General features: G+C 40.6%; 1 long non-coding RNA gene across 1 annotated transcript; it reads left to right on the forward strand.

The window, feature by feature from the left end:
• Window positions 1-8418: 8418 nt before the first annotated feature.
• LOC141986574 (uncharacterized) lies at window positions 8419-41142 on the forward strand. The gene is made up of 3 exons (XR_012639328.1): window positions 8419-8502; window positions 9694-9862; window positions 41127-41142. It is a non-coding gene; the product is annotated as an uncharacterized LOC141986574 (long non-coding RNA).
• Window positions 41143-72089: the final 30947 nt, after the last annotated feature.

Here is a 72089-nt window from a genome sequence, read left to right on the forward strand (position 1 = left end):
CACTATTCTTACTCTATGTATTGCTAAACAAAGGCATGTCTGCAAGAATCTTGTTGGCGTTTCTTCTAGAGCTCTTTTGCCAGCCAGGGAGACTCTTCTTATATATATATATATAAAAATTAGACGTTTGAACTATTTATAATGCTGATCAAAGTTGCATTTAGATTACACCTTATCCTTTTACAGAGGACGAATATGTGTTAGTTATTAACAATAGTGAAATACTGTTCCATGGTTTGGGGTTTTTTCCAGCTTGCTAAACCTAAGAAAAACACCTCTTGACCTGTTTCCTATTTCACTTTTAGCAGTGTAAATTGGAGGTAATTCAATGGAAGTTAATGGTATTGTACTGTTGTAAAACCAATATAAGATCAAAATCAGACCCTCTAGTTTTAGAGTATGTGGCTAGGCCAAAGAACATTATTAGTATTAAATCAGACACAGGATGCTAGGGTGGTTTCTCCTTTTACAGGAGATTCAGAACAAATTCAGAAGGAGCTAATCTAGGAGGACTCAAGTTTGGGGAGAAGACTTGCTTAGACTTGTTTTATTGTTCATTTACATAATCTATTAAAGCCCCAGGAAGGGATTGAGTTTTGAGCCTCCACCGTGAAGCATGTGGGAAGATCATTTGACCACGCTTGCTTTTTACATTTCAGAAAGATAATTATGCCTGTAAGTCAGATATTATTGACAGAGGTTATTTTGTTCCACCTATTTCTCTCTCGTTACCAAGTTGTGGATTTCTGTAACATACTGGGCACTGAAAAAAACTCCAGCAAAGCAAAGTGACTTAACATAGGCAAATAATTCATGTCAGCCTTGTGAGAAGAGGCTTAATATTTCTGTTTGCTTTGTTGTTTTATGCACAGCATTATGCTAGAAACTGGTTATTCTGCTGCCAGTGATTCATATATGACATGTCTATTTCTCTATTCTCTGATATTTTGTTTAACAGTCAATAAAAGGTAAGCACTGTACATGCCTTTTCTAAGAACTTGTCAGGCCTATTCAGCAATCTGGTTACTACTCTTCTCCAGTCATCTCTATCTCCAATATGAACAATAGCAAACAAGAATTTCTCTTAAAGCGTGGCTGTAGTCAGAAATGTGATGCTGTAAAAAGACTTGTGGTATTCCATCAGAGGTAAAAGTAAGCAGGTCCGGTCCGGTGTACTGGCAAGAGCCAGGACGCTGTGCCAGACCGGACTGGTTTCCCCAGGCTGGCACTTTAAAGGGTCCCAGGCTCCTGGCAGCAGCCAGAGCCCTGGGCCCTTTCAAGCGCCACCCGAGCCCTGCTGCCGGAGCCCCTGGGTAGTGGCGGCAGGACTCCAGCGATGATTTAAAGGGCCTGGAGCTCCACTGCAGTAGCAGCGGCCAGAGCCCAGGGCCCTATAAATCACACCTGAGCCCCAGGGCTCCCAGCTCCCTCTGCAGCTGGTAGCTCCAGTGGTAATTTAAAGGCCTGGGGGCTCCCAGCTGCAGCTGGAGCCCTGAGGCCTTTAAGTCTTGATTTACCCCGTCTGTTCTGGTTGAGGCCACGCCTCTTCTGGTCGAGGCCACGCCCCCTGCTCAGGACTCCGGAGTACCGGTAAGTCCTTTAAGTTACTTTCATCCCTGTATTCTGTGTTTGTTCAATTCCCAAGCAAACTTGCTCAGTTTATAAATCCAATGGACCTTTCAAGCTGCCAGAGTTCCAAACTCTACTTAGGTTCTGTTCTATTAATTTAAATGGAATAAATACACTAAAGATGTTACCATAACCTAGTAACCAACTAACATTAAACAGTGTTAAATAAGGTTAAGAGTTTGGTATATAGAGACCTCAGCCTGCTTAGAATCATGGCAAACACACTATTTAAAAGTCCCTTTTAACCTTTTAATAAAGATACAGAAAAGAAAGAAAAACAGGTAAAGCACTTGAAATGTAAAGGGTTAAGTAAGGCCATCATTTTAACATTTCTTGTTCCCTTCTTGAAGAAGAAGAGCTCCGTGTGGCTCAAAAGCTTCTCTCTCTGACCAACAGAACTTGGTCCACTAAGACACATTACCTCACCCACCATGTCAGTCTGTTAGAAGGTAATAACTGTCCTTTTTGCTAAAAGAGCAGTTAGCTGAGATGAGCTGTAGCTATTGTTTCTGCTGCTGCAAAAGTCCAGTTCTGCTCAATCCCAAGTGGTGGTTGGGACTCAGCTGGAGCTGGTAGGGGGTCATGATGTTAACTGGGCCCCTCTCTCTCTTTAACTTGGTCTGGTCAGGACATCTTTCAGAACCAGGGTGATGAAGCCCTGGGGTCCCAGGAAAAGATGGTGTATTATTCCCTCAAAGTCTTTGTCAAGGTTCCTTCCCCACTCTGAACTCTCGGGTACAGATGTGGGGACCTGCATGAAAACCCCCCTAAGCTTATTCTTACCAGCTTAGGTTAAAACTTCCCCAAGGTACAAACTTTTACCTTTTGTCCTTGGACCTTATGCCGCCACCACCAAAGTGTTATACAAAGAACAGGGAAAGAGCCCACTTGGAAATGTCTTTTCCCCAAAGCCCTACACCCACTTTCCTGGGGAAGGCTTGATAAAAATCCTCACCAATTTGCATAGGTGAACACAGACCCAAACCCTTGGATCTTAAGAACAATGAAAAAGCAATCAGGTTCTTAAAAGAAGAATTTTAATGAAAGAAAAAGTAAAAGAATCACCTCTGTAAAATCAGGATGGTAAATACCTTGCAGGGTAATCAGATTCAAAACATAGAGAATCCCTCTAGGCAAAACCTTAAGTTACAAACAGACACAAAAACAGGAATATACATTCCATTCAGCACAACCTATTTTACCAGCCATTTAACAAAAGGAAATCTAACGCATATCTAGCTAGATTACTTACTAAGTTCTAAGGCTCTTTATAGGAGTTCTGACCTGCATTCCTGCTCTGGTCCTGGCAAAAGCATCAAATACACAGACCCTTTGTTTCCCGCCCCCTCCAACTTTGAAAGTAACTTGTCTCCTCATTGGTCATTTTGGTCAGGTGCCAGCGAGGTTATCCTAGCTTCTTAATCCTTTACAGGTGAAAGGGTTTTGCCTCTGGCCAGGAGGGATTTTATAGTTCTGTATACAGAAAGGTGGTTACCCTTCCCTTTATATTTATGACAGTCTTTCTTTAAGGATTCCAAAAAAGGGAGCGATGGATGGAATAACCCATCCCCTCATGATTTTGTCCACTGGTGTGGCCTAATATCTGACACCAATTTTGGTTCATTCATTTCTGGTTCCACATTTTGTGTTTTTACCAAGGATGATTTCAACATAGTCCTTGTATCATATAAACATGGTCTTTTTTTGTTTGGAGTAATTTAGCCTCTCTGTCTGGTTCTGTTGCACCTGTTTATAATATTCATTGCTGAAAATAGCTTGACCCTCTTTTCCTCATTTGTTATGATAGGTTATTGAAACATCTTATGAACTTTAATATACTTTTACAATTGAGCTTACAGTTAGGGTAAATTTGTAGGTCCAATTATCATAACGGTTCTTACTGTCAGTTTTATGTTCTATCAGAGCCGGGCATTAGGGCCATTTACTTAGAATCATAGAATATCAGAGTTGGAAGGGACCTCTGGAGGTCATCTAGTCCAACCCCCTGCCCAGAGCAGGACCAATCCCCAACTAAATCATCCCAGCCAGGGCTTTGTCAAGCCTGACCTTAAAAACTTCTAAGGAAGGGGATTCCACCACCTCCCTAGGTAACGCGTTCCAGTGTTTCACCACCCTCTTAGTGAAAAAGTGTTCATACTTATGGAATTAGTAGCATCTTCATTTGTCTGCCCCCAGTCCTCCACCATATTCCAGTCTGAATTGTATTTTGTTTCTGTCTCTAAATGGAATCTAAAGGAGTATTCTGGTTTTTGGGATATGCTAAACTTTGCAATGACATACAGTGTACAGTCCCATGTAAATTAGAGCACGATTGAGCCCTACAATTCTCTAGGGATCTCTTTGTGTGACTATTTATAAATAATGTTAAAAGAGAGCTGACATCACATGTAATTAGGGTTAAAGTTTGGAAAACTTCCTGAGGTTTCCTACACAATTTTTTTCAGTGAAACTTAAAAATTGTACAATCTTGCATTTTTGATTTGTAAACAGACTGCCAATTTCTTCAGATTTTATATGTTCATCATCATTGGAAAATGTCTAGCTGTTTCATGCAAGTTTGTTTATTTACAAAAATTGCCTTTGGTCAATGACAAACCCTAGAAAAATGTTAGCAGAGCAGAATAATTTTGTTTTCCTTTTTCAAGATTGGTGGAAACCTCAGAGCACCTCAGTCTGTTATTTCAGTAGGGCAAAGTATATTAAGGAATCCCTCTTGTCTTTGGACAGCTGGGTAAGCCCCTAACTAGGACAAACACATTGGGATGCAAATTGTAGAAACAGCTTGAATCAACAACAGGAGTCCATTTTATTTTCTTTAATGAACAGGATCCTTAGCAAATTTTTGCTTGAAGGCACTAATAAATCTGTTCTCGGAAAAATCTGTATCATCATACCATGGTTCCTTTCCTCAAGGTAAAGAAGATTTTCTTTCTCATACATTACTTATCTAAGCTTTAACCTTTCTCCTATCCCCTGAGTTAACTTACAATACAGGTTTTTCTGCAATGATTTATGTATTATATTATAAAATATTCAAAGTAAAGTATGCTTTTACTCAAATAGCCCCTTAAGTCAATTTAATTTGCCCTTCTGGATAATTAAAAAAAATATATTGTGTTTTATTCACTGAGTTTTTTAACACAAACCATTTTTGAACTAGATAATCTTGCCTTATTAATGCTTATTTTTCAAATAAGCTACCAAATCCACCTCACTTATACATATGCTTTAGTTTTTTAAAAAAAATGAATTTTAATGTTGAAAATAATTACTAATTTCTTGACACTAGGAATTTTAACTGGGGCACTCGTGCGTATAGATTAGAGGTACGACTGGGGATTGCAGTTCTTGAGCTGAGAAGCAGAAGCCCCTGACAGAGTGATAGGCTCTGATAGAATAGACACAAGGGAGTCTGGACTGAGTAGGAGTTCAGCGTTGAAGGAGTAGGGAGCTTTAATTAGTTGAGTGGAATAAGTAAAGATCTGTTAAACTATGTAAAGCACTAAAAGCTTAATTTCAGCTTGAACATAAAGATAACACTTAATGCAGTCTAGGCCCCCAGTTAATGGTGTCAGTTTACAATGCACATTTAAGAGGCAGTGTGGGCCAGTAGATAGCGCACTGGAGTGGAACTTGAGAGACATTGGTTCTAGTTCTTGTTTTGCCACTGACCCAACATGTGATATTGGGCAAGTCACTGTACCTCTATTTACCTTCCCTCCCTTTTTGGGTATGTCTACACTTACAGTTGAGGGTCTGATTACCAGCTTGAGGATACATAATTGTGCAACCTGTCATCAAGCTGGCATGCTAAAAACAGAATGAAGCCACAGAAGCACAAGTAGCAGGGAGAGCTACCTGCGCTGAGTACATACTTAACATCCCTGATGGGCATGTATTCGAGGTGGCTAGCACTTCCTGCTGCTTGGCCTGCCCCGGCTACACTCTATTTTCAGTGTGCTAGCTTGATGACAGCTAGTGCAAGTATGTGTCCTTGATCTGGGAATCATGCCCCCAGCTCAAAGTGGAGACATACCCTTAGTCTTGTCTGTTTAGATTAGAAGTCCTTTGGGGCAGGTATAGTCTTTTACTGCATGTCTCTACTTCCTAACACAATGGGGATCCAATTTTGATTGAGAGCATTTAGGTGCTACTATAATGCAAAGAACAAGTATAGAGCAAAAGATTTAATGAATATCCATGGTAAGGGCCTGACCTATCTGACTGCAAAGAGTGTAGAAGTCACAACTATATGGCCAAGTGGCATATGTATGCATTCAGTGATATCAACTCACTTGGAGACCAAGAAAAGCATCTTGAGGCTACAGGTGTTGAACTAATGAAGCAGAGAGAGAGAGAAAAAAAATTATTTATAGGAAAAAATCTTAGGTTACTGAAGAGAGACCCCTGCTCAAAGCTGGTTATTTTGATCTTCCAGTTGAAGAAGCCATCCCTATGATAGGAGGGAATCATGCTGGAATGGAAGGACAAACTCATATAATTTGAACCCATCTTCAAGTCATGGTAGAGGAGTTTGATCATTCCTCCATGTATCAAAGAGCCTACTCCACAAGAAGGGGTTAGAGTTGTGAGATGCAGACAGATTGCGGTGATGCAGGATTTGATTATTCACTATATCAATAGCTGCGTATGTGTTGACGATAAGAAAAGTTCATTGACTTTCCTAACAAATGCAAATGTGGCAGAGCATATGAGACAGTAGAAAAGCACTGGGAAGGAGATTGTGTTGGTAGAAAGGGATAGGAAAGAGGTCCTGGAAGATAAATGTAGGTGATTATGAAAGAAGCTTAGCTTCAGAATCTCTGGGGTTGCTTGCTCGGAAGTGATGTTACTTCCTGTGACGTTATTGACTTGATTTGAACTGGGACCGAACAGAACATTGTTGCAACCAAGGTCCTATAGTGGCACCAAATCTTACATAAAGGGGGTCAAATGAGGTGTCTAAGACAAGGTTATGGTTTGCTGGTTATGATTATGCTGTCTATATATGTATCATTTTTTGTAGTTGAAGTTATGAATATTGGCTATATACTATACTGTCTATATTTCAAACTTATGCTATGCTTCTGGGTGACACCCCAGACAAGTTGGTGTCAGCTCTGCCTAGCCTGCTTGATGGCCCGTTAAGGACCATCAGATATACAACTGACCCATTGAGAGAAGGTAGACACGCCTTGGGACTCAGCAAGGTATGCAGGGACATGCCTATGGTCAGAACTCTGAGGTTTTTCCAGGCCATGTGATGGACAGCTTGTCTTTGGAACAAAGAAAGAAAGACCACATGGCAAGAGACTATAAAAAGCTGCTGCAGCTCCTCCATCTTGTCTTCAGTCTTGCTTCTTACCTCTGGAGAAACTTTGCTACACTGAAGCTTTGAACCAAGAACTGAAAGACCTATCCCAGCTGTGGATGTACTCCAGAGACTTGACTTGAACCTGCAGTTTATTCTATCACTGCTGCAAGCCTGAACCAAGAACTTTTCCATTACTGTATGTAATTGATTCCATTTAACCAATTCTAGCTCTCATCTTTTTATGAATAAACCCTTAGATTTTAGATTCTAAAGGATTGGCAACAGTGTGATTTGTGGGTAAGATCTGATTTGTATGTTAACCTGGGTCTGGGGCTTGGTCCTGTGGGATCGAGAGAACCTTTTTTTTCTTTTACTGGGGTATTGGTTTTCATAACCATCTGTCCCCATAACGAGTGGCACTGGTGGTATACTGGGAAACTGGAGTGTCTAAGGGAATTGCTTGTATGACTTGTGGTTAGCCAGTGGGGTAAAACCAAAGTCCTCTCTGTCTGTCTGGTATGGTTTGCCTTAGAGGTGGAAAAACCCCAGCCTTGGGCTGTGACTGCCCTATTTTAAGCAATTTGTCCTGAATTGGCACTCTCAGTTGGAAGTGTAATGATGCTGGTTCTGGCTGGACCCAAGTACAGGAAACTAGATAAAAGGATGCATCTGAATCTCAATATGTGGATGAAAAGATGGTTTAAAGAGGAGGGGTTTAAATTTATTAGGCACTTGTGTAAGGAGGAGTCAATATTCAAGGCATGGGCTCTACCTTACTCAAAGTGGAACCAGACTGTTGTCTATAGCAGACAAACAGGGGACTGAGAGATGAGTGACAAAAATTATTACAGGTATGCAAAGATCTCTTTATGAAGAGAGAATGAGAAGATGGAAACTACCGTATTTCATTGAGAAAAGAGTTGAATAAGAAGGGGAATGATAGAAGTATTCAAAATGGTGAATGGTATAGAAAAGGTAAATTGTGCACTGCTATTTACTCTTTCTCCTAGCATAAAATAAAGGGACATAAAAATGGAAGGGCAGCAACAAATAAAGGTAACTTTTTTTATGCAGTGCATAGTTAATCTGCGGAACTCATTGGTGCCAGAGATTGTGTTGTAAAGTAGAATTAAAGAAACCTAGTTGAGGTGAGAAAATCCACAGTAACACAGAGCAAGATTAAGAAACATTAGAAGGCACATCACGTTTCATGGCATCAGCCAACCTCCAAACCTAGAGTCTAGAAAGAAACTTCCATTGTGGGTAGATGATCTCCGAATAGTTTGCTATGGGGTAGGGATGGTCAAAAAATGTTGAATGAGACATTTTCCCTTTGCAAAATGGAGTTTCATTAACATAAACATTTTCCACAGGAAAAAAAATTATTTTTGGTGGAATTTTCAAACAAAATGTTTTGTTTCAAATCCATCTATTTATCCACCTAAGCAGTGTATCATCGGAGTTGTAATATTTTGTCCCATGAGGAACCGTGCCACTCAGCCATCAGGAAAGACCATGATGTATCACAGGAGATAGAGGTAATCCAGAAAACAGGATTCAAAGGGGAAAATGGAGGGAGAAGGGACATGGAACTACATTTCCCATGAGGCACTGTGGTGGCTCATGTGGATGGAAAGATTAATATGAACCTGAAACAAAAAAATTCCATTTGAGTATCTCAAAATGTTTCATTTTGATTGAAAATGTTGAAATTAAACATTTGGATGCTTCTAAATACATTTTTTGGGAAACTTTTCATTTTGCGAAAAGTTTTTGACTTTTCATTCTGATGCCAGATAAAAACAAATGTCAAAATACCAGAACTTCCCTGCAGGGTGGAACTTCTGGTTTTTGATCAGCCCTATTATGGGATTTCTCTCCCTTGCTTTGATTCTGTCAAGTGTCAGAAACATGATACTGGACTACAGGACCACTGGTTTGATCTGTGTAGAAATTCTTACTTTTTACTTATGGTCTGAGTAGTGATGTGGAAACCACTTAATTTAAAACTTCATAAACTATATTACAACTTTTTCAAACCTCAGGAGAAATAACTCTGAAATATTAATATTTAAGCAAGAACTGATGTAGTGATCTTGTATCATTTAGATAAAAACCACCTGGAGATAGTTAAGAGCTTGAGGCTCTGACAAGGATGCTTAATAAACAGCCAGACCTTATCTAGCTGGTGCAGGCCCACTATCCTTGTTGCTAGTATAAACTGATTGTGATGGCCAAAAAATTAACTGTCTTGCTAACATGAGACAGACGGGTCTTTTTCTTATGATTTTACAGATAGAATCGGTTTGTTTTGCTCTCAAGGAGAGAATAAATTTTCTGGGTGATGAGTTTAAAAGAGAGAAAAACATGACACCCCCAAATTAAAACAAAATTTGAATAATAAGTGTAGGAAGAAATTAAAACTTTAAAAAGTAGGCCTGATCTCATCTGGTATAAATTGACTTAGCACGGACTTTATCGGAACTATGACTTTAATGGAACTATGCCAATTTAAACTAGCTGAGGATCTGGCCCAGTATTTGTATGGTATTACTACAACAGTCTATGAAATAACTTTAAACAAAATATTCATTATACTTGTAACAATGTAGGCTTCTCTCTTCTGGCTGCTAGAAATAGGCCAGAAGCCTATAGAGACAGACGCTGCATTTTTTAATCTTTCCTCTTATTTTCTGTGTGTGTGTGTCTTTGTTTGTTTTGTGTTCTAGGAAATGGGATTGGACTTTAATAACAACAGCAATAACAAGAGCTCCAGCCCAACTCAACTAACTTCCTCTCTTTTCCCCAGAAAGGATAGTTATTACCATCTTTAATACCATCTAAAAGACTGTCAGACCATCGAGGGATTGTTCTAAAAACTAAAAAGGGGAAAAAAAGGTGATTTAGTTAAAATGAAAGCCTTAATTAATACTTTACAGTTCAAATGCTTTAACTATTTTTCCTTCTTTTTTTTGTATGTTTAATAAAAGGTTAAAAGGATTTTTTTTATGGTGTTTGTCACAGAACTAAGAAGGCTGAGGTGTCTGTATACCAAAACCTGAATCGTGTTTAAAACTGTTTAATGTTGGACATTGATTGGGTTATGTTAACACCTTTGACTCTTTGGACCTCTTTATTTCTTCTAAATGACTGCAACAAACCAAAATGCCCCAACAATTGGGGTGCAGAGACATGTATTTAGTTTGAAAACAATTAACAGAATTTTAGGAGCGCAGTTCAGTTACCTTGGCCAGGACATCAGGTTTTTCAGGGAAACACAATCCAGTTTAAGAGTTTTTCAAAAGCAAGGTAGGACTAAAGTGCTCTTAACAAGAGATGGGAGAGATTTAATTTTAAAGCATGCCACCTATCCCTATATCCGATCATATCTAGCCATGAATGGTACCCCTCTACAGTCAGATTTTCAAAAGCACTCAGTGTTGGCCTAACTCTGCTCCTACTGACTTCAATGAGAATTGTTAGGTGAATGTTAAGGGCTTTCTGAAAAATCTCATCCATAATGCAAGACAACTGTACAAAATGTACAGTGGTTCTATGTTAAGAAATATATAATATGGAGCCAAAACATTTTGCCGTTTTTTGGTTTAGTGTATGTAGCGATTTGATTTTTACTATGAGTAAGGTTAGCAGGATCTGGCTTTATATATCTGGTCTTGGGATGGTTAAGGGGTATTTCCTGGCAATATTAATGCTCTACTTGTAAGCAGAGTCTGAGCTCTCCCCTGACATCTAGTGATGAGCTGTGGAAGAGGACTTCAGGAGCTGATCTCAGTTGCATGGGCAAACCCAATCTGCCTAGGTGCTCAGTGTGGTGGGATTGCTTGCCCAAATGGTCACTTTTGGCTAGTGTTGGATTCCCAGTCTCCTTGTTATTTGGGCAGGAGTAGTAAAGGGTTGTTATCCTTACTGTGTGAATCCAGGGCAGCAGAACTGTATTTGGCGTTTCCCAATTGAGGACTCACCCTCAACTAAATGGCACTCGTTTGGCAACGGACATGGATTCCAAACCCCAGTGAGTTGAGAGAGGGTGGGGCCTGCCTAAGGGCTCCAGACACCATCTGATCCTTCCTCTTTCTACTGTGTAACAACAGAGCTAATTTAGACTCAATTGAGAGTCTTGTTACATGCTGTAGAGCTGAAATCACTGATACTGAGGTCTAAGTATTAGACCTGTTTGGTGACAGTGTCTCTGATGCAAGAGACTACCCAGTGTGCACCAGAAGTGAGACTCCCCCACTAAGAGCTGAAATAACTGAGAGCTCTGTTAAGCAGTGGACCCTGAAGACATCTTGGTGAGTGGCCAGCAGGGTGGCTGGTAGAGAGGTGAAGTGAGCGGCAAGCCAGGTGGTTGGCAGAGAGGAGCAGAGTCCCACAGAGAGGGGTGGCGAGTGAGTGCCTGAGCAGTGGAGCGAGTAAGGTGCCTTCTTACACCCCCCTCCACCTCCACCCAGGGTAGGAGGTGAACTCTGTGGATAAACCTCTGAACTCTGGGTCTTCACCATCCAAGGACAATAACTATGAGTGGGTGCAGAGAAGGGACGGGCGTGTTATAGGGACTTTTGGGTTGCTGGACTTAAGAATTTGAGGGGAAAAGGACACTGGCCAACTTACTTGGGGGTGGGTCTTTCGCTCATGGTTTATGTTTATGAGCCCCGTTTGTGGTGTTTCCACAAATTAATGCTGAGTTATTTCCCTCCTTTTATTAAAAGTTTTTTGCTACACTCAGACTCTGTGCTTGTGAGGGGGAAGTATTGCCTCTTAGAGGCGCCCAGGGGGTGGTGTGTAATTGTCCCAGCTCACTAGGTAGGGGCTCAAGATGATTTTGTGTTGTATTGTCGAAAAGGAACCACTAGATACTGAACCTGGCCCTTGTTGCTGGCTTCACCTGGCAGAAGGGTTACATACTGAAATTACTAGTGTGTTAGCTCTCTCTCTCTCTCCGTTTTATGGTGGCAGATGAAATATTTTTAATCTTATATTGCAGTGCATATACTTGACTTCAAGCTCCATTGAGATATGTTATGAGGTGTATATAGTTGTAAATTATTGGCAGTTCAGGTGATTATAGTGTAGGAGGCTCAGTTACCATACTAACAGGCTTTTTTGTTTAAATGTAAAGTTATGTGTCAATGAATGCAGGCCATACTTACACAATGAGGAACTCTATTGTGGGAAGCAGTTAGGGATCATGATGGATGATTAACTGAATGTGAGCTCCCAGTGTGATGCTATGGCCAAATGGCCTAATGTGATCCTAGGATGTATAAACTGGCCAATAGTGTGCAGGAAAAGGAAGGTTATATTACGTCTGTGTTTGGCTCTGGGGCAGTGGTGGGCAACCTGTGGCCCATTGGGGTAATCTGCTGGCAGGCCTCCAGACAGTTTGTTTAAATTTGCACAGCCGTCCGTAGCTCCCAGTGGCCGCGGTTTGCCATTCCCGACCAATGGGAGCTGCTGGAAGTGGTAGCGAGCACGTCCCTGCAGCCTGCGCTGCTTCCCGCAGCTTCCATTGGCCAGGAACGGCGAACCGCAGCCACTGGGAGCTGTGGGCAGCAGTGCAAATGTAAAGCAGATTATCCGATGGGCCACAGGTTGCCCACCACTGCTCTGGCGCACTACTAGAATACTATGCCTGGTTCTGGTGTCCATAATTCAAGAAAGATGCTGATGAATTGGAGAGGGTTTAGAGAAGAGCTACCAGGATGATTAAAAGGTTGGAAAACTTTCCTTATAGTGATAGGTTGAACTTCTTGAGTCTATCTTATTTAAGAGAAGGTTAAAGGGTGCTTGATCACAGTTTATAAATATGGCCTGTTTGATGATATAGTCTGACCTCCTGTAAAAGAGTGAAAAGAAAAGGAGTACTTGTGGCATCTTAGAGACTAACAAATTTATTTGAGCATAAGCTTTCGTGATCGCTTCTGGTCTTATAATCTATTAACAGTGTGTCTTTGTTCCACCAAATGAGTTTTTTGAGTCCTTAATTCCTCTAGCATGTTAATGCATGCTCCCACATATTCATGTTCTATATTTTTAGATTTTATTTAATTTCCTTTTGGGAAATCTGCTGAAAAGTTATATACAATATGAATGTAAAACGGAGTCTTTTAAAATATGCATATGATGAACAGTAATTCCTTGAAAACTTGCACCTTGAAATATAGATAGAAAGTGAAACCCTAAGGAAATAGTAAATTGGGAACTGGCAGCGCTGCAGGCAGTTCTGTCATCACTAGTCAGTTCCTCCTGGAGCTATGAGCTAGTGGCATAAACATAAATTCAGTATATATTATGTATCATCACTTATTCTCTTTAAACAGAATTAAAAGTGAAGGAAAATGTGATAAATAAGGCTCCAATTATGATTCTGCATCATCCCAAACCCCAGGTTGATTCTTCATGTTAGCCTTCTTATTTTGGCCATGAGTCTTTTGCTTTAAGCATGTTCCCCTCTATCAGGTTCCATTTTATCACCAGCAGAACAACATCTGCATTCTCTGTTTTTTAAATTTTGTACTTGAATTAGCCTTCAGAAACTGCAAGACAGAGCTGAGCCTGGCTTTCTAGGCCTCCTGTCTGTCTTCCAACTAGCCTTCTGGGAAATGGAATATCTCAAAATCTGGTTTCAGAATATAACAAGTTCTGCAGTATCAGGGAAAGTACCTTCACAATGCCACCTAAAGTAGATAAAATGCTGCAATCCCCATGGAAAGCTCTGTTATTTTTGTATAACTAAATGAGTAGACAGATGGATGCCTCATTGCACAGGGAAAATGAATAATTAGGAATATGACTATCAGTTTTGGTTCCAATCCTGTTCCCATTTAAACCAGTAGGATGTCACTGCTGACTTCAATAGGAATGGTAACAGTCCTTTTCTGTGTATCATAAAACATATTGTACACATTTGGAACAATGCTCAAGTAGGTACACAGGCTTTGTGAAACAGATAAAAATGTAAATTTCCAATATTTTGTACTGGTCCACTTCATGATCTATAAGTTTCATTGTTTTTCCAGCAGAAAATTTCATAGCAAAAACATGAGAGATTTGAAATGCTGGCATCTTTGAAAATATGAAATGATCATACTGATTGAGACTGCTCAGTACACCAAACCACTAGGATGCCAGTAGCATGCAGGTTGGCAGAAAGCACTTTAGGAGATTCACAAGCTAGGCCTTGTAGAAGTAGCTGTGGTGGGTCCCAATAATCACTTAGACCCATGGCTAAGGGAAAGGGTATTTTACTAGGGCTGGCAGGAAGGAGAAGGTTTGCAAATACCCTAGGTACAGAGACTGAAACAGTTACAGTTCAAAGGAGCAATAGCAATTCTCTCTTGGGTCCTTGGTAGGGTGGCCAGGTGTCTGATTTTTGACCAGAAAGTCCAGTCGAAAAGGGGACCTGACACTGTCTGGTCAGATCTACTGACTGGACACCCAAAGTCCGATTACTGCGAGTGGTAGCTCATCACCGGTTCCAGCCCCTACTCAGCCAGGGCCACCTCCTACCTGCATTCCAGGCAAGTCCCTCCTGATCTGAGCAGTGAGGGGTGGGAAGGGAAAAGCACTAATGAGAGGGGGGAGGGGGAAGAGGAGTGGATGGGGCAGGGCCTCAAGGGAAGAGGTGGTACAGGGGCAGGGCTTTGGGGGTAATAGGCAGGGCAGAGGCAGGGCTGCAGGGGGAAGAGGCGGGGCAGAAGAGGTTCCAGCACTCCTGCTGGAGTATCTGGTTTTTAAAATATTACCAAGTTGGCAACCCTAGGACAGTCCAATAATAAGTCAGAGCTCTTCAGGGCAAGTGCCTGCGGTGCCTTCTCCAGGCCAGTCTCTATTCCGGGCAAATAGGCTTTTGCAGGTTTACAAGCCAGGTTCAGTTAGTGCCTCTCTTTGGGGGCTCATCTTCATGGGCTTCTTGCCCACCCCCAGCATCTCCCAACACAGACCAGCACCCGATTGTTGTATCTAGAACCCCATAGCCTGTTCCATGTACAGCTCTGCATCTGATTCCTGGGGAATAAGTTCTGAATTCAGCTTCTCTCCAGCTCCCTGCTTGCCATGCAGATGCTGCTTCAGCTTCTCTGTAGCTTCTGGAGAGCCATGCAGGGGAAGGGGAAGGGTCCCTCCTGAACCTGGCTGGGAGGAAGTGGATGCCCAGTGGGGAGGGGATGATAGAAGTTGTAGTTGTTTTTTTTTTTCATGAGGACCACTTTTGCCCTACATAGGACTATTTAAAATTTGACCTGCAGCAAGTGGGCTGAAAGGGAAGACATCTTGGTGACATTCTTGTCTCATAGATTTGCTTTTGATCATTTCCTTATAGGGGGTGGTCCTAGACCAGTCTTAATCCTGTGCTAACTCATCCTCTTTCTCCCCCTAGCTCAAAGAGGAATATACCCTTAAGTAGGAATGATGAATAGTGATGAATAAACCTTGTATGATTTGAAGTTTCAACTCAGCTAAGAAACCAAACAGTTTGCGTGATTATCTGAATCATTTACAAACACACTGAGTCTGCAAAATGTACTTGTAAATTCTGTGAGGTCAGCCTTTTCATGACGGTTCTATTATTCTCTATTTCTGATCAAGCCAGTACCTTGCTACAGTACCAAGTCTTTCAGAAGTTTAAATCATCCCCTCTGTTGCAAAAAACAGTTTAACAGAAGTCAATAGAGCTATGACATTTTACACCAGCTGAGGATCTGTCTCTTGGATTTCAACTGGTGCATCAAATACGAGAAGATGTTTGGGAAATAGTTTTATCCCATCTTTATGTATTATCAGCTATGTTAAGTTTGTCTGTATGTATCAATAATTTAGGGTAAAATACCTTACAGCAGTGGTTCCCAAACTTCTTCCACCGCTTGTGCAGGGAAAGCCCCTGCCGGGCTGGTTTGTTTACCTGCCGGGTCCACAGGTTCAGCCGATCATGGCTCCCAGTGGCCACGGTTCGCTGCTCCAAGCCAATGGGAGCTGCTGGAAGCGGTGCGGGCCAAGCAATGTACTGGCTGCCGCTTCCAACAGCTCCCATTGGCCTGGAGCAGCGAACCACAGCCAGTGGGAGCTGTGATCAGCCGAGCCTGCGGACGCGGCAGGTAAACAAACCAGCCCGGCAGGGGATTTCCCTGCACAAGCGGCGGAACAAGTTTGGGAACCACTGCCTTACAGGATTGTTTGATTGTCCTCATGCCGAATATTATAATAGGGTTTCTGTTTTGGGGGAGGGGGGTATATTAATTTTATTTTTCAGAGGTTTTTTTAAATTTTATGTTGAAGTCCCCAAAATAGGGTTTTGGGGTTTTTTTTTTTGGTATATACTGTGATGAGTAATGTACATTATATACACACTCATTACAGTAGTATATATTGTAATGAGTAATCTTTGTAATATTCTCTGGTGCAATTTAATGTAGCTGTTTCAAACAGCACTACGTTAAAGCACTCTAGGGAACCGTTAGTGCATACTAGTAGGGTCTACATGTACCAGTCAATGCACAACATGTTAGTGCGCTTTAGAAATCACACCCCCTGTAGTCTGTATTACTCTTCCCATGTAGACACCCTTTAGATACAAGTAACCATTTCAGGTGTTTTTTGGATAAAAACAAATTTCACTCTTTTTGTATTGGGAGCATTTTGTCCATGTTTGTTGAGTAAAACCAAAAATCAAAAGATCTAATTATAAATGCAGAAAATTCAAAATTAAGTTTAACCTTAAAAGAAATCCAAACATTTTTACATATGGAAATGCACAGTTAATGCACTCAAACAACTTTAATTCCTTCCTATAGTGACACTGTGATTAGAAGAAATTGTATTTTAAAACTGCATTAGATTGTTCTTCATATTTTCCCCTCAGTTTCACTACAGGGTGGAACTGAGGTTATTTCAGCTCCTTAGCTGTGCATTTCCATGCACGAATATATTTGGGCTTCTCGTTATGTTAACATTACCTATCAACCAAGTAGGTTTATAATGTTTGTTTTTGGGATAATTGCAACATCTTATTTTACTCTCAAATTCCATTTTAATATAACTTTTATCTGGGAATTTTCTTGCTTTTTTAATGATTATAAATGTCATTCATGAACAGTAAATAAGAAATGAAAGGGAATGTTACCATGCAATATTTATAATGATAGGAAGGTATACAGTATTAACCTTAAATCTTCATTTTTTTTTCCTTATCTTAACTTTTAGACCCAGAATCACCAGTATGCTTTGGCTGCTTTATCTCATTCTAGAGAAGAGGAAAGCAACCAGAGCATATGCCCCTGTAGTCTCCCCTTCCTGCCCTCTCTGTTGAGTAGATGTGGTGCAATTGGTTGTTTTGAAATTCTTTAGGACTAAAGACATTTTTGCTATTACTCTTCATAACTGAACATTTCTTCTTCAGTGGGGACTGGTGAGTAATGTTCGTCTACAAAGAATTCCATCAATAGCTCCCCCTTTTTTCAGAGGACTTTCATCTCCTATTGTTCTAAATGAAAAGAAAGTCAAACTATCCTCAGGGAATATATTGGCCTCTAATGCTATCAGGGGTCACCATCTTCCTTGATAGAAAATTGTTTGTCTTTAGTGCTATTGTGAACAATTGGTGGCAGAGGCCTTTTTGGAAAAGGGAATTCTTTGTGGAAATATCTATAGATCAGTATTCATCAACCCATCCTCAAGAAGAAACTTACCAGTACTCTTCATAAATAAAATGGTTGTATATGACCACTAATCCTTTTTAAAAAAAGTTGTCAGGAAAAGATCCTTAGGTGAAGGCCTAATAGAAAGCAAATGGAAAGCAGACTTCATTGAATTCTTCTGTTGGAGGAGGTTAACTCAAGGTTCCAGTCTGGTGAGAAGAATGTAGGGGAAGGGGTTGCATGACTGGAAGAAAATATCCTCATAGCAGATTTATTTTAAATTTTTTATTAACCAATTGCTTTTGATTTGTTTTTCCTCTCAGTAGGTTGCCACTCACAACCTCGCATTAAAAAGCCACTAAATTTTTTAGATCCAAATAAAAGGGTAATCTGGGAATCCAAAGAGTGATATACCATATACTTCCAGTTAATATTTTTAACACCTAAGAGCCTATCAGTTTTTATAACCTTGTAAACAAAACACCATATAAACAATATTAAGATGCACTTGTGAGGCATAAACTTCACATATATAAACATGATGGACATTTTGTAGCTATTACTCCAAGGGGTTCTAGTGCTGTTATTTGAAATGAGTGCAGTTTTTGTTGAGATTGCATTACTTTTTATTTAATTACTACTTTGGTTTTAAAGATTAGGATCGTTTTGAAGACATTATTATTCTGCACAACAGTTTATTTGAAACTCATTTATTTTCACTTCTGAATTCCCTGTGCCTTGGCGTGTCAATTTTGTTCATTCTGGTGTGTGGTAAATGACAAAAGGGAGATGTTCCAGTTTGTGCTTTTTCTAACCCTTTGGGTACAGTCAAAATTGGTGTAAAAATGTTTTGGTTTTTTTATGGAATGCTAGAGAAAAAAATGTTATGTTTTAGTGATGTTACATTTATGAATTCCAGATATAATGGAATACAATTAGTAGTTAAGAAATTAGGTATGTAAGCTTACTATGATACAGAAATTTCTAGCACCAAACATTGGAATATACTGATGGATTTACTAGGAGGGGGCTCCTTTCTCCTGGGACTGCATATCCTTCATTTCCTAAAGACTTCTTATTGGCTGGGTGCCAGAGTTGCTATGTTAATGTATTAATGCAGATTGTACTAATGGCAATGTGAATATATGGGCTATTAAAGCCAATTATGTCACAGCCCAAACAGTATCAGAACTACATGAATGCTTGAAAAATTAATGGGTAACTAGCTCAACAATTCAAATTACAAATGTGGGAGATGGAGTCCTCATCCTGCCTTCCCCCTGCCCTTTTGAAGGCAAAACCAAGGCTTAACTTCCTATAACATTTTGTGTGAGAAAAACACACAAATCCAGGTTAAGAAATGTAAGTACTGCACAAAATTCAGCTGTTGCTCAGGACCATGAATGCTTTCCATTTAGTGGCAAAAAATGGATTGCTTGTCTGCTGTGAAAAATAGTTTGTGCATGAACGATAAACAGCTTAGTGTTTCTTATGCTAATATCTTTATTAATTCCTTATATTTAAATGTGTGGGATGGTAGACTAGAGCCTCAGGTTACAAAAGCCCAAAGCACAAGATGGATTCCATTTCATAAAAATATTACAGGATTTTGAAAGAGAGATACAGATATAAGAGATGCCTGTGTAACATTTTTTTAATTTTATAAAAAGTAGACTTATAGGACCTAATGCTTCAATAGAGGTTTTGTCTGGGTATGGACCGAGAGAGTGATTGTCTCTCTCTGAGGGAAAAGCTGTAGGAGTGAGGACTGTTTCATAAGATTCCCATTACAGATTGTAGCTGGCCTTTGTGACTCCCTGCAGGAGGCCCTGCGGTCCTACTTCACCCCGACCCTGGAAGCAGCAAAGTGACAGGAAAGGAGAAGCAAAGGTGGGTCCTCCAGGTCTCTCTAGAGAGGTCTCATGGAAGCAGCCAGTCAGTGCCCAGCAGGCTCAGATAAAAGGAGCTGCAGCGGTTGTGACAGTCCTTCAAACCTGGGGTGTTCTTTACACTGCTTTGCTGTTTTTGCCTCTACGCCAGGACTGCTCACAAACAACCTCTAGCATGTAAGTCGTTCCCAGCTATGCTTGTGTGCACTGGCAACCTGCCAGTCACACTCAGGTTTTCACTAGCCTGAATTACACTGCAGCAGGGGTGCTGGAACAATTTGTATAGTGGGGGTGCTGAGAGATATTGAACTAATCTGTAAACCCTGTATATGATAAAAACTATTTGAAGCCAGGGGGTGTTTCCACACCCCCAGCACCTCTAGTTCCAGCACCTATAATTGCAGGGTGACCCTCCCAGCACACTCAAGTCCCAGACTTCCCCGAGAAATGTATGTCTTGTACTACCCAACCCTCTCTTGGACAATACAAGCTCTTCATATGAAGTCTGTCATTTTATTAATAGAAATGATATGCACAAATGCTGTTATCTCAAATGTAGTTTCCCAAACACTTCAGTTCAAACACTTTTAGATAAAACAATAAAAAGTTTATTAATTACAAAGAGACATTTTAAGTGAATACAAATATTGAGGCATAAAAGTCAGAAATGCTTAGAAGAGAAATAAGATAAAGCAGAACTAATGCCTAACTTAAACTATGTTAAAGTCAAATTAAAGTTTCTCTCACCACATGCCCTCAATAGTCTTACTAGCCAAATTTCTATGCCAGGACCCCTTCTTCTGTGTAATTGCTGCTTCCTTTGTTTCTTCTGGTATAGTCAATCAATGGACAGAAGCTGAGGGAGGGGGAGGAGGGACACCTTGGAGTGTTCGTCCCTCATATTTATAGTGTCCATCTCTGTCCCCCATTGGGGGGAGTGGCCCCTCCCACTCCGGGTCTGTGGGAGGCCAATCCGCCTCACTACAGTCTCCCTCTTTGAAAACCTTTCCAGCTGAGATTCAGGAGACAAAATGTCTACAGGGGAGGATATCGCATTCTGGTTTCCCTACCTGTTGGAACTCCCTTTGTGCTTGATGACTCTGTTTACTGATTAAATGCAAATTAAGCAGAGCACGCTTTCTTTTGTTTGAGACAGACCTGTTTGCCACCTTCTGTTTGCTGATCCAGGCCGTGGTTTGGAACGTGTCAATAATACCATAAAGTGGAATCTTATAACTTCACCTTACAATGTTGCCACACATTTTTTACCAGGACAATATTGACCAGTAAATTATGAGTTTTCAAATGATACCTCATAAGGCATATTTTGTACAAAGATTATTACAATAGTGTGCAAGGGGTGAATACAGGGACACAGACTGTCATAGGGGTTTAGCAGGTCAGTTGCTGGCTGGGACCAGAAGAGTGAAGAAGCGGGCTCTCTCTAGCCAAAGGAGCCTGACCTGTAGACTGAGTTTATGGCTTGCTGCACTTATACTGAGATTGCAGAGGAAGAAGGACCTGAGAATGTTGGTCCTGAGACACAGCTGAAAATAAAAGAGCCTGGTAGGAAGAGGCCCAGGGAGATAGTAGCAGAGGATTGGAGTAGGTGATATGTGGCTGCTGTGTATAAGGTCCCTGGTTTGGAACCTGGAGTAGTGGGTGGGCCAGGATTCCCCTGCTGGCCACAGATAAGGTGGCATAAATCCCAAGAAGGGATGAGGTCTTATTTGGGAGCCTGAACAAAGGGACAAATTTAAAGGACCCAGAGTTGGGGCTGAAGACCCTTGTAAGGGCAAATAGACGGTTAGGTGCTGGACTCTTTAATAACCCAGAAGGGGTTCATTTGGACTTTGTGACATGGGTGGAGGGCCAAGCTACTGAAGACCTCCCACAAGGTCATCTAGAAGTCTGCAGGGCATTGCAGGGCTGAGAAAAGGTCTGCGGTACTGAATCTAGTCTCTAGGAAGTACTCAAAAAGTGAGTGGTCCATTGCAATTTCTCTAGTGGGGTTGCCTCCAAATTTTTCCATTTTGGATGTGACAGGATTTATTCCCCTTCTTTTCATACACAAAGAAAATATTCTCAGCCCTCAAGCCCTGTGGATCTTCTGAGATCTGAAAATCTGATTGGAGACGTGTCTGTCCACAGGGGATCCTGGGCTTCCATATCAGCACTACGATTCTTTGCTTCTCCTGGAATTGTGCTGGCAGGAAATCCTTGTGCAGGAGATTCCATAGCCCTAGTAGGATAACAGTATGGGATAGGATTTCACGCCCGCCCCCAGAGGTTAAAGTGGAGGGAGAAGACAATGCATGGTGATCTTGCTCTCCTGTTCTCCCTATCCCATCCCGTTTGTGTGCATAGGTACCTGGAGCTGCAGAGACCTTCCATATGTTGAAGGTCAAGTCAACAATGCCAAATAGGTCTCCTTTCCTTTTGTGTGTGGATCCCCTCAGTGTGCTGATGCTGGTAGGACAATTTCTTCCATTCTTCCCTAGGATTTAGACTATACTGAAGAGTTAAATAACAGCACAGCTCACAATAACCCAGGCTATATGTTAGGCAGTATGGTATAGTGATTGTGGGGAAAATATTTCCAAAACATTGTGTCTGGATTCAGATTTCCTTTTTATTGATATACAAATTACTGAAGAGTGTTTCATGGAAGCTTTGCTCCTGCATGTCATCCCATCTATTTATTTAGGGCTTTCTAAAGTGCCTTTTGCCATCACCTTAACATGAAAGGGCAGTTTTATTCTGAAAAGCAACTGTGCAAAAATGGCACCCTATCTTCAGCACCAGAACTAATTCCTCTGTGTCTTCAGTCATATCTACTGACATGTGACAAATAAGCTTTTGCTGCTTTTTACTCATTCAGCCTATAAAGACAGAATAGCTAGGAGTGAACTGAAGATTCTGCTTCATCTTGTGCATCACCATCCAGATTGTTGTTTATGTTCCAGTCAGTTATACCTGTGCAATCCCACTGAAGACAATGAAGTTGTGCACAGATGTCATTGAAATTCTATTTGGTGTGCTTCGTGTTTGTTTGGTGATGGTGAATGAGATGGAAAGAACCCCGGTGGGCTCTCAGAGTCCAGGTTTAGATTGCAGGGCAGGCAGACTAAGGGAAAAACATTTTTTAACTTTTAACTGAGCACACTACATATAGAAATTATTTAGACACAATAAACCTGGAACCCCCAATGCCATTCATACAAAGTAACTTTTCAGGGTAGAAAGACACTTAAATCTTATACATTTTTTTTTAAATGAGAAAAAGGAGAATTCAAGTACCTTTGTGTTTTCTTAATTAATTCACTTCTGGGTCTCTTTGAAAGGAAACTGGCAAATGTGCCTAGCATATTGTATGGATTGTAGATCTTTTCTAAGTAATGCAGACCTCTGGGGACTGAGATCATTCAATTAATTTTACTCACTGCACCTAGAATTTCCAGTGCTATAGAATCAACTAGGTCATAGATGAAAAGGCAGTTAAATAAGACATCCTTTCCCACTCAAGAAAAGTCTTATTTTTGCATTTAATAATAGTTGTCTACTGGTGGTGAACAGAGAGGATTTTTTTTAAAAAAAAGTTTCAAGTTGTATCTGAAATTAATTTCTCCATGTTGTCATGTAGGGTGTGATTTAGAGCATATACAGTAGTATTCTGAACAAAGAATACATTAATGTTTTTCTGCCTTTCTTATTACATTGTGTATCTGACTATATATTCTCTGTGGCTTGCTGTTGTCTAGCAACAAACTTCTTGTCTAAATTCATTGGTTTAGTTAGAATTGGGAATCATGTTTTTCAAAATGAACTAAAACCAAGTGATAGGCCTTTTAAAATTATTTTTAATTAACCCAAAATATGAAGGGAGTGGTTTAAAAATATTCTCCCAAACTTTCAAACTACCAGGAACCTTATATTGGTAAAAGATGATACTCTAGTATCTCTTATTTGTGTGGTTGATTGCTGAGATATTTAAATATTGATTATTCTTTTCCTCACTTTTGGCTGCTTCTTCTCACTCTATAAGTAAATTCCTTTCTTTTCTTCTCAAATGGTACTTTCTTCTCTTGAAACTTTGGCAGTCTCCTTTGAGACTCTATTTATATGCCATGGATTGGCAAACAGGCTTGAATAGCCTTAAATCTGGGAATTCACATCACCTTTCTCCAAGACTCCTCCAGTCTGAATACTGAGAGTCCCAATCCAAAGCACTCCAACACCCATGACCGATATGACTGTTTTAAGCAGAGAAGCTTAATTTTGCCTGGGAGGCACAGTCCTAGGTGGGAGGCTGTATGGAAATGTACAAACCGAGCAGGAGCTTCAGAAGATATGGTGCCTGAAGCATGCACCATCCCCCTAGGAAGCACAAGAGTGCCCGGTCCTTCCACTGTCATTCGAGATATTACAGATCCCGTTCCTCTCTGTGCTTGGTCAGCTTTGCTGGTTGGAACAAAGAGGACTGGATCATGGCCTGGATCAGTTCTTGCACTCTGAAGGCAGTGGCTGCATGTGTGTGGTAGTATGGAAGGGCACTAGTTCAGCCCATGCTACTTACGGTAACTAGTAGCTACCTAGCCCTCAAAGTTTGGGCATGGTCAGGGCCATAACCTTAGCCACTCAGCGTTGGGATGGTTGTCCTGGGTAAAGAATTTGTTTCTTTTTAAAAAAAGAAATCAGCAATGCTAACTCTAATGATTTTATTGCTACTCTAGTGAGTTTGGGGTGTCTTTTTGCTTATCTGATGAAAGGTGCCACCTCATGACGTTTCCCTTATTCAAAATGGCCACCATTTTCTATTACTTTCAATAGGGCTGAAGCCAGCAAGTTGGCTGCCATTTTCCAACATTCTATCTCCTTGCGAAAGTGAACGTAATGCAAAGTCCATTTATTTGTGTGAGTACTGGTGACATCGTAGCAGAATTTTCAGAGTCATTCTCAATCCATTGCTAACTGAACGCACTCAGCAGTTGACCTTCTAGTGATCTGCCAGACTCCACCTTATCAGTCTTCTCGCTGGTCATCCCCTACTACAATGACTCACCACTATTCCTTCCAGGATAACTTTCTCAAGATTATTTCCATATCTACGTCTGATGTGATCAAAGTACATAAGTTTGTGCCTGTTGATTTCTGATAACAGGGTCTGCTTCTCTCCAATAATATTTCTAACAGTCAGGCTGCCCTTAATAAAGCTGGCTGCACCTCCCATTGTTTTCAATGAAATTGAAGCCATGCCCACAGGTACAATGGCTGCCACTTGATGGTCTAGGGGGCTAGAAAAGGAACAAAGACTGTAAAATGCAGCAGACTATGAAAGGTGAATGTGGAGAGTGAGCAGGGCACTGTGGGAAGCAGGGAGCAGACTTAGGGGCTTCAGGGGAATAAGGTGCCAGGAAATGTGGCGGGGTAGGCAGGAGGAAGGCAGAGACGGGTACTGGGGTCTGTGGGAAGGAGGCTGGGGATGCAGAGGACAGTGATTGTGTGGGAGATGGAGAGGACAGAATGGCAGCTCCCCCCAGCTTGGGGGCAGTGGTGGGAAAGGGGAGTCCCCTCTGAGCAGCCAGGGCAAGGCAGTGTTGCCTACTCTGTTCATACAATGATGGATCACAGGATTTTGGCTCCTGCAGGAAGAGCTCTTGCAATCCTATGAGAAAGTTCTCCAATCCCACAATTTTCAGGGCTGGAAAGATCTGGTGTGCAAGTACCTCATGACTGAGAACATAAACCTGCCCTGCCACTTATCCCTTCAGTGTATGGTTCTATTACACTCAGTTGGACTTGGGGCAGCAGGAGGCAGTGGAGGGGTAGGATGGGGTAAACTGCTGCTGGGTCTGGGGCCCTGGACCCAGCAGCAAATCTTTTCTGCCTTGTGCTGCCTTGGTACTTCTCATCTACTTGCGATATGGGCAGAGGAGAAAACCTGGGGGCATAGGGGGTGAGTGAGCCGGGGGGCGGGTGTCGAGACAGTAATAGGAAATGGGTGGCAGTTCCCACATTTGAGGGGTGAGGAGAGGGTATGTGGGATCTCCATCAGAGGTAGTACAGGCATGCATTTTTGCCTGCATTAAAGATTGACTCAACCTGAAATTATCTCGCACATGCAGCCGGAAGATAGACAGGAGTTAGTCAAAGGATAGACTACAAATTTGATTTGATCATATTTTTAATATCTCATGATTAGTGGTGCCAATCTCCTGACATCTTTGGGGATCTGACTCATTATTTTTGCTCTCTTGAAGTTGGCAAGGGTATGAAACGGCATGCTAAATAATGCTCTCCCTAGTACACAGGAGGTAGTATGTTTTAACAGCCCGAATGCTTACTGTCACCACTGCTCTGCTAATGTACTAATTCCTCCCACAGTGCTGCTCAACTTCATAAGAGTATAATTTGGCCCTATTTTTTTAATGTTCCTGCATCAGACAAGGCAGAGTGGACATGTAAGCTAAGATGCAGGAGCTATCACCAACTAGGAGAAAATAGGAAAAGAATGGATTGGAACTAGAGCAGGGAAGATGAGAACTTGGAAAGGAGGAGGGTAGGAATGAGGGGACAGGGTGAGTTCTTTGTTTCTATTTGTTTTTATGTCAAAAAACTTCAAATAATTTTCTTTTCATTTTTTCTCTTTTAAAATACCCCATACATTTTTAATTGGGTTGTAAAACATTTAGGGGTAAATTCATCCCTGAGGTAACTACACTGACTTCAGTCATGGATCTTCGGCTGGAGTAACATCATTTTATTATGCTTTCATTATCTGTTTCAGGTAGCACCCACAATGGGGCTGGATGGTTTAGAAACATAACAAAAGGCATAGTTTCTTCCCCCAAAGAGTACCAGGGATTAACTGCCCAATAGAGTTTTTCCAAATGCTTATCTTCACAAATGGAATCCTGCATCTTAGTACTGCAGGTTTGCTTGGCCTCTGTTTTCCCAGGATGTTGGACTGATCATGTTTAATGCTTTACTTTTGTAAAGGTGGTTTTTGTCTGTGTTGGAGAGTAATATCCACTACAAAGGTTGTGACTTTAGAAGATGTGTGAAATGAAGTAAGTGGCACAAAGCAGTAGGTAGCAAAGCACTGTACAATTCAGTGAACAACAAGGTCAATTACTTCATATCTCCTTGTGGTTCAGCACAGCTGGAGTGAAAAAAATCATAATGCCTGACTGGCATTCTGCAGCAGTTTAATGTGGAATAATAATGGAGCACAGATCATCGGTTTACAGAAAAGTGTCAGTGTGATTGGGCAAACATAAAAAGAGGAAGAAGGAAGAGGGGGGAAACTCTTGGAAATAAAACCCTAGAAATGAAAGGACAGAATACAGCAAAACTCCACAGTGCTTCTTTTAACTCTGGGCCTGGAATACTAATTTTTTTCCTGAAAAATTTTCTCCTAAAACTAACTGCTCAGAGTATTATGGGAGCCCTCCCCATTCAAACACTATTACTAGTTCTTTGAATCAAAATAGTCTCAGCCAAGATTTTCTAAAAAATGAGCATCTGAATGAAGAGTTGAGTTGCAATAGTAAAATGCTTTAAAATAAATAACAAATGTTGTAATTATACATGTATGCTACAGAAAATGCTTCAGTGGGAAACACTTGAAAACAATAAAGATTACCTTTCTAAATGCAGTCAGCTGAAGAACACAGGCAGCAGTTTAATAAGGAAGAATGTAAATAGGAAGGGGAACGGGTGAGGTCAAAACCAAAATTGGCATATGCTGATAATTAGGCAGAAACAAATCTCAAGTAATATTTCTTCTGGATAATTATAAAAAGAACAAACTGTCAATTAGAGTTTTGTGTGTCCTTTCACAGAATTCATAAGTGCTGAATGTAGATTAGGATTTTTTTTTATAGAAGATATAGCTGCACTCAACCTCAAGCTTAATGTGTACAGTGAAATGATAGTATTTGCATTTGTTTAGTATCCACTACAGATAAGGAGGAGAGCATGGATCTTATTTTATGTGTGATGTACATGAGGTTTTCAACCTATGTTGCCATAGCTGTGCTTTACCATAGTAATCTACTATGATTTAGGCCACAGGATCTCCATTGTTATTATTAAGGCCTTGTCAATGAGCTGAGTCCCTCCACATCCTCAACAATTTATGCATCCCAAGTCAGTGTCTAAACTCACCCCTTTCCTGGGGCTTAGCTTTATTTATAACCAAACAATAACACAGAAATCTAAGCCTCAGCTAGTTCCTTGAGCGGGGGAGTTCTTTGAATTTGGCTGTTCCTATGGCTTTCCTCCTGGATTATTTCTGCCCTAGGTCTCTTTCCTCTCTTATATCAGATTGGAGTTAAAGAACCACACCTAACAAGTGAGTCAAGAATCTGATGTCATCTCCCTTAGAGATACTAACAGGGAGGTTCAAGAGATGCCGTATTGTGATTCAAAATTATAGCAAAACTAACTCCAGAGGCTCAATAAATACAGAAAAGTTCAACGTGCAGTGAGCAACAAAAAAATACAGCCAGCTTCCTTCTTGACATGCAGTAAACTGAGGGAGATTATATAGTGCATGAGAGATTCCTGGCATGACACTTGTAGTGGGCAAAAGTTCAAAAGTTTTGTTCATAGAAACACTCAAAAGATTGGGGATGAGATTTTTCAAAAAATCCTAAAATAGTTCAGCATTCAAATCTCAGTAGGAGATGGACACCTAACTCCTAAATTCCTTTAAAAATCCCAGCCTGGATGTTGATATGAAGCTTCATTTGAACTAATCAAATTTGTAAAGCCAGCCCCTGCCCTGAACTCTTCACTAGGAACATTTTTCTCCTTCATCCTTGTGACAACAGTACTCCTTGGGGAGATCCAGAAGCTTTTCACTTGCAGGTGTTTTCAAGGACTAAGCCAACTGGCTTTCTGTTTGCTCCTTCTTCAGCCAACAGTCAGTCTCTACCCTTACTCTAGTCTAGAACACTCAGACCATATTCCCTTTGGATTTTCCCTTAGTTCTTTAAAAATCTCAATGCCAACCTGTATCTGCACTGCTAAGTATCAGCATTTCCATTTTGAATTTGTGTGACCTGGCATGCACTAGAATCTGGAACATACAAGTATTCAAAAATGAAGTATTAGGATCTAAAACAATTATTTGGGTTTTGATGGAGTATAAACACAATGCTGGTAGAGTTGGAGAGCCCAATTAGCCCATTCTGGGCACCTGGAGGGAATACGGTAATTAAGGATTAGATTCAGTGGGGAACACAAGACTGTATGATAAAGAGGTGTGGGAAGGAGAGGAAGTTTGAAGTTTTCTCTCTAGGAAAGGAACCACAGGGGGGCCTGCAGGAAGGAGCTTGGGCCGAGAACCTCAAAGGAGCCTAAATACCTTTGAGGATATGGTTAATAGAAATGTTCCTGAAAGGAGAGGGCAGCTGGGGAGAAGACGACTCCTAAAGCAGGCTTGGGTGGATAAGGAACTAGTTAAAGAGGCGACTACAACGGGTCATATGGAAAGGCGAACTGTCAGGTTGGAGGGAGGTTACTAGTGGAGTTCCTCAGAGATCGATCTTGGGACCAATCTTATTTAACATTTTTATTACTGACCTTGGCACAAAAAGTGAGCGTGTGCAAATAAAATTTGCAGATGACACAAAGATCAGAACTATTGCCTATACAGAGGAGGACCGGAATATCATACAAGAAGACCTGGGTGACCTTGAAAACTGGAGATGAGATGAAATTTAATAGTGCAAAGTGCCTTTAGGCAAGAACTAACAGCAAGAATTTTTGGTATAAGATGGGGGCTTATTAGTTGGAAGCGACAGAGGAGGAGAAAGACCTGGGTGTATTGGTTCATCACAGGATGACTATGAGCTGTCAATGCGGCCATGAAAAAGGCTAATGAGGTTCGAGGATGCATCAGGCGAGGTATTTCCAGTAGACACAGGAAAGTGTTAGTACCATTATACAAGGCACTGGTGAGACCTCTGGAATACTGTGGGCAATTCTGGTCTCCAATGTTTAAGAAAGATGAATTCAAACTGGACAAGTACAGAGAAGGGCGATAAGGATAAGGAAACCTACCTTATGAGAGGAGACTCAAAGAGCTAAATATATTTAGCCTAACCAAAAGAAGGCTGAGGGGAGATATGATTTCTGTCTATAAATATATCAGAGGGATAAATACTAGGGAGGGAGAGGAGTTATTTAAGTTAAGCACCAGCATGGGCACAAGAACAAATGTTATAAACAGACCATCAACAAGTTTAGGCTCAAAATTAGATGAAAGTTTCTAACCATCAGAGGAGTGAAGTTCTGGAGAAGCCTTCCAAGGGGAGCAGTGGGGGGGAAACTCTAACTGGCTTCAAGACTGAGCTTGATACGTTTATGGAGGGGATGGTATGAAGGGACTGCCTACAATGGCATTTGGCCCATCGGCAACTGCCAGTAACAAAAATCCCCAACTGCAGGAGACAGGACACAAAATGGGGAGGATTCTAGGTTCATATAGAGAATGCTTTCCCAGGTATCTGCCTGGTGGGCCTTGCCTACATATTCAGAGTCTAACTGATCACTGTATTTGGTATCAGGAAGAAATTTTCCCCCAGGTCAGATTGGCTAAGACCCTGGGGGTTTTTTGCCTTCCTCTGCAGCACAGGGCATGGGTCATTTGCAGGTTTAAACTAGTGTAAATGGTGAATTCTTTGTAACTTGAAGTCTTTAAACCATGATTTGAGGACTTCAGTAACTCAGCCAGAGGTTAGGGGTCTATTACAGGAGTGGGTGGGTAAGGTGCGGTGGCCTGCAATGTGCAGGAGGTCAGACTAGATGACCATGATGGTCCCTTCTGATCTTAAAGTCTATAAGTCTATACAAGAGATTCTAGGGAAGAAACTGTGAGGGTCAACAGCTTGGGTGGAAGTAAGCTGTCAGGGAGAAAGCCCCGGGAGACAGCATTTTGTCACAGAGTGAGGAAGAACTTTACAGAGCCAAGGAAAAGGGTCTACGTAGGATTGAGCCTAATGTGTTTGGATGTTGTTACCCCAGAAGGGGTGGGACTCTTAGTGTGACCTGGCTGGAGGGCAAATCACTGCACAGAACACCAAAATCTGGAGGGTGAGGCAGAGGGACTGCAGTGTTGGGTCTCTGCATGAAGAGGTGCTGTGGAGTCCATAACATGGAGGTATAAATTTTTTTTGGAAATGTAGCTGAAAACCAGGGAGGGCCATACGAATGGGATGTTGCTGTGGACCTGATCAAGGGCTGAAAGACTGCAGAGGGAGAAGTGGGAATGAGGGCCTCCCTGTGAGCTAATCCAAAACTATAAATGTTTAGGTACAAGGAATGGACCAACATTTAGGGAGCTTCTTGTCTTTTCTCAAACAAAAGATGTCCATGTCTAGTGATAATCGGACATGTTTGACAGCAAGTATTGTCTTTTTATTGAAACAGGTCAGAATAAAACCAAGTTGACAAGATTAAAAAAAAGCTATCCATAATACCAGCAGTAGTGTCTTGCAGACTTGCACTAAACAAATGGGGTGGTACTATATCGTTGACTCTTTAACAAAAACAGATGCCACTAAACACAGAGATCATTTCCTTATCTCTAACTACAGAGATTGTAGTGTACCACCCTCCTGAATAAAAATCACTATTCTTTTACCATTTTAAACTTAACTTGAAATCAAGTATCTGAACATTGACTAGTGACTTGCACTACCCTCCTCAGACAAGTGAGAAAAATAAAATCAGTTTAAATTAAATTAAATGTTATCCCAATTCTATATGCTGTTAAAAACTGCTAATTGAACAGATTGTTCTTCAACAAGAAAGATTCAAGGGCAATGGCTACAATAATACCCTATGCTGTCTAGTGCACATTGCAGTAGGGAGTTCCTAAGCAGCATAATGACTTGCTGAATAACCCGGTAACCACAGCAGAGCTCCGAGGGACATGTTCAAAAGCCTCAGTAAGTAGTGAGTATATGTACCCATTCGTGTACACAAGCAGAGGTTGAACAGTTTCACTTAAGGAGCCCATCAGCTGCAGTGCCGCACTACAGGGAGCTTTTGAATTCACCCCTAAGTAAGCAGTACATGATAACATTCCCTTAGGGTGGGTTGGGTTCCAAAGCAGCCACACCTGCTTCATTTGTCAGGGCCTTTAAAAATGCCCTTTGTTAGCAAATGCCGCTAAAACATTGACTAAGTGCCCCACCTAAAACATTGACTTAGGGCTATTACTTAGCAGACTGATTATATGAAGAGGAGAGGGAGAAAAGAGTAATACTACTGCTACAATTTTAATTAATATACATAAGGTAAATGAAGAAATATAGGCCTCAACTAGACTTTTTGTACAGGGGTTGTGGGGGATTGGTCACATAACTTGTGATAGCAGTGTCTGCTGCTCCCTAAACAACTGCTGTTTTTATACTGCTGTAGCTTTCTCTGTTTTAATATTTTTTTAGCTTTAATGCTGTGGATACCTGGCCTCCTTCAGTGCTATCCAGAAGTAACCCTGCCACACTGCTGCTAATCAACATAATATAACTACAATGTGCTGCCCAGATCCTGCCCAGATCCTTGTTCAGGTGTTTGCAACCCCCCTCCACTCCCCCCACCCCACCAGCCCTCCTCCCCAAGGTGTCCCTAGAGAATCATTCCTAGGTTTTTCACTGTATATAATGCATGCTGAGATGACACTTCAGGTATTCACAGTTGAGGTGAATACCTAAATATGGTAGACAATTTCATAAAGCTTATAATTATAGACCTTGCTACCAAGTCTCAGTCCTTGTCTTCATTAGGAAAAAGTGTGGTTATGTGTTAGCTAAAACATGTTAACAAACATCTATTAAAATTCTAATATAGACAAGGCAGCTGTAGTTTTAACATGTTGAGAACTTAAGAATGGCCATGCTTTAGCAGACCAGTGGTCCATCGAGCCTAGTATGCTGTCTTCTGACAGTAGCCAATGCCAGGTCCTTCAGAGGGAATCAACAGAACAGGGCAATTATTGCATGATCCATCTTGCGTCCAATCCCAGAATCTAATAGTCAGAGGCTTAGGGACACCCAGAGTATGGGGTTGCGTCCCTGACCACCTTTGGCAATAGCCATTGATGGACATATCTTCCTTGAATTTATCTAATTCTTTTTGAACCCAGTTATACTTTTGACCTTCACAGCATCACCCGGCAACAAGTTTCGCAGACAGCTTGACTGTGCATTGTGTGAAGAAATACTTCCTTTTGTTTGTTTTAAACCTACTACCTATTAATTTAATTGCGTGACCCCTGGTTCTTGTGTTATGTGAAGGGGTAAATAACACTTCCTTGTTCACTTTCTCCACACCATTCATGATTTAATAGACCTCCATCATATCCCCTCTCAGTCATCTCTTTTCCGAACTGAACTTTCCCAGTCTTTTTAACTTCTCCTCATATGGAAACTGTTCCATATCCCTAATCACTGTTTTTGACCTTTTCCAATTCTAATATATCTCTTTGAGGTGGGTGACCAGAACCACACACAGTATTCAAGCATACAATGGATTTATATAGTGGCATTATGATATTTACATCTCTTATTATCTATCACTTTCCTAATGGTTCCTAACATTGTTAGGTTTTTTGATCGCTGCTCAGATAATTTAGACCCTCATCATTTTGTATGTATAGATGGGATTATGTGTTCCAATGTGCATTCCTTTGCATTTACAAAATTGAATTTCATCTGACATTTTGTTGCCCAGTCACTCAGCTCTGTGAGATCCCTTTGTAACTCTTCAAAGTCTGCTTTGGACTTAACCATCTTGAGTAAGTTTGTATCATCTGCGAACTTTGACACCTCACTGTTTACCCCATTTTTCAGATAATTTATGAATATGTTGAACAGCACTGTCCTGGCACAGATCCCTGGGTGACCCTGCTATTTACCACTCTTCATTCAGAAAACTGGCCATTTATTCCTACCCTTTGTTCCCTGTCTCTTATCCAGTTACTGATCCATGAAAGGATCTTCTCCCTTATCCCATGATTGCTTACTTTGCTTAAGAGCCTTTGGTGAGGGATCTTGTCAAAGGCTTTTTGAAAGTCCATGTACACTATATCCCCTGGATCACACTCGTTCACATGCGTATTGACCCCCCTCAGAGAATTCTAATACATTGGTGAGGCATGATTTCCCTTTAAAAAGCAATATTGGCTCTTTCCCAGCACATTATGTTCATATATGTGTCTGATAAATCTTTTCTTCACTGTAATTTCAACCAATGTACCGGGTACTGAAATTAGATGTATTGGCCTGTAACTGCCAGGATTGCCCCTGAACCTTTTAAAAAAAATTGTAGAATAGTTAATGTGATTCCAGTCATGTGGTACAGAAGCTGATTAAGGTAATAGGTAACATACCACAGCTGGTAATTCTGCAATTTCATATTTGAGTTCTTTCAGAACTTTTGGGTGAATACCATCTGGTCCTGGTGACTTATTAATATTTAATTTATCAGTTTGTTCTAAAACCATCTCTATTAACACCTCAGTCCAGGATGGTTCCTAAGATTTGTCACCTAAAAAGAAAGGGTTAGGTGTGGGAATCTTCCTCATATTATCTGCAATGAAGACCAATGCAAAGAATTCATTTAAATCTTCCACAATGGCCTTGTCTTCCTTGTGTGCTCCTTTAGCACCTTGATCATACATTCGCCCCACTGATTGTTTGGCAGGCTTCCTAGTTCTGATGTACTTAAATTTTTTTTTCTGTTTAGTTTTTGTGTCTTTTGCTAGTTGCTCTCGAAAATCTTTTGGGCCTGTCTAATTATGCTTTTACACTTTACTTGCCAGCGTTTATGTGTCGTTCTATTTTCCTTGGTAGGATTTCACTTCCAATTTTTAAAGGATGCTTTTTTGACCTTTAACTGCCTCTTTTACTCTGCTGTTTAGCTATGGTGGCATTTTTTTGTTCTTCTTAATGTTTTTTTTTTTTTTTTAAATTTGGGGTATAGATTTTAATTTGAGCTTCTATTATGGTATTTTTTAAAAAGTTTCCATGCAACTTGCAGGCATTTCACTCTTGTGACTGTTTCTTTTAATTTCCATTCAGCTAGCACCCCCATTTTTGTGTAGTTTCCCTGCTTGAAATAAAATGCTACTGTGGTGTGCTGCTTTTTGGTATTTCCTCCTCCTCATACAAGGATGTTAAAATTAATTACAGTCTGGTAACTATTATAGAGTGGTTCAACTATATTCACCTCTTGCATCAGATCCTGTGCTCCACTTAGAACGAATTCAAGAATTGCCTCTCCCCTTGTGGCTTCTAGGACTGTTAGCTGGGCAGGGTATCCCCTAGGATCTTGATAGTTTATTTTGACTAGCTAATGTGTTAAAACCAGAGCTGGGTGAGACTTTCTGGTCAAAACTTTGTTTGGAGAAAAATGCAGATTTGGATATATCAAAATATTTCACTAATTTGTGTCACTTTTGCCTAATTGTGTGTGTGTGGGGGGGCGCATGATTTTTAAAATTGGAAAAAGTTAATTTGTTTTGAGGAGTTTGAAATGAAACATTCCACTCCTTTCCTTTCCTGGAATTGTTATACAGCTTCAGAAATGTATGAAAAACTTGAAAAAGAAGTCTTTTGTTTTCTCCTCCAGTTCCTGTCCAATCTGAAACCTGGTAGTGCAGATGTGCTGGGGTTCTTTGATTCCTTCATAAGTGGAGATGGAGAAGGTGAAGGCTTAGCAAAAGAGTTTCTTAGTGAGGTATTGATTTTTTTTTCTACATCTTATTGAAGCTCAGTGGTTCTACAGTTTCACAAACAGTTACTTTTGTGTGGAGGGGGAAAGGGGATCATTTGTTAGGATAGAACACAAAAAATATGGAATGATGCTATCACACGGGCAGTAGAAACCAGAGGAATGATGGGGACTGTAATACTGTTTGCAGTAGCTTTCTGTATAAGTTTAGTATTTTCATTTTAATTCTCCTACTAACATGGTTTTTACTTACATACTCGTGCAATTTATTGGCAGGTCATTGATGCAAAACTTGATTTCAGTCGAGTTTTGCTTGATGAAGAACCACAGAATTTAGCCCAGAGCTATTAAAATCTCATGCTTCAGTATAGAGGCTAATCACTGCAGAGGTAATGGAAGGAGTTGTTTTCCATCCATGAACAGTATTTCACAATTAGCTAGGTGTAGCGTGGAGTCATTTCTTTAAAACATCAAGTACTGGCCGCAGATGCAGGCATGGTGCCAGCCTAGATGGATGAATGGTCTGATCACTATGGTTATGTCCCTAAATGGACTAAAACAAGATCAACCACAGTACTATTTCATTTAGTTGCTACTCAGTCCCATGACAACAACCTATGGAGATTACCATTGACTCAAGGAAGTAGTTCTAATGCAAAGTGTAGCGGACACAGGGAAATAGGAAAAGAACAAGCCCATTATATCTTCTTGCAGCTGCTGAGATGGGAAGTGTCAGCACGCTTTGTTGTTCTCATTCTGCCTTGCACCATAAGCTGGATTTTTGGCAAACTATCGAGCTACATGCTGACTACCTCTGTATTCTCCCTCTTTTTATGTAGGTGATGCTTTTTCCCTGTGTGATCAGAAAAAGAAAATATCACTTCCAAATCAAAATATATTAGAAAAAAGTCAATTATAATTGACTACTCTTTACTGAGAGAAGTGAGCAAACAAGATGATCCAAGCACCTGCAAAGCAATATCCTGTCGCAAATGATGAGAGAAGACAATATTATAGTTTTTATCTGGGTTGTGCATGGAGACATGGGCACCCAAAAATAAGAACAGACAAGTACAAGCGTATGCTCTTCTGTAACAGTTGTGATAGCAAGTGTGAGCTAGCTACTTTCAGTATCTACTATATGTATTAAATTTTTGTTTTGTCTGTTTTGAACAAGCTCCTTTGTCACACAGGCAAACTTCTAATTCCCTCAATTGGATCTGCACCATAAGAACATAAGAATGGCCATACGGGTCAGACCAAAGGTCCATCTAGCCCAGTATCCAGTGTTCTGACAGTGGCCAATGCCAGGTGCCCCAGAGGGAATGAACAGATCAGGTAATCATCAAGTGATCCATCCCCTGTCACCCATTCCCAGCTTCTGGGAAACAGAGGCTAGGGACACCATTCCTGTCCATCTTGGATAATAGCCATTGATGGACCTGTCCTCCTAGTTCTTTTTTGGAATCCTGTTATAGCCTAGGCCTTCACAACATCCTCTGGCAAAGAGTTCCACACGTTGACTGTGCGTTCTGTAAAGGAATACTTCCTTTTATTTGTTTTAAACCTGCTGCCTATTAATTTCATTTGGTGACCCCTAGTTCTTGTTTTATGAGAAGGAGTAAATAAGACTTCCTTATTTACTTTTTCCACACCAGTCAGTATTTTATAGACAACTATCATTTCCCCTCTTAGTCGTGTCTCTTTTCCAATTTGAAAAGTCCCAGTCTTATTAATCTCTCCTCATATGGAAGCTGTTCCATACCTCTAATAATTTTTGTTGCCCTTTTCTGAACCTTTTCTAATTCCAACATATCTTTTTTGAGATGGGGCAACCACACCTGCATGCAGTATTCAAGATGTAAGCATACCATTGATTTATATAGAGGCAAGATGATATTTTCTGTCTTATTATCTATCCCTTTCTTAATGATTGCCAACATTCTGTTAGCTTTTTTGACTGCCGCTACACGTTGAGTAGATATTTTCAGAGAACTATCCACAAGGATGTCAAGATCTCTCTCTTGAGTGGTAACAGCTAATTTAGACCCCATCATTTTATATGTATAGTTGGGTTTATGTTTTGCAACGTGCATTACTTTGCATTTATCAACAGTGAATTTCATCTGCCATTTTTATGAGATCCCTTTATAGCTCTTCACAGTCTGCTTTGGACTTATCTTGAATAGTTTTATATCATCTACAAATATTGCTACCTCATGGTTTATCGTTTTTCCCAGATCATTTATGAATATGTTGAATAGGACTGGTCCCAGTACAGACTCCTGGGGAACACCACTATTTACCTCTCTTCATTCTGAAAACTGACCATTTATTCCTACCCTTTGTTCCCTATCTTTTAACCAGTTACCAGTTCATGAGAGGATCTTCCCTCTTATCCCATGACCACTTACTTTGCTTAAGAGCCTTTGGTGAGGGCCTTGTCAAAGGCTTTCTGAAAATCTAAGTACACTATATTCACTGGATCCCCCTTGTTCACATGTTTGTTGACCCCCTCAAAGAATTCTAGTAGATTGGTGAGGCATGATTTCCCTTCACAAAAACTATGTTGACTCTTCCCCAATAAATTATGTTAATCTATGTGTCTGACAATCCTGTTCTTTATTATAGTTTAAACCAATTTGCCTGGTACTGAAGTCAGACTTACTGACCTGTAGTTGCCGGGATCACATCTGGAGCCCTTTTTAAAAATTGGTGTCACATTAGCTATCCTTCAGTCATTTGGAACAGAAGCTGATTTAAATGATAGGTTACAAACCCACAATTAGTTCCGCAATTTAACATTTATGTGCCTTCAGAACTCTTGGGTGAATACCATCTAGTCTTGGTGACTTATTGCTGTTTAATTTATCAATTTGTTCCAAAGCCTCCTCTAATGATACTTCAATCTTGGACAGTTCCTTAGATTTGTAACCTAGAAAGAATTGCTCCGGTTTGGGAATCTCCCTCACATTCTCAACCATGAAGACTGAAGTAAAGAATTCATTTAGTTTCTCCATAATGGCCTTATTGTCTTTGAGGGCTTCTTTAGCATCTCGATCGTCCAGTGGCCACACTGGTTGTTTAGCACGCTTCCTGCTTCTGATGTACTTAAAATGTTTTTGCTTTTAGTTTTTGAGTCTTTGGATAGCTGTTTTTCAAATTCTTTTTTGGCCTTCCTAATTTTTTGTACTTCACTTGCCAGAGTTTATGCACCTTTCTCTTTTCCTCACTAGGATTTACCTTCCACTTTTTGAAGGATGCCTTTTTGCCTCTCACTGCTTCTTTTACTTTGTTGTTTAGCCATGGTGGCACTTTTTTGGTTCTCTTACTATGTTTTTTAATTTGGGCTATACATTTAAGTTGAGCCTCTATTATGATGTCATTAAAATGTTTCCATGCAGCTTGCGGGATTTCACTTTGGCACTGTACCTTTTTAATTTCTTTTTAACTAACTTCCTCATTTTTGTGTAGTTCCCTTTTTTGAAATTAAATGCTACCATGTTAGGCTGCTGTGGTGTTTTCCCTGCCACAGGGATGTTAAATTTAATTATATTATGGTCACTATTACCAAGTGGTCCAACTATATTCACCTCTTGGACCAAATCCTGTGCTCCACTTAGGACTAAATCAAGAATTGCCTCTTCTCTTGTGGGTTCCAGGACTAGCTGCTCCAAGACGCAGTCATTTAAGGTGTCAAGAAACTTTATCTCTGCATCCTGTCCTGAGGTGACATGTACCCAGTTGATATGGGGATAGTTGAAATCCCCCATTATTATTGAGTTTTTTATTTTATAGCCTCTATAAAGTCCCTGAGCATTTCACAGTCACTATCACCATCCTGGTCAGGTGGTCAGTAGTATATCCCTACTGCTATATTCTTATTATTAGAGCATGGAATTACTATCCATAGAAATTCTGTGGTACAGTTTGGTTTATTTAAGATTTTTACTTCATTTGATTCTACGCTTTCTTTCATATATAGTGCCACTCCCCCACCAGCATGACTTGCCGATATCTTTTATACCCTAGTATTACTGTGTCCCCTTGATTATCGTCATTCCACCAAGTTTCTGCGATGCTGCTTGTATCAATATCTTAATTTAATATGAGGCACTCTAGTTCACCCATCTTATTATTTAGATTTCTAACATTTGCATATAAGCACTTTAAGAACTTGTCGCTTGTTAGCTGTTTACCATTACATGATGTAATTGAATGGGACTCTTTTTCATTGACTGTTTCTCATCAGATCCTACCCATATTTTATCATCTTCCATCCTCTTCTCTGTACTAGGACATAGAAAATCTCCATTAATAGATGCTCCCCTAAGGGATGTCTCTGTCTAAACCATGTGCTCTTCAGCACATGTCGGCTTTCCCTCAGCCCTTAGTTTAAAAACTGCTCTATGACCTTTTTAATTTTAAGTGCCAGCGATCTGGTTCCATTTTGGTTCCATCTCCTCTCCTCCCAATGTCACTTGTTTAAGAGACCCCTTAAAAAGTAAAGTTTTTTTTTAAAGTCCCCATGCTTCTGAATCCTTACTCATACACAGCGTTCATTATTTTTAAGAGGGAGAAAAATATTTTTTTCTCAATTCTATTCTCCAGTTTATAGAATCATAGAATATCAGGGTTGGAAGGGATCTCAGGAGGTCATCTAGTCCAACCCCCTGCTCAGAGTAGGACTTAATCCCCAGCTAAATCATCCCAGCCAGGGCTTTGTCAAGCCTGACCTTAAAAACCTCTAAGGAAGGAGATTCCACCACCTCCCTAGGTAACGCATTCCAGTGCTTCACCACCCTCCTAGTGAAGAAGTTTCCTAATATCCAACCTAAACCTCTCCCACTGCAACTTGAGACCATTACTCCTGGTTCTAACATCTGGTACCACTGAGAACAGTCTAGATCCATCCTCTTGGGAACCCCCTTTCAGGTAGTTGAAAGCAGCTATCAAATTCCCCCTCATTCTTCTCTTCTGCAGATAAATAATCCCAGTTCTCTCAGCTACTCCTCATAAATCATGTGCTCCATCCCCCTAATCATTCTGTTGCCCTTCGCTGGACTTTTCCAATTTTTCCACATCCTTCTTGTAGTGTGGGGCCCAAAACTGGACACAGTACTTCAGATGAGGCCTCACCAATGCCGAATAGAGGGGAATGATCACAGCCCTCGATCTGCTGGCAATGTTCCTACGTATATGGCCCAAAATGCCATCAGCCTTCTTGGCAACAAGGGCACACTGCTGACTCACATCCCGCTTCTTGTTCACTGTAACCCCTAGATCCTTTTTTGCAGAACTGCTGCCTAGCCACTCAGTCCCTAGTATGTAGCAGTGCATGTGATTCTTCCTTCCTAAGTGCAGGACTCTGCACTTGTCCTTGTTGTCACCTTAATTTATTGCATTTCCCAAGCAAAGTTTCAGATAGTTGAGGGAATTTTCAGTTTAATAATAAAGGTTTAGAGAGTCTTGAAATGGGATCAAGGAATTTACCCTGGAGAGTGAGAGCAGAGGATGTGGGGCCCGGAGTTGCAATAGGAAGGAGGAGAAACATAATTCAAATTCCAATTATGGGAATTAATGTTAGAAGCATTGAGGAACAACAGGGTCTGGTGACATAGAGGATCTTAGATTGAAAACTGCAGCCCTCAAGTGGTTTGTGAAAACTTTCTAGGGAGCCACCAAATGCTGAGATTTTTCATGTGAGCATGGGATGCATTTGACAAAGGAATGCATGGATTTTTCAAAAAACAGGAGAGGTCCTTTGCTTTAGAATTCTTAAAATTAACTGGCATAAGCCTTTATAGGTAGCTTTTTAATAACTAACTTAACATTGAATGAACAAAATTGTTGTTGTTTTTGTTTTAAATACAGAGGAGAGCTAAGAAGGGTCACAAATTAGTGGGAAGACACATCCCCAGTTTCATCCTTAAAACAACTACTGACATTGTACAGAACATTTGCTGGTAGTCCCATTGTCGGTTTAGCAAAGGTAAGATACTGCATACTGACAATCAAGCTAAAAACGGTATATGAAGTCTTAAGTACATCATCTGATTCTGCCACCAACCAGCTGGAAGAGCAGTTCCTTGCTCCATAGATAGTCCCATTGAAACCAATTATGAGGAAAATTTTATTGTATAATCGAGAGCAAATGCATGCTTTTGAAGTTAATGGGAGTTCTTTCGGAGTAAGGACTAGAGGTTTTTGGCCAGATATTGTAGATTTTCAGTGGCTATCTGCAGGAAATCAACTGAGATAACTGAAGAGAATTGGGGAAAAGCAAGTGACAGTTAACTGTCTGTCCCTCTGCAAGTAAGCAAACAGCTTCCAGAACCTGCTGTTAGAATTACTACACAAACCCACAGGTTATAAAATGAAGGTACAGCCATTCTGCATTACTTTGTCATGTCCTTTGTGAGGCTGGAGTGCCACTGAGCTAGACTGATGACTCCACTGAGACTCTTTTCAAAGCATATTGCCCTGCTGCATGTATATTGCCAATATTTTGACAGATGTATGGGAAATTGCAGCACAGTAGTGGCAGCAAATTTATGGGTGAGTTCAAGGGAATCTGAGCATCTCTGAGGGTTTGGGTTTTTTTTTTTAAAGGAATAGCTTGGTTTCATGGTAACCCTGCAGTAGGGACTTATATTAGTTAGTTGTATTCCCCTGCAGAGTGGAGTGGTCTCTGTACTGTGCTGAAGAGCATTAGAGAAGTAAATGAAAATACCTAATGCTTTGACTTCACTGCTGGCTGACGAAGATTTTGAACACTTTGAAACAAGCTGAGAATACATTATGGGGTTTTGTTTTGATTTTTCTGTCTGCAGTATATCACCAAGGCCTAAAGAGAAATGACAAGAAGAAAAGAGGAGGATTTTGTGTAAAGCCATATGAAATATGCTTCCCTGGTTTTAGATCTATATAATTGCCTGCAATATACCTCTATCTTTTTAGGCACAGAGTATCATCTTCAGGGGCCTTACTGACTCTGGGGCCAGATTGCGTCAGTTTGCTACTTTCCTGATGCAAAGCAAAGTTGCATCACCTCATGGGGAATTTGAGGTGAGACTGTGCATAGCCGAGGTACAATCGCTCCTGGAGTTCAGGGGGAGCTGAGCGAGTTGTATCTTTCTTTATAACGACGCAGCCTGTTTTCTTTCTTTACAAGCCCTCTTTGTGTATTGTGATGCATTGAGCAAGCAGTCCCTGCACTTCCGAAGCACAAGGACTGCAACTGAGAGAAGCCCTACCACAGTGAACGCAAAAGAGAAAGGACCTTGAATACACGCCTTGCTTTGCATACTACTGCAAAGGCTTTATCATATCATGACTGACTGTTCAGCAGGCACTGTAAAACCGTGATGCAGATGTTCACAGGTAATATGGCTCATGGCCTCAACTTGGTCTCTATTTGTATACACAACATTGAGCAAGTTATTACTAGTGTGCACAAATGATAATATTTATATGCATAAAATATATACACCATTCATGTATCTCTGATTTCTACCTCTTTGTGTATATAAACACAAAGGATTGCATGTGTACAGAGAGGCAGGTTTTGAAAAATTAGCCTTTCAAAAAGCAATTTCAGAACAACCTTATGGTGTATGTGGCGGGTGGTGGTTTTTGGGGTTTTTTTGTGGTCTTCTAATAGTGGATGGCAGTGATCCTAACTGATTCATCAGGTGCTATTGGCAGAGCAGCAAGAGGTGCTTTAGACCTGGCATTCCTTCTCTGTATCACTAAGCAAATATATGTACCTCTTTTAAACGATGAGTACAACTCAATATCTTTTACATGCAACAATAATCTTTATTTCAATTTTTAAATTGTCACCTGTGCAGTGGCCTATAAAATGTTAAAGTTAATGCGATAGCAAACTCAAATAATGATATAGGAAATACATAAATGGACCTGGAGTCTACTGGAGCCACACATCTTGCTTTTTAAGAGGCAGCAGTTGCATGCAATGTTCCCTCTAATTTTTGACAGGCCGTGTGTGCAAAAAATTTCTTCTGTGCAAATTTTTGTGCGTGCGGTGTTTCGCCATGTGCGCGGGGTTTAGGATCTGTGTGTGCGCGCAAACGCACTCAGCTTAGAGGGAACAGTGGTTGCATGTATGAAAAAGTGAGGGTGTACTGGCCCTGATATGCCTGATCTTTCTTAATTATTTAAAAAAAAAAACCTAGACTGGCCTTGGTCAGGTTACATTACTGAATGGTCTTATTAATGCTCAAATAACATACAATTACTATCAAATGCTATAGCCTATCTATCTAAAGACATATAAAAGACTTTTATATGTTTATCATTTCAACCTCATTAATACTTGTATAGTACCAACTGTGTGCTAAACGCTTAAAGTTGCAATAAAGTTCATTTCATTTTCACAGCATATACCATAGGTGTGCATTGGCAGATAGCAGATGTATCTCGAGATGATATTATGAAAGTTAACCATCTAGATGAGAACATGATGGAAAAGATTTTGGTCCCAATTCTTAGCTGCATTAGGGTTCCTTTGCACCACTTGACTAATGCAAAATGACCCTAAAGCAATTTTGCAGTGGCCTAAAACACCCAGTGGTTGGGGAAAATGAGGCACTATGGGTGCTTCCCTGTACACTAGTGGTCCCTGACTGCCATAGAAATTCCTTGGGGCTATTGACAGCTAGTGTAATTTAGAGCAGCACTGGAGTTGCTTTGTTATATAGGAGACAAGATTTGCAAAGCAGCAAGTCTAGGACTGGTGGAGAACATAGATGGTTTAAATCCATTTCTGAGTCCCCCTTCTAGCACATTGTGCTGTTTCCTCCTCCACAACAGAAGAGGCTCAAGCCACTGAGTCCAATAAAACATTGCACATAACTGAATTTAAGTTTGGGATCTGTACCATGGGTTTCGTCTTCCCTAAGCTAGGGAAACCAATCTAGAAGCCATAGAAGCCACATCTGGGGGGGGGGGGGGGGATGGTTTTACATGTCCCTGAAGATAAATTGATTTGGTGTTTTCTTTACACCCTGAGAACCAAAATGTGCCAGGCTTTTACATTGTTTTGACACTAATAAATGATGAAGTTCTTTTTTAATTAAGGTACCATCATTTTGTTTAGGAAGAGTGGAATTGAGTGGACCTGGTAGATGCTAATTGAGGGTCCCATCAAACTGACAAACAGCATGTTATTAAATTAAAGACAGTCAAAATGATCAGCCATCTCTGAGATTATAATAGGCAGTAACTGACTCTGGTGACATAATGCATTTCATTAACTAGCAGCACAGCAAGCAAAGGCTCATTATTCTGTCCCTGAAAATCCCCTCAGTAATGGGATTAGAGTTATGATGGCAGTCAAACCAGCTGATACATCAAATCCATTCTGTAATCCTGTCTCAAACTATGTTGCATTTTACGGCATGAGCATGCAGACTAATTTAAAAAACCTTCTAGGCACAATGTTGTATTAGAAGTTAGCTTATGAATCTGATTTCGTGTCTGCTGAAGAAAGTGTGAAGTTCAATATTCTGCCCTTTCAAAAACACAATATTGTGTTCAACTTTGTAGTAGTGATTACCTGAACCAATGCTCTAGAACCAAACATTCTACCCTATAGTGTAGTTCAAATAAAGGTTTAAACTTTACAGCGGGCTTATATCTCACTAATAGGCCAACCCAAAACCCTATATGCCTCAACTCTGAGAAAGTTTGGATACATATCACTTGATCTCATATCCCTAACATTTAACTTTTCACTAAAATTCCAGGATGCTGCTTGTTTCTCATATTGAAATACGCAAAACCACTTTCTTGCTCTCAAAATGTAAAGCACGTGTTTCTTTTAATTATATATACAATTCCCCAAAAAATTAAGTTAGACTTCTGCAGAGCAGGATGTTCCTAAAGTCCTGTCCAATGTGCACCACATTGTCCCTCTTGCCCAAAGTGAGGATCCAAAGCTGGTCAATCACTAATTTATTGCTTCATCTCCCTTAGATTTTGCAACAGACTATGCAATATGTGCGTATGGAGTTGTACATACACGTTGTGGCATTCAGTGGGGTGTTCCTACTCAAAACACTTTCTTCCTGAATTTCCAGACAATTTGAAAGTGGAAGGCAGCTTGGGTGAAAGTGATCATGAAATGGTAGAGTTCATGATTCTAAGGAATGGTAGGAGGGAAAACAGCGCAATAAACATAATGGATTTCAAGAAGGCAGACTTTAGCAAACTCAGGAAGCTGGTACGTAAGATCTCATGGGAGACAAGTCTAAGGGGAAAAACAGTTCAGGAGAGCTGACAGTTTTTCAAAGAGACATTATTAAGGGACGCTATTTCCACTGCATAGAAAAGATAGGAAGTATGGCAAGAGACCACCCTGGCTTAACCAGGAGATCTTCAATGATCTGAGAAAGAGTCCTACAAAAAATGGAAACTAGGACAAATTACAAAAGAGGAGTATAAACAAATAACAGAAGTATGTAGGTACAAAATTAGAAAGGCCAAGGCACAAAATGAGATTAAACTAGCTAGAGACATAAAGGGTAAAAAGGAAACATTCTGCAAATATATTAGAAGCAAGAGGAAGACTGAGGACGGGTAGGCCCATTACTTAACATGGGGCAGTGGGAGGGGAGGAGACAATAACAGAAAATGTGGAAATGGCAGAAGTGTTAAATAACCTTTTTGCTTCAGTTTTCACCAAAAAGTTTGGACATCTAACTTAATGAACACCAGTGAAAGTGAGGTAGGATCAGAGATTAAAACAGGAAAAGAACAAGTTAAAAATTACTTTGACAAGTTAGATGTCTTCAAGTCACCTGGGCTTGGTGAAATGCTCATGGAACTGACAAAGAGCAATTATCTTTGAAAAGTCATGGAAGATGGGAGAGATTCTAGAAGACTGGAAAAGGGCAAATATAGTGTCCATCTATAAAAAGGGGAATAAGGACAAACCAGGGAATTACAGACCAGTCAACTAAACTTCAGTACCCAGAAAGATAATGGAGCAAATAATTAAGCAATCAATTTGCAAACACCTAGAAGATAATAAGGTAATAAGTAACAGTCAGCATGGATTTGTCAAGAACAAATCATGTCAAACCAACCTGATAGCTTTCTTTGACAGGGTAACAAGCATTGTGGATGGGGGGGGAAGCGGTAGATGTGGTATATCTTGACTTTAGTAAAGCTTTTGATACTGTCTTGCATGACCTTCTCATAAACAAACTAGGGAAATACAACCTAGATGGAGCTACTATAAGGTGGGTGCATAACTGGTTGGAAAATCATTTCCAGAGAGTAGTTATCAGTGGTTCACAGTCAGGCTGGAAGGGCATACTAATTGGGGCCTGCAGGGATCAGACCTGGGTCTGGTTCTGTTCAATATCTTCATCAATGATTTAGATAATGGCATAGAGATAGATTTATAATGTTTGCGGATGATACCTAACTGGGAGCGGTTGCAAGTGCTTTGGAGGGTAGAATTAAAATTCAAAATGATGTGGACAAACTGGAGAAATGCTCTGAAGTAAATAGGATGAAATTCAATGAGGACAAATGCAAAGTACTCCACTTAGGAGGGACCAATCAGTTGCACACATATGAAATGGGGAATAACTGCTTTGGAAGGAATACTGCAGAAAGGAATCGGGGGTCATAGCAGATCACAAGCTAAATATGAGTCAACAGTATAACACTGTTGCAAAAAAAGCAAACATCATTTTGGGATGTATTAGCAGGAGTGTTAGCAAGACATGAGAAGTAATTCTTCTGCTCTACTCTGCACTGATTAGGCCTCCACTGGGGAATTGTGTCCAGTTCTGGGCGCCACATTTCAGGAAAGATATGAACTAATTGGAGGAAAGTCCAGAGAAAAGCAACAAAAATGATTAAATGTCTAGAAAACGTGACCTATGACGGAAGATTGAAAAAATTTGGTTTGCTTAGTTTGGAGAGGAGAAGACTGAGAGGGGACATCTTTGAAAACTCATGGCGATCGGGGAAGGTCCCGGATGACTGGAAAACGGCTAATGTAGTGCCCATCTTTAAAAAAGGGAAGGAGGAGGATCCGGGGAACTACAGGCCAGTCAACCTCACCTCAGTCCCTGGAAAAATCATGGAGCAGGTCCTCAAAGAATCAATTCTGAAGCACTTAGAGGAGAGGAAAGTGATCAGGAACAGTCAGCATGGATTCACCAAGCGCAAGTCATGCCTGACTAATCTAATTGCCTTCTATGACAAGATAACTGGCTCTGTGGATGAGGGGAAAGCAGTGGACATGATATTCCTTGACTTTAGTAAAGCTTTTGACATGGTCTCCCACAGTATTCTTGCCATCAAGTTAAAGAAATATGGGCTGGATGAATGGACTATAGGGTGGATAGAAAGCTGGCTAGATCGTCAGGCTCAACAGGTAGTGATCAACAGCTCGATGTCTAGTTGGCAGTTGGTATCAAGCGGAGTGCCCCAAGGGTCGGTCCTGGGGCTGGTTTTGTTCAATATCATCATTAATGATCTGGAGGATGGCGTGGACTACACCCGCAACAAGTTTGCAGATGACACTAAACTGGGAGGAATGGTAGATATGCTGGAGAGTAGGGATAGGATAGAGAGGGACCTAGACAAATTAGAGGATTGGGCCAAAAGAAATCTGATGAGGTTCAACAAAGACAGGTGCAGAGTCCTGCACTTAGGATGGAAGAATCCCATGCACTGCTACAGACTAGGGACCGAATGGCTAGGCAGCAGTTCTACAGAAAAAGATCTACGGGGTTACAGTGGACGAGAATCTGGATATGAGTCAACAATGTGCCTTTGTTGCCAAAAAGACTAATGGCATTTTGGGCTGTATAAGTAGGGACATTGCCAGCAGATCAAGGGACATGATCACTACCCTCTATTTGACATTGGTGAGGCCTCATCTGGAGTACTGTGTCCAGTTTTGGGCCCCACACTACAAGAAGGATGTGGAAAAACTGGAAAAGTCCAGCGAAGGGCAACAAAAATGAATAGGAGACTGGAACACATGACTAATGAGGTGAGGCTGAGGGAACTGGGATTGTTTAGTCTGCGGAAGAGAAGAATGAGGGGGGATTTGATAGCTGCTTTCAACTACCTGAAAGGAGATTCCAAAGAGGATGGATCTAGACTGTTCTCAGTGGTAGCAGATGACAGAACGAGGAGTAATGGTCTCAAGTTGCAGTGGGGGAGGTTTAGGTTGGATATTAGGAAAAACTTTTTCACTAGGAGGGTGGTGAAGCACTCGAATGCGTTACCTAGGGAGGTGGTGGAATCTCCTTCCTTTGAGGTTTTCAAGGTCAGGCTTGACAAAGCCCTGGCTGGGATGATTTAGTTGGGAATTGGTCCTGCTTTGAGCAGGTTGGACTAGATGACCTCCTGAGGTCCCTTCCAACCCTGATATTCTATGATTCTATGACATAACAGTTTTCAAGTACGTAAAAGGTTGTTACAAGTAGGAGGGAGGTAAATTGTTCTCATTAACTTCCGAAGATAGGACAAGAAGCAGTTGGCTTAAATTGCAGCAAAGGTGGTTTAGGTTGGACATTAGGAAAAACTTCCTAATTTTCAGGGTAGTTATGCACTGGAATAAATTGCTTAGGGAGGTTGTGGAGATTTTTAAGAGCAGGTTAGCAGTTAGATGGTCTAGATAATATTTAGTCTTGACATGAATGCAGGAAACTAGACTAGGAGATCTCTCAAGGTGCCTTCCAGACCTACACTTCTATGATTCTGTGAATATCAGAATTAGACCTCTATCCTTGCCTGCAAGCAGTATCAAGCTCTTAATTTAAGAAATACTGATTCTGACCTGGGTACTGCTCACAGTCAGTGGACTGAAGGTGACCGTACATCCTGTCTGATGTCACAGTGGCTTTAGGCTTCCATAACTCAGTGTCAGCTCTCTGGCAAGGAATCTGCACCCACCCACCATGTCAAGTCCTGCACAAGCAGAGCTGAGCCAGTGTCAAGGATACGGGCCTTAGTATAGGATTTTTCTGTGGCTGGTACAGTCAGTAGTTAAAGTATGTTGGAACAGGAGCGAGAACTTTTGCCACAGCAGCCAAAGAGGAAGGGGAGCCATGGTGGAGCTCTGATGCCCCAAACTAGTTAGATGAGTGGAAACTCGGTCTGGCTTTTCAGTGAGGGAGAAGGGGTGGATGGGCTATTGTTCCCCTCACTCATCCTTACATACCCATTGCATAGTATTTTCTCACGTAGTATATCTTCATTAAAATCTATTTGGGATGAATGCTAAATGGAGGGGAGGTATTAAAAAATGGTGTCTCCGTAGTTGGTTTTTGTTGAAACTTGCACTTATCATTTGGGCACTTTCTCCTACTTTAGTAGGGCCACAAGCAACTGGTTTAGATTATATTTTTAAACTCTCCAATCCCAGGTGGATTCTAGCTATGTAGCTATCTGCACAATGCGCTGAAGAAGTAAAATGCAGTATGATTTTGGTAATCCAAAAGTCATTTAAATTTAAAATTAATACTTTTTACATGCAAACAGTTCTGCTTGAAGTAAAATTGAAGGTTTGTGATAAATTCAGTCTTAGAGATATTTAATTTTGTAGTTTTGCAACATGGACTGTTACATAGCTCGATACTATAGCTCAATGTATGTCTGAACAAAATTACCTTGAAAAATCAATAGCAAGTGTCCCTTTTTGAAGCAATAAGTTGGTTTATAGCTTGAAAATCCATTTCAGGTCTTTCCTGAGCTCATAATAGGCACGTAGTTACTATTTGTTACATCAGCTTTTTACCCATAAAGATAAATGGAATGTTACACTTAGAAAGCATCACAAAGGAAAGCAAACTAATAATGTATGGATTCTGTCTCTCTATCATCTCACCAGCAATAACTTAAGTCCTGACAAATTAATTTTAAAAGGCAGGGCTATGGAGTGCAGCAGTATCTCAAAACAGCTTTGCTTGCTTTCCAGGCACTCTCATTTAAAGGATCCACCATTATCAGTGGCAATATTAAAATAGTGTTGACTTTGGAGCTGTGTGAAAGAGAGCTGCTTATAGACAGCTCAGATCGTGACATCTATAGTACCCAAAAACTTTCTATTATAAGACCTTGTTTTTTAGTTCCTTATAACTTTGCTGAACTTTAACCATTTGGGCTGAGATTTTACATGCCGGGTGTCTGCTTCCGTCTTTTTACTTTATTTTTCCTCCCAGCAAAAATGGTTCAGCCATTTCTTAGAACAAGGTTAAGGGAAAATATTTTTTGCCCATATTAAAAAAAAATCCAGCAAATCTACAATCATTTTTTCAATGTCTAGTTCCTCTGTGCTTTGGAGCAGGGACTTGACGCTTAACACTTGGGTTGCCATCTGCTGAGCCTGTGGGGAAAAACATTTTAAGTTGGTAAAGTTATTAGCCTCTGAAAATTGCAGTTCACATGAGCTCAGTAGAGACTTGTACAAGTTTGGCAGCTAGATTGTCTGACAAGTCCATCTACACTGGGCATGGTCCATCCAGGCACTGCAGAGTCTTTGCAGGACTCTTCCTGTAATTGTTCTTCTCAGCATCCAGAGACCAGGCTGTGAGACCAGGCACAGGAAATGAAAGCAGAGGGACACACTCTAGTTTGGAAAGTTGCAAAGCAGTTTAACACACAAGAGCTCACACTGGCTTTTCTTTCCACAGAAGTTGGTGCAAAAAAAAAATCCCTAAATCGATATAAATGAGTAAGTGCTTTTTTTAATAAAATTGCACAAACATAATTTTCATGCTTGTTGCCAACAGTAAGAATTCTTTCACACAGATCAAATTATAGTATATTATGCCATTCAAATAGATGACTCCAGCACACTTATATAGGGAAAAGAGACTTATGAAGACAAATTGGGCAAAATAATCAAAATATAATTATGGAAAACAGTTCAAGTTTGATGCAAAACTATGATCACAGACTTTCTTTAGTTATGTTTAAGCACGGGTGGAAATATTTTCTACTTAATTCAACATAATTGTAGTAAAATATTTATAATTTGTTGTTTTGTGATGCTTGAGGTGGGGTTGGGGATTCTGAGTTCTAGGTGACTGCACTTTAAACTTTCTGAAAAGTGGTAATGTGTCAAACAACAAAATTTCTGGAAAAAAAATGAGAGAAAAAAACCTTTATTTTTATAGCTCCTTTCACAAAATTCAGTCTGGAAATGTTTTACAGAGTTAAATTGTTGTTACACCGTTAAATGCAAAATAATAGCATAGGAAGAAAGACATGCAAGGAAGTATATGCAGAAATGCATGCACACAGTGAGCAAAGAAGTGAAGCGTCCTTAAAGCTAACATCCACACTGCTTTCTTTTGCTAGCATATAGTCTTCTGAATGGGCTTGGGTTATGTGAACAGCTAGCAGCTAATAGCAGAGCTCCAGTAGGAGTTTTTAAGTGGGAGTTTTGGGGGGATTTTTTCTCCTCCCCTTCCTTTTCTTTTCCATAGAGACTAGGAAGAGAAGATGACGGCTACTGAGATAGTATTATAAGTGATCTGAGGAGTAGAGAAGACAAAAGATGGTGGGATGCAGAAGCTGTGGGATGTACATCATCTTTGAGTGGGCATCTGATAGAAGCTACTTATGCACTAAATGTCACCTGATAGAGCTCATCACAGGCAAGATTCAAGGATTAGCGATGCAGCTGGAGACGGCGATTGAATTCAGACAGGTATTTGAAGGTATAATGCAGGAGAGGAGGTAATACAGACAACTCAAGATGTGTGGACACCTGCTTAACAAAAGGACCTGGAAGATGGACTGCCAGAAGAGGAGTGGGATCCCTGAAAGCATGTGATCATGAAGACAAGGCAGAGGAAGAGACCAGCTAGCAGTGGTGAAATTGAGTTGAATAACAGCCTCGCTGCACTGGAGAATGAGGAGGAGAAAGAGGCAGAGAATGGGATGGAGAGGAGGAAAAGGAGGGAAGCGAGTCCCTGCAGAAGAGAGGAGAAAATGATGGAGATAGCCAGGAACTGAAGCTTAAGAGAAAATGAGGATGATGTACAGGGGACTGCACCAGGGCACAAAACTGATTCATACCAACATCTAGATGAGACAGGTCTATGTGACCGGGAACCTCATACTCAAGAGTTTGTTGTCTGCCAGGAGTAAGGATATGAGATGTGGATGTGAAGCTGAAAATGGTCCTGATGGGATAGGGGAGGAATCCACTGATTGTGCTGCATGTTGGGATGAGTGGCACTGTTAGATTCCCTCTAGAATGGATCAAGGGTGACTACATTCAGCAGGATCAGGTGCTTACAGAAATGGAAGCTCAGGTGATTTTCAGCAGAATACTTCCAATCCCTTGAGAAGGAGAGAGAAGGCATGGCAAGATAATCAAGATTAACAGATGGCTCAAGGATTGGTGCTATGAGGAAAATTTGGGGGACAATCAACCACTGGGAGGCATTCACAGAAAGAAGACTCTTCTTGACTGATGGACTCTACTTGAGTACTGGGGTATTAATATTCTGGGGTCAAGGCTGGCATGATTGATAAGAAGGGCATTAAACTAGGAAATAAGGGTAGAAAGTTGGGAGAGACTTGTGAAATCTCCATGCCTGGCTTCAACACACAGGAGGAGGAAAATCTGCTAAATGAAGATACAGTAAGAATTAACAGAACACAAGAAGCTAGAAAACTGGGTGAGGTCTGAGAGCAGCTACTGACATGCTTGTACACAAGTGCAAGGAATTTGGGCAATAAAATGGAGGAACTGGAACGGCTGGTGCGGGAAGTAAAATAAGATATTACAGAAACATGGTTGAATAGCACTCCTGGTTGGAATACAGGTATTGAAGGGTATGTGTTCTTTAGGGGAGAGAGACATAAAAGTAAAGGTGGTGGGGTAGCATTGTAATGGGATGTAATGCAACATGGGTTTTTAACATGAAGTGGTTACCTGTGAATTAAATGAGAAATGACAGTGTGCACAAAACAGAATATGACAGGTTTCAGAGTAGCAGCCGTGTTAGTCTGTATCTGCAAAAAGAAAAGGAGTACTTGTGGCACCTTAGAGACTAACACATTTATTTGAGCATAAGCTTATGCTCACGAAAGCTTATGCTCAAATAAATGTATTAGTCTCTAAGGTGCCACAAGTACTCCTTTTCTTAAAACAGAATATGTTTTGAGTCAAAATCACTTTGGGGAAGAATTGTAAAAGAGTTTATGTTGGTGTCTGCTAGAGACCCCCCCCCCCCAAGGGTCAGACTCAAATATGGACAGTGATCTATCTCTTAAATACGATTGGACAGATACATACGCTTGGGAATTGTCTCATAATGGGAGACTTGAACTTTCTAGATATAGATTGGAGAATAAATGCTACTAATACTTGTAGGAGCCCAGTTATTCCCAGATGTGATAGAAGACAGTTTTCTTCATCAAATTGTCACTGAATCACAAGGGATGATGCAGTTTTAGACTTGTTTTTATTAAGTGGAAAGGACATCATAGAAGAGCTGGTCATAACAAATAACTTTGGATCAAATGACTGTGAGCTGATTCAGTTTAAATTAAATGGAAGGATATTCAAAATCAGATTGTCAACTATGATTTTTTTATTTCAAAAAGGCAGACTTTTGGGGGAATTAATTCAAAAAGTCAACAGAACTGAAGAATTCGAAAACTTAAATGCTTGGAATTTCTTCAAATCAATGATATAAAAACTGTCAGAAATTTGCATCCCAAGCAAGGGGAAAAAACTTGTAGGGAAAGGCTCCAGACCAAACTGGATAAATAACCACTTAAAAAGGTTATAAGGCGTAAGCAGAGACCCTTCAGAGACTGGAAAAAGGGGTTGATCAGCAAAGAAAGCTACATTGTGGAGGGTAGAAAATGTAGGAATAAAGTGGGAATTGCTAAAAGTCAAGCTAATTAGTTCTTGCCAAGGAAATTAAAATAAATAATAAGAGGAGTTTTATTTATATAAATATAAAGAGAATAAGGAAGGACAAGGTTGGGCCTCAATACAGCGTGCATCGGGAGGAGATTATAAATGAGATGAATAGTTTCTCAGTTTTTACTAAAGATGATAATATGGAGTGTGGGCATGAAGGCAGGATGCCTGTTGAAAAAGAGTACATAGAAATGGAAATTAGAGGTGAAAGAAAAACTCAGTGCTTAATGAGCTCAAATGGTGGGGTTTAACTGGATAGTTTCAATTCCAGAATATTGACAGAACTGGCACATGAGATTGCTAGACTAGTAGCAAGGACTTTTTTATTTAAATCTATATTTATATATTCAGGCGTAGTACTGTATGACTAGAGAATAGTTAAGGTTGTACCAATATTTAAGGAAGGGGGAGGAAGCAATTCATGCAATCACAGACTTGTTAGTCTGACCTGAATAGTATGCAAGGCATTAGAACAAATTGAAAAGGAAAGAATAAGTAAATTCATGGAGGTAAAGGGAAAATGGGGTGTAATGCAACATAGGTTTTCCAAAGGCAGATTGTGCCAGACTAACCTGATTTCTTTTGTGAACATACCTTTTTTGTTTTTGTTTTGGTTTTTTATTTATAAGGGAAATGCAGAATATCTAATATGCTTGGACTTCAGTAAAGCTTTTGACATGGTACCACACGGGAAATTATTAGTTAAATTAGGGAAGATGGGGATCAGAACAAGATCTGTTAAGGTGCATAAGGAAATGGCTAAAGAGCAAAAATCAATGGGGTTATGCTGAAAAGTGAATTATCAGACTGGAGGGAGGCTACTATTGGAGTTCCCCAGGGATTGGTCTTGGGGCCAATCCTTAGCAATATTTTTATTTATGACCTTCGTATAAAAAGTAGGAGTGTGCTAATGAAATTTGCTGATGATGCAAAGTTGGGAAACATCATCAATATAGAGGAGGATCAGAATATTATGTAGGAAGATCTGAATGACCCTGAAGACTGGAGTGACAGAAATGGAGTGAAATTCAGTAGCATAAAGTGCAAGGCCATGCACCTAAGGCCTAATATGAATTTCTGCTGCAAACTGGGGGTGCATCAGTTAGAAGTAACAGAGGAAGAGAGAGACCTGGTATGTTGGTTAATTGAAGGATGATGATGACCCACCATTGTGATGTGGCAGCGAAAATGCAAATGTGATCCCGGGGTGTATCAGGCAAGGCATTTCCAACAGAGATAAAGAAATATTAATGCCATTGCACAAGGCAGCAGTAAGACCTCATTTGGAATACTGGTCACCCGTATTGAAGAAAGATTAATTTAAACTAGAACAGCTGCAGAGAAGAGCTACTAGGATGATCAGGGAGCAAAGGGCCTATCTTATGACAGAAGACTGGAAGAGTTTGGTATCTTTAGTGTATCAAAAAAGGGCTGAGGGGGTAATGTGATTATTCCCTCTATAAATACCTTAGGGGGATAAATATCGGCTAGGGTGAAGAGCTATTTAAGCTAAAGAACAATGTTGGCACCAGAACAAATGGATATCAATTGGCCACAAACAAATTCAGGCTGGAAATTATAAGGTTTCTAACCATCAAAAGGATGAGGGTTTTTGGAGGCAAACAATTAATTTTAAGAGAGAGCTGGACAAATTTATGAGTGGGATTGTATGATGGGGTTACTTCTGATGGGGGAGGGCAGAGCTCAATAGCTCACTTCCAGTTTGTTATATATTCCTAAAAGCTCATACTTCAGGGTTTCATCCAACCCCCTGCAGGAGTCAGGAAGGGATTCCTCCACCCCAATATATTCTATTTTTTTTTTTTTTTAAATCTCCTTCCTCTGAAGTGTCAGGGAAGGGACACAGGTTGGGGAGGGCCTGGGCTCTGAGGTGGCATGAAGCATTCTCATTCTCTCTCTCTCAGGTTGTTGAATAATTGGACCTTGCTCACATGTTCAGGGTCTAACTGATCACCACGTGAGGGGATGAGATGGAATTATTCCCCAGGTCAGATTGGATAAAACCGATGACACACTGCCCTCTTTCAAGGACTCCAGGACTACCCTTAGGGCAGGTGGGGTGTACACACTGGTGCTGCAGATGCACTGCAGTGGCATCCAACATTAGCAGCAATATCAACTTCAGCACATGTTTTCTCAACCTTTCTTTCCTCTGAAGCAATGGGACTACCCCAGAAAGAGGGATAGATCCCACAGGAGAAAGCAGTGGGACTCAGGGATTGGCCAGTTCATGCACCCACTCCCCGGGCTGTCTAAGTGCCCATTTTGACTCTGTAGACCAGAGCACTGTTCCAGTTGTTGCTCCTCCCTCCTCATTCCCCTGCCCTTTTGAGGACAGGCTGGCCCCAGTTTCACAAAGCTTGGAGCTCGATCCCTTCTGACAACTAGGCCCTAGACACTGTCAGATGGAGGTTTGCCATCTAGTTCTTCTCCACATTTCCTTCCCAGCCTCCTTCCCTGTCCCTCTTCAGGGACCCCTCTCATGAGATACTGCTCCTCGAGCAGGTCAGCTCTCTGTTGGCTTTGGAGGAGGTTCCACCAGGACACCGGGGGCATGGTTTTTACTCCCGGTACTTCCTGATTCCCAAAACCAAGGGAGGGAAGAGACCAATCCTCAACCTTAAAGTCTTCAACAAATATATGAAGTATATGAGGTTCCAGATGGTTACTCTATTAACTATACTTCCCATGTTGTCTCAGAATGAGTGGTTTGCTGCTCTGGACCTTCAGGACACCTGCATTCATGTGATGATTGTATCAAGCCATAGAAAGTTCCTTTGCTTCGTCATGGAGCTCAATCACTATATGATCTTCCACTACTCTACAGACTACGAGTAAATGTTCCATAGACCACCAGTGCTCCATGGGTCACTTCGGGAACCTCTGCTTTACACAGTGTGGCCTGGAAATAAAAGAGATCCCAAACTCCTAATGCAACAAACAGATTATCATGACTGAGAAGGGATAGCTAACATACTAGCATAGTTTCGATTAGTTTGGACAACTGATAAATGTGTGCACTGAATGAGATTAATTGTACTTTTCTAATTGACCTAATTACACCTCCATCGAGTCTAAAATATGACCTGAGCTTCACCCTAATCCCCTTCCTTTAGTTAATCCTCTCGTGGGGAGTAGGGGGCAGGCAGAAACAACTTTTTAAATTGTAGACAGCAGTATCTATAGATTAGGAAGATCCAATTCAAAAAATGTAGAGACAAAAAAACCAGTCCTCACAACTGAGTGACTGACCAAGGCAAAGTATTATTAAATAAGTGCATTGAATGTAATGGGCAGTATGCTGCTGCTGCAACAACTGAATCTCTGAGGAAATGGAAGAGTTTTGCCTTAGAGACCACATGTTTTCCTAAAATTATAATGCTGTGCTTGGTGCTCTGTTACATGGAAACCCATGTACAGTATAGCTAGTTTCATATGCTCACATCTGTTAATCACTTAACATTTCATTTAATCTTTTTTGCTGAATCTTTCTGTAAGTTACCTGAACGTTAAGAAAGAAAAAACCAAAACAATAGAAAACCCCGTCTGCTAGAACTTGATTTATCTGGGAGGATTATAGGGTAGAATAAAGGGCAGTCTTGAAAAGATACTCAGGAGAAAAATACAATATGATAAATTTTTTTTCCCCTTATCACTCAGCAACATAGAACTAGTGAACAGAGAGAAAAATAACAGCAGATATCTTTTCTCATTGTGGCTTAGTCTTCAGAAAAGCGTGTTGTTAATGTTCTGGGCCAGTCTGATGCTGCCCCAGTGGATTTGTGCTGCAATGAAAGACTTAAAGATTCAGGAGCATTCATGGATCTCTACTGTTCCGACTGTCTGATGCATTGTGTTTGTGGCAGTGAGTGGGGAGGGTGTTACAGGTGCCAGATTGGATACATCCCCAGGTAGCTGGGTACGGAATGACATTGCTATCTTGAAGGAAATTTTATGCATTCCCACCAGAGATTATATGATCATAGCTGTTGATATTGCTTCTGGGAAGGGCAGTGACATTTACCAAGAACAATGTGAATGAAGGGGGTAAAAAACATATATAGACTTCTCTCAACCCAGCTTGTATCATGCATAGTCCATACTTCAGAAAACTGAGAATCGTTGGCATATACCTCTTTTTTTCAACCTGTTCCATTCTCGGTAAACTTGATTTAAAGAGACTGATTATATTGTTCTGTTTTTAAGTGCTTGAGTTTTGTAAACAGTGTGTGATAGGTAGCTACATTTACGTTTAGCAACTTTGTGCATGAAATTGTTTGGTTTTGGAGTCTTGTAAGTGCCAGTATATAGATTCCCCTTTATCCCTGAAATCCTGTATAGAAGGTAACATAGAGTGGGTCACCAATATACTAAAAAAAGGTAAATCCCTAATCTATTGTACACGTGAGGTAATCTGTGAAGGGGTCTTTGTCCTATTTGTGCTGCTGCTCAGAAATTCCAGTAGTAATCTCTTGTGGGTAAATTGGGAGTTATTGATGTAATGTGTGAATGGGGGGGAAGGGACAGAGGAAGAGAAATTTACCCTTAAATTACAAAATATTTCTCCACTAAAAGCGACTTTATAGCCACTGCTCACTGAAAAGCAGCCTGTACCACATAGGTACTCCCCTACAAATTACCAATCCATTAGCAGAGCATATGGTTACATGATAGGATGTTCTGACAGCAGTGAATTGTCATAAAGTCAGTGCAAGTCCCAAAGATGGATTTGGCAGATGCAATTTCTTTTTGGAGAGAGGTGATAAGAACATTATCCTACTCATTAATTGGTGTGAAAAAACTACAGCAACCAATGTCTTGGTTTGACTTAGTGTCACTGAAAGAAATTAATCCCAGATTTGTATGCGGGTAATAAAAAAGAAAATACTTGCTAGGGATAAACCAGTGAGTAAACTTGACCAGGAAATCAAAGTTGTTGTTTTTTAATCCTATGGATTATAGATGTATCAGAATTAACATTTCAGACCTGGGGAACTAGTCATAGCTATTTGACAGAGATGATAGTGATTTACATACTAGTAAATGATTACTGCAAAACTACATCAGCAGACTATGCAATCTGGCATTTTTCCTAGAAGTCTAGAGTCTGTCAAAAGTGAGGCTGCCCATACATAGTTCAGGGAGCTTAACAATACTTACTCTGTCCTTCAGCTCCTTCATAGTGGAAGGACAGTGCTCAGATAAATTACACAGTCTGTCTTCACTTTATAAAGAACCCAAAGCTCTACACTAGTAAAAATAGCGTGGGGACAAATGGTGGGTGTTGGCTGTTTACATAGCATACTATGGGGAGGATGTGAACATTTTGCAATAGCAGAATGTTGCCAGTCAAAGTAGAGAGACATACCTGGATGAACCAAGCAACTGAAATTCTGCTGCAGGGCAGGCAAACAACTCAACTGTCTTGCCTCTGAATCATGTCAGCGTGTTACAAAGGCATAATTGTAAAATCTTCAACATTTCATCAAATGCTTTTTTGTATGCATCAACCTGTATTAATTTCTCAGTGACAAAGTCTAATCAGTTGTAAAATGATATCAGATATAAATACTCTTCTTTTAAAGGAAGGAATAACTTGGGGAAATACGGAGAAAAGATAGGGAACACTGAAGGGTGGGTTAGGAGACCCCTAGTTTATTGAACAAAACACCAGAGAAAATATTGTAGGGGAACAGTGGAGAACCATATCACCTAATACTTCATCTCTAGCTTCTGTGATTGTGTTTTAGGAGATCCTGCAATCTCTTTGTTGGTAGATGGATCTCCCTGGAAATAGCTTTATGTGGAGGGTGTGTGTAAGAAAAACTTCCTTCACTAACATTGGCTTATAATACTCTTTAGCAACTTCACAGAACGGTGGTCATTGCAGCTGGATTTGTTAAAGATGTAACTCCAGTGAGTTCAAGAGAAATTAAACAAGGGATAGTACATTCTGCACTGTTTGTTAAAGAAAAAGAAATGACTTGCGGTCACTAGCAAACAGGGATTGAAGAACAATGTTAATAGAAAATCCATTGGTTCTAATTCTGCTTGAAGGAGTATAAAATGAAAAATCTCTATTGGCAGAAAAGGTTTATTTAATTATTTATTTTTTTAAAATGTGAGTTTACACAAGTGTTCCTGGGAGGCATTAGTGGGAGTTGTCTTTAGGCTGTGTGTACTTGCAAAGGAACTCAGACTATGTGAGGCTTCTTTGGTTTGGGGTATTGTTAGAGTCTCAAAACTCAGAGCAGATTTATTTAAAAAAATTCTGAAGTGAAACTACTAAAATTGAAATTAAGCAAAAAGTAATTTCACATTGTCTGAATATGGCTCAGGCTGAACCTGGGACATTGAATTAGTTTCACTTTGACATTCTCAATATGTTTATCTCTGAAATTGAAGGATCCAACCACCTAAAGCTGGTATTTTTAAAGCTGAAGTTTCAACAATTTTTTTAATGTAAAACTCTTTTACCAGCTCTACCCCCACAAAAACAAGTAAAAAAAAATTATGGATTACATCATTGCAATTACGTGGATTACAATTATGGAAATATGGATTACTCACAAAACCCCTAAGTTAAAAGGACATTATTAAGGTTAATGATATCTGTCTGTATCTGTACGAGTTTTACCTGTCATTATTAAGGTTGCAAAGTCAAGCACTAAAAAGTTAGTGAGTGTTAGAATTATCATTTTATATGCAACAGTTATTTGGTTCCTGTGTGTGTATGCATTATTATACAGTCCTTAATTACATGTTCATATAATACTTTGTCTGCAGGACCCCTGCTTCAGTCAGTGCACAGGATGGACCTGCTCAGGGGACAGTGCACAGGCACCCTTAACGCTGGCATTTCTTAATTTTTGAGTGCTTTTTGCACCTTTAATCATATTATTTTAACATAGTTTATTTGTGCATCATGCTCTAGGTTTTTATAAAAGCAAACTGAAAAAACAGAAATTCCATCATTTGGCATTGTATTGTCAGACCTCTATCACTTGAGCTAATGGAGTAACTAATAGAGAGTAGTAGGTTGTCACACTCCATGTGGACCAGCACTAAGGGACAATGAAGCAGAAACTATGCAAGTGGGTTTCACAAATATCTGTTGACAACAGAGGAATGGTGAAACTCAGGAATTTTGGATTCCATTACAGGCACTGGTGAGGACTGGTTATCCAGTGGCCACAGACAGTTCTACGCATTTCCCCCCCCAGATTTGACCCCTTCTGCCTTGATCCCTCCAACGTGTCCCTCTCAGTCCTGTTTGTTCCTCACCATTGACTCCTTGTCCTTGTTCCAGTCTCTTTCTCCTTGCCTCCTCAATCCCAGTCTCTACTCCTCAGGCTTCTCATCCCAGACCTAGTCTCTTTGTCCAGCCGTTACCACTTTCCCCTTTTAGCCTATCCTCTGATTTGTCTTCTCCCCCTGACAGAATCTCAATCCTAATCTCCCTCCATGGGTTCCTCATCCAATCTCAGGCCCCCTCAACTCCCTTCCTGGCTACTTGTCCCAGTCTTTTGTCCCAACAGTCCTTATCTGCACTCCTCCTCCGCTCAACTCCTCAGCAAATCACATTGTGTTTTCCACCCCACCCCCAGACAACTGGCCCCTAGTGCCTGTGTTCTTGTCCAGTTTGTCCCAATCTCACCAGACTCCTTGTCCCAATCTATTTCTCTCCCTTTCCCCAGTCCATCTTTTGTACTCTCTACATTCAAATCAGACTGCTTCCTATTCCACACTGCCTGGGTACCAAACTGTGTGTGTGTGCAAGTGATTGAGATCACATGAGAAAGTCTCCCTGCTCTCAGTTCCAATGCTTCAGGCTATCTCAGCCTGGAGTGGGCATTAGAGGAAAGTCCTTCTGAGCCCTTGTAGCCCAAGGTGGAACATGTTTAGTTGTTCTGTGGGGAGGATGCGTGTGCAGTCAGATCACAAACAGGAGCTGTGAGGGAGCACAGTATGTTCAGTAGCTCTGTGGTGATGGTGCATGTGTCTTCTGGTCAGCTCTAGGAGCTGTGAGAAGCTGGAGCATGCGCAGAGAGGATGGACTCTGGCAATGTATCTGTTAAAAATGAAGTCTCTACTGAGTGCATGTGAACTACAGTGTTTTTGACAGGCTTATAATTTAGCCAACTTTGGGCTGATATTCACAAGGATTGCAAAAGGCACATCTTTGACATAAAGGCCAATCTTCTGCCAAATTTCATGTCCCTGCTTCAAAAGCAGCGGCTGGCACTAGAGCACTTTCAGAGAGAAGGTCTCAAGCATTTTTTAACATGGCAAAACCTTGTATTTTCTTGAAAACACATGGGCGTGATGTGATGTCTTTTAAAATGTTTGAGCTCTCTTCTTCTCCCCAGTGAAAAGCCTCAGTTTTGTGTTACTTTCAGTTTTGCAGCCAAAACAATAAAACTTTCCACAGCCAGCTAGCTGTGCTTTAATGTGCTTCTCTGTGTCTGTATCTCCTTTTCTGCTGGGCAAAGATATAACAACCTGAATCCTTTTGGCTGAATTTTTCAAAATCCTGCCTGACGCGATGGCCAGTATGGAAAACTTCAGTCCAAACCATTAAAGTTTGACAAAGTTATAAGCACTGAAAACAGGGTCTTATAATGAGAAATGTCGGGTAACCTTAATAGGTGATGCAGCCAGCCCCACCTATAATAAGCTTTTTGAGTAAGGGATTGTATCTTCCTACACTTTTGTTCAGGGCATTGCACATTTTGGACACTAGTGCATACAAATAACATCTGCTAAAAGAAACTGCTAAATTTCACACATGATCAAGGTTTTCCTGTTCCTTCTAAAGACTGATCTACTGGAGGTGCTGATTTAGACCGTCAATCAGATCTTTATATTTGGAATATTGATTTCTAATCCTGGTGTCACTTGTAGGAGACTGGGAAATGCCTATGATATGTAGGCATTTGGCTATGGATTGTTACATTGACCTCAATAGAAGGGGTATTTTAAATAACCATAGATTGGAACCACTGTAATTATGACAGGTTTCAGAGTGATAGTGATTTAAAAATGAGCAACCTGCCATACACATAATATATCAACAATGGTATCCTCCATAACGATACATTAAAAGTTGATACCTTTTAAAAATACTTTGATTAAATATGAGGATATATTGTTTAGTAAAATGTCTCATCAAAACAGCTCTCAGACAATATGTAGAGTATGGAAAACTGTCAGTGTTTGTTAAGTTGGAGCATATTAAAATCATCTGCCAAATATTTTTTCTTTGCTTACATTCCTATTTAGTGATCATTACTGTTTTCTTCCTTGTTTTCCACATACAATTTAAAATTGAATTCAACAAAGGAATGAGCTTGAAATTAAATCATTGCATATTTTTAAAGTATTGGCCACCACACAGTCATTGAATCAGGGATTTACGTCAATTATAATTCTTGAAATACTATATTTTTGTTAGATCTTTCCTATTTTTTCCACATCCTTAGTTCAAATAATCTTTTTTGGCAACAGTGACATTTAAAGAAAAGGAATTAAGACTCCACTGTTGTAATAGTCTATCTCAGATTTTTCTAAAGCAGTTAGCCTCTACAGTATATATTTTTAAATTATATTCTATAGTTCTCTTTTGGCCAAATTCTGTACTCAGTTGTACCAGCAGTCTTCTTTCTATTATTTGTTCCTTTCATTCAAATAGTTTACGTTTGGTCAATGGAGAATTTTTTTTGGTAGTACAAAATTTTGCAGTAAACAGCAAGCATTTGTGGTTTCATTTCATAAATTTCATATAGCAAAAGTAATTATTCATGTTCTACTCTGAATTTTCTGAATATCACATCTTCTGATAATTCCCCCGTAATTTACAAAGGTATTTCTTCTTTAATATGCAATCCAACTCATAATAACATGTCTTAACTGTGATTAATTTTCAGAATATACAGTCATATTGACATTCTGAAGTGGGAATCTTGCCCTCAACAAGCCAGATTGAGGCACGTACTATGTCAATAGACTGCCTCCATTCATGTCATCTTTTAGGATAGCACAGTGTCAGTTAATAGGCTGGTCAGACTTTGCTTAAAGGCATAGGTGCCAGATAATAGGTTTGCTGCAAATGAGCAGTGAGCAAAATAATAAAAGTGACAGCTTTTCTTCAGCAATTCCTTCCTTTGTGCCACCACTGATACACTTTCACCACAGGCCTCTTTTCAGTAGATGACATCTGTTGAAAATAATGTGAGAAAAATGAATATTTGAAAACCCGTTAGTGTTTCTGACTGCCAATAACACAGGCTGTATTGCAGCGGCTGGTTGAGAAACCAATGATTTGAAGACCATTTGGAGTGCTAAAATGAATGGTGGAAAAATAAAGGACAAATTGAACCACAGAGTACTTGTCATAAGTTGTGCACTTGCCCAGAGAACATACAAAAGTCCATCATTCCTTGCTGGTCAATAACAAGATTTAGAATACACTTTTTAAACTAGGGTCAAGAGGCAGATAAGACAGAATTATTCTGTTCAGGAATTTATTCTGTGTCCCAAGGCTATTCAAAATTAGGTTAAAAATATTGGCTAAATTCTGCCCCCATTAACCAGAATTTGAATTTAAATATTTAATAAATCTTCCTGAAGCCATATCTGGCTAATTTTATTAATAGAAATAGGTGTTCCATCTTAAAAATTCAATGGACTCCATCTCCCTAATCTGTATTCATCTGTCCACAGTTAGGAGTCCACACTGGGTGATTTGCATCCCAAATTTCAATTATTTTCTAGCAGATGATATCACACCCAACATGAAGCATTCCCATTGGCTGAATACCATTTATCTGTTTTTAGGATTTACGTGGACAAATTAATTTTCGTTGTTAGGAATGGCCAGACCACTGTCTGTATTCTTTAGAAACTCTGACTTTGGTGGGGGTGTGGGGTATTTCTGGGAATCATAAAAATCATAAACATGTGAGGCTGGAAGGAACCTCATGAAGTCATTGAGTCCAGCCCCCTGTGCTGAGGCAGGATTAAGCAAACCTAGAAGATCCCTGACAGGTGTGTGTATAAAATGAACAATGATGAGGTGATAATCATGCATATACAGAAACATCACTCCTGTTGAAATTGTTTACCCTGAAAGGAACACACCATTTTAGAAGGCACTATGCATAGCCAAATGTTCAGCCATAGTTGTGAATGTGGCATTCACAGTTACAAATAGTAGGAGGCTTGTATGGGATTTTTTTCCCCAATAAGAACAAAATTGGTTCCAGACAAATGAAATCTTATGGAATGGCCAGGGAAAGGATAAAAGTGATTATTTTAAGTTAGCTTAGTATAAAGTAAGAAGTAGGTGCCTAAAATAGAAAATATCCACTGAAACTGAAGTGGTGACTTACTAGTTTGTCTTCTCAATTGTTATGTAATTTTAGAGAAATGTGTATAAATGAATGTATAAGGAATAAACATCTTGGTTGCTATTCTTTCCTGTGGAAACAATGGCTTCATTTTAGCAAGACATTAATAACTCTCAATGCATTCATAGAGTTTAAGGCCAGAAGGGATCATCAGATGATCTAGTCTGACCTCCTGTATATCACAGGCCATTACATTTTATAAGAAGATACGAATGGGCATACTGGATCAGACCAATGTTCCATCTTGCCCAGTACCCTACTTTCCAACAGTGGCTAGTGCCAGATGCTTCAGAAGGAAAGGACAGAATAGGGAAATTTATTGAGTGATTCATCCCTTGTCATCCAGTCCTAGCTTCTGGAAGTCAGAGATTTAGAGACACCAAGAGCATGGGGTTGTCCTGGACCATCTTGCCTAATAGCCAACAATGCACCTGTCCTCCATGAAAAAAGAATTAGATAATCTTAACCCAGTTATACTTTTAGCCTTCACAACATGCCCTGACAACAAGTTCCACAGAACGACTGTGTATTGTGTAAAGAAGTACTTCCTTGTGTTTGTTTTAAACCTACTACTATTAATTTTATTGGGGGAACCTGGTTCTTGTGTTATATGAAGGGATAAATAATACTTCCCTATTGACTTTATCCACATGATTTCATATGCGTCTATCATATCCTTTATTAGCTGTCTCTTTTCTAACGTGAACAGTCCCAGTCTGTTTAATCTCTCCTCATATAGAAGCTATTCCATATCCCGAATAATTTTTATTGCCCTTCTCTGTACTTTTCCCAATTCTAATATATCTCTTTTGAGATGGGGCAACCAGGCCTGCATGCAGTATTCAAGGTGTGGGCGTACCATGGATTTATATAGTGGCATTATATTTTCTCTTATTATCTTTCCCTTTCCTAGTGGTTCATAACCTTGTTAGCTTTTCTGACTGCTGCTGCATATTGAGCAGATGTTTGCAGAGAACTATCCACAATGACTCCAAGATCTTTCTTGAGCGGTAACATCTAATGTAGATCCCATCATTTTGTATATATATAATTGGGATTATATTTTACAATGTGCATTACTTTGCATTTATCAGCATTAAATTTCATCTGTCATATTTTTGCTCATCCTCCCAGTTTAGTGCGACCCCTTTGTAACTCTTCAGCTTTGTATTTAATAATCATCAGTAATTTATATCTTCTGCAGACTTTGCCACCACAGTATTTACCCACTTTCCAGATCGTTTATGAATATGTTGAACAGCACTGGTGTCAGTACAGATCCTTGGGGGATCCACTATTTCCCTCTCTCCATTGTGAAAACTGAATATTTATCTCTACCCTTTGACCTGTTACTGATCCATGAGGATCTTCCCTCTTATCCCAGGACTGCTTACTTTGCTTAAGAGCTTTTGGTGAGAGACTTTGTCAAGGTTTTATTAAAATCCAAGTACACTGTATCTACTGGATCACCATTGCCCACATGTTTGTTGACCCCTCAAAGAATTCTTATAGATTGGTCAGGCATAATTTCCCTTTACGAAAGTAGTGTTGACTCTTCCCCCAACATATTGTGTTCATCTATGTGTCTGATAATTCTGTTCTTTATGATGGTTTCAACCATTTTGCCTGGTACTGAAGTTAGGCTCACTGGCCTGCAATTACTAGGATCACCTCTGGAGCCTTTTCAAAAAATTGTCAGCTATCCTCCAGTCATCTGATACAGAGGTTGATTTAAGAAATAGGTTATTTACCACAGTTAGTAGTTCTGCAATTTCATTTGAGTTCTTCTGAATACTTGGGTGAATAGCATCTGGTCCTCGTGACGTATTACTGTTTAATTTATCAATTTGTTCCAAAAATGCCTTTATTGATGCCTCAATCTGTGACAAGTTCCTTAGATTTATCACCTAAAAGAATTGCATGGCTCAGGTGTGGGAATCTCCCTCACAACCTGTGCAGTGAAGACTGGTGCAAAGAATCATTTAGTTTCTCTGCAACAACCTGGTCTTCCTGGAGTGCTTCTTTGGCACCTCGATCATCCAGTGGCCCCACTGATTTTTTGGCAGGCTTCCTACTTCTGATATACTTAAAGAAAATTGTGGTTTGCTTTTGTGTCTTTTGCTTGTTGCTCTTCAAATTCTGTTTTGACCTGCCTAATTATACTTTTATACTTGACTTGATTATACAGAGTTTGGTCATTTCTGTCTTTCTCAGTAGAATTTGACTTCCAAATTTTAAAATATGTCTGTCTCTAACGCCCTCTTTTACTTTGTTGTTTAACCTTAGTAGCATCTGTTTGCTCCCTTTACTTTTTTTTTTTTTTTTTACATTTAGGGTGTACATGTAGTTTGAGCCTCTGTTATGGTATTTTTTAAAAGTTTCCATGCAGTTTGCAGGCATTTCACTTTTGTATCTATTCCTTTAAATTTCCATTTCATAGAATCATAGAATATCAGGGTTGGAAGGGACCTCAGGAGGTCATCTAGTCCAACCCCCTGCTCAAAGCAGGACCAATCCCCAATTTTTGACCCAGATCCCTAAATGGCCTCCTCAAGGATTGAACTCAAACCCTGGGTTTAGCAGGCCAATGCTCAAACCAGTGAGCTATCCCTCCCCCCAAAACAGGGCTCGTCCGGGATTTGAACCCGGGACCTCTCGCACCCTAAGCAAGAATCATACCCCTAGACCAACAAACTGCTATATAATTTAACTTAACATTTAACTAGTTGCCTCATTTTTGTTAGTTCCCCTTTTTTGAAGTTAAATGCTACTGTGATAGGTTTGTTTGGTACTTCCCCCCTCCCACAAATATTTTAAATTCAATTATCTTATGGTCACTATTACTGAGCTGTTCAGTTTATTCACCTCGTGGACCAGATCCTGTGCTGTACTTAGGACAAATCAAGAATTACCTCTCTCCTTGTGGATTCTAGGACTAGCTGCTCCAAGAAGCAATTGTTAATGGTGTCTAGAAATTTTATCTCTACATCCCATCCTCAGGTGAAATGTCACTATGGGAATAGTTGATATTCCCCATTATTCTTGTGTTTTCTGTTTTTGTAACTTCTCTAATCTCCCCAAGAATTTCAGAATCACCATCACCTTCATGGTCAGCAATATTTTCCTACTGCATTCAATACTGCTCGTATTCTTCAAGCATGGACTTTCTCTCCATAGAGATTCTATGGTACAGTTTGATTCATTTAAGATTTTTACTATATTTGACTCTATGCTTTGTTTCACCTACAGTGCACTCCCCCAGCAGTACAACCTACTCTGTCGTTCCTAAACATTTTGTACCCTGGTAGTTCCATGTCCCATTGATTACCATTGTTCCAAGTTTCTCAGATGTCTATTATATCAATATCCTCATTTAATACCAGGCACTCAAGTTCATTCATCTTAATATTTAGACTTCTAATATTCGTATACACGCACTTATAATTTTGTCAAATTTAGTTGTCTGCCTTCATGTGATGTAATTGGATGGAATGCTTTTTCGTTTGACTGTTTCCCTTCAGTTCTTGCCTGTACACCATCAACTTCCATCCTCTCCTTTTCAGTAGGATATAGAATATCCCTTTTAATAAATCCTTCCCTAAGAGATGTCTCTGTCTGAACTGTGTGCTCCTCTGCACCTGTCAGCTTTACCCCAGCTCTTAGTTTAAAAACTCCTCTTTGACTTTTTTAATTTTACATGCCAATTTTCTCCGTGTTAGCCCCACCCCCTTGCCCAGGGATCCTAAAGGGATTAGGGATCAAAGGATGGCAGGTTCGAGCCTCAGTAGGCAGCTCAGCCTTGCCCCAGCAGGCTGCAAAACTCAGCACAGAGCCCCTGCACACACCACCCTATAAACTTCAAGCAAGCAAGCACACAACAAACTGACAGACAACAAACTCACCCCAATGGTCACATAGTCACTCCTCCTTCACCTGGAGATTTCCTTTGCAAAACTCTCCTGTTTGCTAGCTCCATGCATGAAACTATATTTCATCCACTGACTCCTGTATTGGGAGCAATAATTTGTGTTTGACTAAAGCATATCTTCCAGAAAGGCATTCAGGCTTGATTTGAAGATGTCAAAAGACAGAAAATCCACCACTTCACTTGGTAATTTCTTCCAATGGCTAATCAATCTCACAGTTTACATTTTGTAAAAGTCCTTATTTCTACTTGGAATTTGTCTGGCTTCAGCTTGCAGCCATGGGTTCTTAAGTCTCTCTCTTCTAGCTTAAAGAGCACTTTTATACCCAGTATTTTCTCCCCATGAAGATACTTCAGAACCATAATCAAGATATCTCTTGATCTTCTTTTGGATAAACTAAACAGATTGAGCTCTAAATTTGTTCCTTTAAGGCCTTTTCTTGAAGCATTTTGTGGCTCTTTCCTGCATCCTCTCCAGTTTTTCAACATCCTTTTAAAAATGTGGATACCAGAACTATACACAGTGTTCTACAATTGGTCTAATCAATACTGTATGGAGAGGTGAAAGCACATCCCTACTCCCCTGTTCATACTTCCAAAGATCGCATTAGCCCTTCATGCTGAGTTGTTAGCATAAACCTTTCCAGAATCGCTGCTTTCCAGGATATAGTTTTCCATTCTGTAGGTATTTCCTGCAATCACTGTTCCTAGATGTATAGCTTTGCATTTTGCTATATTAAAATGCATTTTATTTGAATGGACCCAGCACCAAGCAATCCAGATAACTCTATATGACTGAAAAAAGAAAAAAGAAAAGGAGTACTTGTGGCACCTTAGAGACTAACCAGTTTATTTGAGCATGAGCTTTCGTGAGCTACAGCTCACTTCATCAGATGCATAGCATATTGTGGAAACTGCAGAAGACATTATATACACACAGAGACCATGAAACAAAACTTCCTCCCACCCCACTGTCCTGCTCGTAACAGCTTATCTAAAGTGATCATCAAGGGAGGGCCATTTCCAGCACAAATCCAGGTTTTCTCACCCTTCCCCCCGCCCCCCCCACAGACACACATACAAACTCACTCTCCTGCTGGTAATAGCCCATCCCTCTTTGAAACCTCTCTTTATAGTGCGCATGATAATCAAGGTGGGTCATTTCCAGCACTAATCCAGGTTTTCTCACCACCGCCACCCCCCCCACACACACACCCCCCTCCAAAAACCACACACACAAACTCACTCTCCTGCTGGCAATAGCTCATCTTACAATGTGCACAGCAATAATCCAAGTTTAACCAGAACGTCTTGGGGGGGGGTTTGTAGGAAAAAAACAAGGGGAGATAGGCTACCTTGCACAATGACCCAGCCACTCCCAGTCTCCATTCAAGCCCAAATCAACAGCATCCAATTTGCAAATGAATTCCAATTCAGCAGTCTCTCGCCGGAGTCTGGACTTGAAGTTCCTTTGCTTTAAGATAGCGACCCTCATGTCTGTGATTGCGTGACCAGAGAGATTGAAGCGCTCTCCGACCGGTCCATGAATGCCATAATTCTTAACATCTGATCTGCGTCCACCCATTCCTCCACGTAGAGACTGTCCAGCCCGACCAATGCACACGGCAGAGGGGCATCGCCGGCACACGATGGCATACATCACACCGGCGGATGTGCAGGTGAACGAGCCCCCGATAGCGTGGCCGATGCTGTTAGGCCCTGTGATGGTGTTCCCCGAATAGATATGTGGGCACAGCCGGCAATGGGCTCCGCTGCAAGGATAGGTTCCTGGGTTAGTGGTTCTGTTGTGTGGTATGTGGTTGTTGGTGAGTATTCGCTTCAGGTTGGGGGGCTGTCTGTAGGCAAGGACTGGCCTTTCTCCCAGTCCTTTTTTCTGTGAAAAATGATACATGTATGTTTCTTAATATCACTTTTCTCAGCAAGCCCCAAGACAAATTAAGTCCTGGGTGGGGGGTCAGAGGGAGAGTCAGCGGGGGTGGGCAGGGGTGATGGATACAGGCCGAGGGAGGCAGCGGGGGCCCAGGGAATGGATGCAGGGCCGGGGTGAGGCAGCAAGGGCCAGGGCAATGGGGGTACAGCCGGAGCCAGGGGTAGGCACCCAGGGTGAAAGCCTGCTGCCGCCCAGCCAGAGCCCAGGGCCAGCATCTGTCACTGCGCAGCCAGGGCCAGGGGTTAAGTGCCCAGGGCCAGCACCCGGCAGAGCCTGGAGTCGGCGCCTGCTGCTGCTTAGCCAGGGCTGGGGATCAGCACCTGGGGCCAGTGGCCGCTGCCAGATGGCCAGCACCCAGGGTCATATTCAGGGCCAGTGCCTGAGGTCAGCATCCAGGGGTCAGAGCCCATCACCACATGGCTGGGGTTTGGCACCTGCCGCCGGGGATCTGCAGCTGCTACTGCGTAGCTGGGATCAGGGATCTGCACCTGGGTCTGGCACCTGCTGCCAAATGGCTGGGGCCAGGAGTCAGCGGCTGTGGTCAGTGGCCAGGGGTGGGGATCAGTTCCTGGGCCAGTGGCTGCTG

This window comes from Natator depressus, chromosome 1 (genome assembly GCF_965152275.1).
Source record: "Natator depressus isolate rNatDep1 chromosome 1, rNatDep2.hap1, whole genome shotgun sequence".
In the NCBI taxonomy this organism is placed as follows: Eukaryota; Metazoa; Chordata; order Testudines; family Cheloniidae; genus Natator; species Natator depressus.